This window comes from Dermacentor variabilis, unplaced genomic scaffold, assembly GCF_050947875.1.
Source record: "Dermacentor variabilis isolate Ectoservices unplaced genomic scaffold, ASM5094787v1 scaffold_13, whole genome shotgun sequence".
In the NCBI taxonomy this organism is placed as follows: domain Eukaryota; kingdom Metazoa; phylum Arthropoda; class Arachnida; order Ixodida; family Ixodidae; genus Dermacentor; species Dermacentor variabilis.
Window position 1 is genome coordinate 28,522,021 of NW_027460291.1, and position 51,861 is coordinate 28,573,881.

Here is a 51,861-nt window from a genome sequence, read left to right on the forward strand (position 1 = left end):
ATGACATCTTAGTTGAAATCAAGACAATAAATGGGCATGGGCAGGACATGTAATGCGGAGGGAAGATAACCGATGGTCACTAAGGGTTACAGACTGGATTCCAAGGGAAGGGAAGCGTAGCAGGGGGCGGCAGAAAGTTGGGTCGGCGGATGAGGTTAAGAAGTTTGCAGTGACTACATGGCCACATTTAGTACATGACCGCGGTTGTTGGAGAAGTATTGGAGAGGCCTTTGCCCTGCAGTGGGCGTAACCAGGCTGTTGATGATGACGATGATGGCGCTCATAAAATTACAAGGTCGAAACACGAGTGTTATTACGGTTCCATGATGAATTTGAATAAAGGCATGCAAGAAAACGTTCGATATATGGCTATAAAACAACTAAAAGGCACTTTCCTTAGTGATAAGAAATCCTGCCTAGTATATGATATTCCCCTGTAAAGTTGAGACATGGAAGGGGACACATTGATAAATTTCTAAAGAGCGAGAATCGCTCACACGACACATTCACTGGTACTACAGTTCAGTGCCAACTATTTGCGTTTACTTAATCATTTATACAGGGATAACAATTCCCCAATTCGAATACAGAGCCCCAGTTCTAAGTTGACTCCCAATGTGACGTTTCAAATAAGTTGAAGGGCTCTAAACATAACAGCTCCAAGAGAGAGAGAGAGATAAAACTTTGTTATGTCCTTGATGGGGTTCAGGGGTGGCGGGGGTCGGAAGACTAACCCCCAATCCCCCCTTCCTCAGACGGCGGCCAGTCCTTGCTTTCTGGCGGCGTCTTCGGCCATCCGGACGGCCCAGAGCTGCTCCTCTGGGTCCAAGCTGAGCAGCAATGTCTCCCACTGCTCGGCCGTAGTTATGCGTGTGTTAGTGTGGGAGGTGTTGGTGGGTGAGGCTTTGGGGCATTGCCAGATAATATGATCGAGGTCAGCGCGGGCCTCGCACGCTTTGCAGAGTGGAGAGTATGCATCGGGGTACATGCGGTTGTAAAGCACGGGGTTCGGAAAGGTGCGTGTCTGAAGGAGTCGCCAAGTGGTAGATTGAGACTTATTCAGTGTTTTGTGTGCTGGGGGGTAGCGTAACCGCTCCCTGCGGTAGTGAAGGAGAATTTCTCTCAACGTGACCATTCGGTCCCGCGCGTGACCGCGATGCAGAACAGAGGGCTGGTCGGGATCGGAAGACGCAGGAGAAGGATGATGCGCCCGGTGTGCGAGAGCTCGGGCGGCATCGTGGGCGGCTTCGTTTCCAGCCAGACCCGAGTGACCAGGGGCCCAGATGATCTGCACGCGGCGTTGCCTTGAGGGAGGAGTGCCAGAGAGAATCTTCTGTGCTTGGGGTGCTATCAGTCCTCTTGTGAAGTTACGAATGGCCGTTTTTGAATCGCTTATGATGCAGTGTGCATTGGTAGCCGCGTAAGCCAAAGCGATGGCCGTTTCTTCTCCTACTTCGGGTTGCGTGGTGAATATTGATGCGGCCGCGGCGAGGCGGTACTGCGAACCCGCTACTGCGACGACCGCCATGGCATTTTGGTTGGGGTATTGTGCTGCGTCGACGTAGGTTACGTCAGCGGCTTGGTCGTAGCGCTTTTGTAGTCGTTTAGCTCGTTCTGCACGTCGCTCCGGATTGTGTTCAGGGTGCATATTGCGAGGTACGGGTGGGATAACTAGTTGAGCACGAATGTTTGGAGGGATGGGTACTTTTGGTCCGAATTGGGTGGTGTAGGTTATGCCTAGGGTGCCTAGAATGTGCCTGCCCGTGGTGGAATTGGCGAGTCGTTCGTATTGGCTAATACGCTGCGCTTCAATAAGCTCGTCTATGGTGTTATGGATGCCGAGGGCGTCCAGTTTCTCGTTAGAAGTGGTGATGGGAAGATGTAGGGCTTGTTTATAGGCCCTCTTGATCATGGTGTTGAGTTTGAGCTTGTCAGTGGCATTGAGGCTAAGGTACGGGGCGACATAGGTGATCCTGCTCAGGGCGTAGGCGGTTACCAGGCGTATAAGGTTGCTTTCTTTCATCCCGTGATGTCGATTTCCGATGCGTGCAATGAGGCGAGTGGTTTGGTGTACATGATTATCTAATTGCTTGAGTATCTCCGTGTTTCTTCCGTTATGTTGGATGCGTAAGCCAAGGATACGAATGCTAGGTACAGTAGGTATGCGTTGCTGGTGCACGTGGAGTTCTATCTCGGGCGGGTGAGGGTCTGGGCGTCGACCTCCCCAAGTAGGCTTGTACAGAAGGAGCTCCGATTTCTGTGGGGAGCACGCCAGGCCGCGCGGTTCTACGTATGCAACGACCTCGTTGATGGCTTGCTGCAGCGTGTTTTGGATGTCCCCGTCGCTGCCCCCGGTGACCCACAGGGTGATATCGTCTGCGTAGAGGCTATGCTTGAGGTTGGGGATGCTAGCTAATGCAGGCGGTAGTCCGAGCAAGGCCACGTTGAACAGAAAAGGGGATAGAACCGATCCTTGCGGCGTGCCTTTGCTGCCGAAGTGAATAATTGGCGACTGCAACCCTCCGATGGTAATGGTGGCCGTGCGACCTGTAAGAAAATTCTTCACGTAGTTATATGCTCGATGACCAACCTGAAGTTGGGCTAGTTGGTTCAGTATGGCCTCATGCGTGACGTTATCGAATGCCTTAGTTAGGTCTAGTCCCAAGATGGCTTTGGTGTCCAGCCTGGAGCTTTTGTCGCCATCGATAATTTGGTGCTTGAGCTGAATCATGATATCTTGAGGAGAAAGTTGCGAGCGGAAGCCAATCATGGTATTGGGGAAGAGGTCGTTGTCGTTCATAAGTCTGTGTAAGCGTGTGAGGATGACGTGTTCGAGGGGAGGTTTCCAGTTTCCCAGTATGCGTTGAAATAAGCTGTGAGGGCTAGTATAGAATCCTCATCTAGGTTGCGAAGCATTTTATTAGTAATGCCATCAGGTCCCGGGGCCGAGTTAGGGCGGAGTGCGAGGATGGCTTCCCGCACTTCTGCTCCAAGAGGAGCAGCTCATAATCGGCTACAGCAATCTTTTCTTCTGAAGTGATTGGCCATGGCGGCAGCATGGTGACTTTTCTTTTTGCTACTTTTTAAGCACGTGCAGCTAATTACATTTTTGGCTACTTTTCACTTTTTGATCCTGGCAACCCTGCCAGTAAACGTCAGTGGCTTGGCTTTTCTTGAGGTGCTGCGATTTCTCAAGTGGTCGTGCGGTAAAATTGTGTTTGTATGTTTTTCATGCCGAGCCTGTCGGCGAAACTGTAGGCATCGTCTCAGTTATGGTGGCTGAGTGAGTCCAATCAAGAGGGTGTGCGTTGAACTGGCAGGCTGTGACAATGCCTTGGAATTGCTGCGTGTCGCGGTGCCGCCAGAACTCTGGCGCTGGAGAATCTGTGCGCGTGTTCACATTCCTCTCGGACTCGGCAAGAAAAACTGAGTGGAGAAAAACTATCCGCCGTGCGGACTTGAAGCCAATCAATCTATCAATCTTTATTTCGGACATAAATACAATCTAGTAGGTACGTCCACGAGGCGTGGCAAAAGGAAACACCTGTGTTTGCTGACGGGGCCTTCGCCTCGGGTGTACACATCAGACAGCATTTGCACTAAATGAAATACAGTGCAATCATATAATACCAAATAAGTAAAACAAAACATATTATAATACAGAGGAACACAAGCAAATGTAGACTTGAAATAAGTTATAATGAGGTGAATAACACACAACTCCTAACAAGTCATACAAAGTAGTGCAATACGATTGTCACTATACCAATATGAATATAAAGGGATGAATGCATTACATATATGCACTACATACAACGATGAATTTCATTACCTATTGCACACAGGTCAAGCACCAAATAAAATCAGATAGGATATTTTCCTTTTGTAATGCCAAATAGCTTTACTGTTGATCGTGATTATGGAAGGATGTCTGTTACAAAGGGATGTTATTTGATTATGTATTGTTTGGGTACGGTAGTTGGTCCGGGGTCAATGTCGCACTAAAATACTCATACGTAAATTATATACTACCTCCCGCTTTAAATATTTCTCGAAGAATTCTTTATTCTTTATTTAGTTATTCGTAGTTAGTAGTTAGTAGCAGTTATTCTTTATTTGACAATAAACAAAAATTCCTAGGAAGAAACTTTAAAGCTCGACGTAAGGTAATGTTTTTAGAATCTGGAATATACAGCTGTCTGGTACAGATATCGAAAAACATACTAAACATAAAGCTCTTTTTCGGAGTGCGAAGAGCCAGTCCGTGTCAGTCTTGTTGTCTAATCACCAAACTAAATGAGAGTACCCAAGGTGTAACTGAATTAGGGAAAAATACAATTGTTTCTTCAAACGTATCGGCATAAGATGTTTCAGCCGGTACATCAAGCCTATGGAGCTAGATACCTTCAAATGTACATGGTTGACATGGTCAGACCAGCTTAAATCTGATTTGAAGCAAACCCCAAGGAATCGACAGCCATTTGTTAACATGATTTCCGTATTGTTGACACTTAATTTGAGATAATGGTGTATAGGTTTATTTTCCGGAGCGAAAATCACATATTTTGTTTTGTTTACATTAAGTGATATTTCATTATTATTCAGCCAAACATATAACATGCTAAGCCAGGCATTGGCTTGCGATTCCGGCAAGGCAAGATCAGGTCCGGAAAAGAAAACATTTATAGCGTCTCCATAAATACCGATATCTGGGGTTAAAGGTATATTTACAATATAATTTATGTAGATAATAAAGAGCAAAGGACACACAATTGATCCCTGAGGAACACCATATATTATATTGCAGGTCTCAGACTGAGTTTCGTGAAGTTGTGTGTACTGTTTTCTTCCACCCAAGTAATTTATACAAGTTTGCCAGACAGTCCCCGAATACCGAATATTTCTAGTTTTTTAGTAGTATGCCATGTTTAATGGAGTCAAACGCTTTTCGAAAATCAATAAAAATACCAAGAGTATGCAGCTTCTTTTCAAACTTTGAAAGTATGTTATCCCTAATATCTAATAGAGCTGTTTCAGTTGATTTTCCCGTTTGATATCCGTACTGTTGTTTACAAATTACGTTGTCATCCTTTAAAAAGCAGTCGATTCTTTTTGTAAGTTACTCTCTCAGCGATTTTTAAAAAAGTGGCAATACAGAAATTGGTCTATAATTGTTAAAATCGTTTTTTTACCACCTTTAAAAATCGCTGTAACACGTGCAAGTGACAATCTGTCAGGGAATATGCCAGTAAGCAGCATTCTGTTACATATATAGGTACGTGAACTGACAATAAAATCAATAGCGGCTTTAATCGGAATGGGACTAATGCCGTCATCTCCAGGCGAACAATCGTTCTTAACGCTTTTATTAGATGTGTAATTTCTTCTTCAGATGTAGGCGTTAGAAACAACGAATCACTGTAAGTTGGAAAAATGTACGAGTGGACAGACTTCTACGACTGTACACATTCAGAGTTATTGATAGCGCCGGCATCCAAGAAGTGCTTGTTAAACTGGTTGGCAAGCAACTGGCCACAGCAAACAGTTCGATTTATGATAAACTCAGAAGGCAAAAATGCTTTTCTTCCGGCTACAAGTTTATTAAATTCTTGCCAAACCAATTTGGGTTTGTGCATTACTAATGAAAACTTGTTTTTCGTAATAATCAGACCTTGCTTTCTTGAGGTCGATGTTGAGCCTGTTGAGATTTTTTTTTAATTCTGCGAGATGATCAAAATTTCTTGTTTTTAGGAACCGAGAGAATAATCAATTCTTTTTTATTAATACGATTATACAAATCGTTGGTATTCCATGCCTTTTTCGCTTTTCTGTGCTTTTTGACAAAAACGTGTGGAAATGCCTGGTCATGATTATGGAGGATTTTTTCTAAGAACACATCATACGCCTCAGACGGATTCGTTTCTCTGTACACCTCAGCCCAGTTAGTCTTAGCTATTAACGAACAAAATCTAGCCACGTTGAACTCATTCACGATTCGTCGCTTATATTTGCTTTCACTCAAATGTTTCTTTAGTGGAAATTGTGTAAAAGTGCAAAATAATCACTCATTTTAGACATAAATACCCCCGACAAGATGTTGCCTGAGGAAAAACTTGTAAAACACAACTCGATTAAGGTTTCAGAATGCTCTGTAACTCGCGTGGGACAATCAAAAACATTTTCACATCCGTATGAGAGTGCTAATTCAAGCAACTTCACCTGGTTAGGGTTATTTTTCATGAGATCAATATTTAGATCACCAAAGATTATTCTTTCCGACTTAATAATACTTGCGCGTTCAAGAAAAGACTGTATGAATTCAAAAACTACGTCTGTTATGCTACTAGGGGGACGGTAGATTAGACGTATCGCGACATTGTGGTGTAATATGGCGACAGCCTCAAGATCTTCCTGCAAGACAGTGTAATCAAACAAAAGATTATAGGACAAGCTTTTTTTTACATATAAAGTAACTCCTCCTCACCGTTTATCTTCTGTAAACACAGAAATGTTCTCATAGCCCGGAAACCACGTAACATCGGCATCAGAGGAGTACCAAGTTTCGGAAAAACCAATTATTTCAAATGTGCAACCTATTTGCTGAAGATCGGCTTCAATTTCAAGTACTATGTTTCGTAGACTTTGTGCATTGAGATGATATAGAAGAAGTGCTTGTTCAGAAGAATATTTGTAGCTGCTTATCAAGTTATTAAATGAATTCGGTGTAAAATAGGATCCCTGATAGTGACAGGCTGCCAACAAGTGTGCAAGCGGTGCGTCTACACTGACCCAACCATTTTTTCAAGATCACTTTCACAAGCAATCCGTATGGCTCGCGTGCCTTGCTCGTTCTTTGCGAAAACCTTTCCCTGAGAACACCACACAAAAGTGTAGTTCAATCCGCGTGCCCTAGCGTTAGAAGCCACAGAAGGCTCTTATTCATAGCAGTAAGGTTATCGAAAAAACGTAAAGCGCTTGCGTAATCCTTCAGTTTATCCCGTTTTGCCAGCCACGCCGCTTTCTGCGTTCGCCTGCAAAATCGGATTAGCGTGATCGGTTGCTTGTTCTGGCGCGGCGGGAGGCGATGCACAATGACAACGTCACTATTTGACAAGAGCGGAAGATCGAGCTTCTGCACAAGGTTGTTAATTTTGTTCAACAGGTTTGCTTTTTCTGTAAATGGTAAGCTATGAATTTCAATGTTCTCACGCCTAGTGTACTGTTGAAGATCGTTCAGTTCTTAAGCTAGTTTTTCAACAGTTTCTTGGTCTTGGCTGTTTTCAAGAGTCTCGACACTCTTGCGAAGCTTTTCGATTTCGCTCTCATGTTTGGATGACGTCTGCAGTAGTCCGTCAAGCTTGTCCGACATGTACTGAACGGACTCCTTTATGGCAGTTACTGTGTCTTAAGGTTCGCAATTCTGAGACTTTCTTGGCAAGGATAGCCAAAGTCTTACTTAGTTGTGTTAGTGGCTTATTTATTTCAATGGGTAAAGTAGAGGGCATTTGGTGTGACCCTTGAGCATTACGAGAAAGCCGACATGTAGGGCATCTTAGGTTTTGAAAACGCGTTCGCTCATGCCAGCGTATTTACCCAGGTGGTAGCATTGAGCGCACTGAGCACATGTCAGAACTTCTTCACCTTTGACGAAATCTTCGTAACACGAGAGGCAGGTATCGGTTACCTCAGAGGCCATTTCTAACAACATTCAGTGAGAGAACAAACAACCTAACAACAAACAGATATACATATATATATATATATATATATATATATATATATATATATGTACAGGGCAGCAGTGCCCGCAGGAAGAGAGCAAATTAACAACATAAACGCAATATGAAATGACCTGCGGGCACGTAAAACAGTATCAGTACGGCCGGCGGAACACGCTGCTGCCACTGGTGCCCGCCATGTGCGAGGCATTCCACGAGGCGTCCGCTTATATGCCAGTCAAGATTAGTGGAGCAGTGGTCGCAGGTCGCTCGCCGCAGGCTATCAGCAGCGACGGGGATGTCGGTGCCAATGCAGACAATTTACAGAATCGGGCTTCATATGATGATGCCGCGTGCACGTAAAACGGCATCAGCGCGGCCGGAGGGAAACGCTTCTGCCACTGCTGCCCTCGATGTCCAGAAAAAACGACCGGTAGTAAGCCAGACCTTCCTCTTAGCATTAACAAGCTTGCCTGCGCAGTGGAGCTCATCGCCAGTATGCCGCCTTCATTATAATGCCCCGGTTGCTAATGGCTTCATTTGTTGGCCCGTTAACCAACGTTCCTTATGCACACATGTGCTTTGTTTACATGCTGTGTTTTTTATAGCATGTTGAGCGAGAGCCGTCGAATCTGCGAATGGTTCGTACAGGTGCGGCCATGTGTAAAGCCAGCGACGGTAAAGCTTGCGAACCAGCACGATGCGCTTGGAAAAAATAGCACATATAGGACTCCCGAAATAATAAAGGGTTGGTTGTTTTTATGCTTGCGTCTTACCACTCTCTGCACAGCATGGATATCACATGTTCCATCGTTAAACAAGCATAGCGTTTCGATTATTTCACGGGAGCACGCGAGTCAGATATTGGAAGACACCATAGCCGAAAATTTGCCTCCCCGATCAGTCAAGATCATATTGCTTTTATATGTTATATTATTCTTTAGTCTCACCCCCATATTTACTTGTATCAGCCTCGCACCCGAATGTAGAATAAAACCGCATGTTGCATCAGCTGGTGTGGCGCCCCGAGTGTTAATAGCCAATACAACGCTTTTCAATTAGTGAAAAGAGTACGTTCATGCAACATTAACACTTTAAAAGCAAATACAAAGCATGGCAATAAATAATTCTCGTAAAACACGTGCTACATTGAAATAATTTTCAAAGCAAAAACAACTACAGTGAAGCAACATGAACATATATTGGCCCATTTCATACAAAAGAAGAAAAAGAAAATAAGCACTCGCTAGCTCCACTAGCAATGAAACAAAACAAAAGAACAGAAACATGAAGTTTTCTTAACGTTAAACCACCCGCCGTGGTTGCTTAGTACCTAAGGAGTAGGGTTGCTATGCAAGAGGTGCCGCGTTCGAATCCCGGCCACGGCGGACACATTTCGATGGGGGCAAAATGAGAAAACACCCGTGTACTTAGATTTAGGGGAACGTTAAAGATCCCCATGTAATCCAAATTTCCGGAGTCCCCCACTATAATCAAATCACGGTTTTGGCATGTGAAACACCACAATCTAATAATCCAATCAAAGTTTAAACGCGGAAGTGCTCACTAAAGCCTCAGCGACATCAAGCAAAAAATAAAAGGCGGTAACAGGTGACACGCGGGTGAGAGAAGGGAAATGCCATGCTAAAACGCTGCTGCCGCGCACGGAAGTGACGTTACTCTTATGACAACGTGATTGTGACGCTGTTGGGGTATGGCTAGTATGGCGTGTTCCGGTTTATGGTTTTGCGCGCGCTCATAGAGCCTCTTCAGCTTCGTTAAGACATAATTTTATGGTTTCTTACAGTATTGGTGGGCTAGAATGTTGTTCTAGTTAGTTGCGCTGGAAGAACCGCATGGTGTTCGAACTTGCGATCACGAGCGACACTTGGGCGCAACGCTGGAGCAGCTCGTTTCCTTGTGCCTTGCAGCGCGATTATGGTTGGTAGTGTGATCTTGTGCAGCTGCTGTTACGTTTATCAGTGCTCGCGCTCTTGTTTGATGAAGTTACTGTTGTGAATGGGGCACATGTGTGATCTCAGCATGGCAGCACCTTTTTCTCTTATGCTGAAAAGGTTTAAACTCGTTCTAAACGCTTCTTGCTGCAGTTGCCGCTTAGTGTTCTGCACTGATTGCGAAAAACATTTTTGTTTCCTCCTTTGTGGGACTTGCATTGCAGATAATGACCGAGTAAGTAGCTGTTGCAAATTTTTTATGGCACTCCATGTACCATTTACCTCTACTGTTTCTTGTCTTTCATATTCATGCTGTTTCCCTGTTTATCTCAGACTTAGGCGGCTAGCCAATCGCTACTTACTTGAGCACCTGCTCGCCGCAGTTCAAAAGGCGCATGTTGAGCAACGCGAATGTAAATTATGAAGACAAATATTGAGGAACGTGGCCAAGCCACTCCTGGTTCTACTCTGGCAGAATTTTGTTGTAAAGCTTGGCTGTCTTGAAGACCAAGAAATTTTCTTAAATTTCTTCCAGCTTCCAGTTGGCCAAAGCGGCCATTTAGTATTGCTTCTTTTCATGGTGCTATGCGAGGTTCTGTGTTTGCACAGATCTTCCTCGCAACTTGTTTGTAAACAAGATGTGGGTTCATAGCAGCAACCTGCATTATTTTATAGATGTAAGATGCTAGCGAATATGACCGGTGTAGGTTTGCAGGTACATGCATGCCACTCTCAAGCGAATACCAAGTTTCCGTTGTATGAATCTTCCCTGATCTTGATGCACTTCACAGGGCTTGTATGGTTAATGCCTTGATCTATGCAATGGAATGCTGAAAGATCGTGAGCTTGCGCTGATCCTTTTGTTCAACAAAAAAAAGCTTTTTTACCATTCAAATATGGAACATAACTGGGTGATAATGGGACAATCTTTGCGTCAATAACCTTTCTTCTCTCCCATCTTTATAAGTGAAGTTGTCAACTACATGTCACTTTCTTTGAAAAGAGGGCCGTGTTGTGACAGAATTTCCCCTCCCAATAAAAAATATGTGAAGGAGATTTTTGAGACTCACTAACACTTTCTCTAAAGCAAGGTGGTGAAGTCTGCTCAACAATGTATTTGTGTGCAAAAAGATGTTTACAGAGGAAGCACACATGAAAGTGTCAACTACAAACTGATTTATTGATGCAAAGGATGGAAACTATAGGGTGCAAATTTTGTGCACACGCAAAACTCAGATGTTGTGACAGTGCTACTTTGCCTACTAATGCTACGAATCGGCCTTAAACAAGTGCACTTCTGGGGAATAAAAGTACTAACATATGCATGAATTGTTTCTAACATGTGCGCGATCTTTCAGATAAACTATACCTTCATGTGCTGTTTTGTTGCTACTCCTACTCAGGATCATAGTGTGCGAAAGAATAGCTCACGTAGTAATGCTACCGTAATACGCTGTAAAAAATGCACCAAGACGTGCGCGGCAACGTGCTAAGTCTTTATTTAACTCGAAAGGAAAACGAAGCGCTCAATAAGGATAGCTATGGAGGTCAAGCACGATGATAGAAACGGATACGAATAAAGGAATGTATTAAAGGTTGAGAAAATGAGCTGGAAGTGATTTTTCTCGACGATTATTCACTACACCAGACAGACCCCGCCCGCCAGTGGGGAAGTGGACGCGTCATGCTACGAACTTCACTTCGTGTCTCGTGATGTCCCCAGTGGCCACGATGACAGCGCTCATTCTGGAAGCCAATATAGTGCAGAGTGATTTGGTCAGCGATGTGTTCATTCGCAGCACGTCTCGCTCACTGACAATGGTGGCCCGAAGCCTATCCTCGGGCGACTCATACAGAGGATCTTGCGCCAGCGATACTTTCTATAGGCCCCCAGACATTTTAAATGATGTTGATGCCCAGGTATTTGGGCGGCCTCTCCAGCAGAGCGATGGCGTGCTCTTCGAGCAGTTCTTGCACAACACGAGCATTCTGGATCGGCGACCCATCGTGTTGGAAGATATAGTCGGCTTCCGGGAACGGGCCGTCAAGAACGTATGGAATCAGTACATCGTCTATGATTGTCCTGTACCTTTCAGTGATGAAGTTACCTTCGAGGTGTATCAGTGGGTGTCGCACAACGCTTAGTAAAGAATACCTGCTCATTTCACGCTGTAACGACGACATCGGCGCACGACCCCTGACAGTAGCACGCTTCCCGACCATGCGGTCAGAGTGCGCCGCCGTAGCAGACGACGCCATTCAAGACCCGCCCCTCGAGCACCTGCGCGTTCGCGAGCTGCTGCCGCCGCCTGACTCAAGCACCCGCAGCATCGCGATGCAATGCGCTCCGAGTTTTCGCCTAAGTGTGAAAGAGTAATAATAATAATATTTGGGGTTCTACGCGCCAAAACCACTTTCTGATTATGAGGCACGCCGTAGTGGAGGACTCCGGAAATTTTGACCACCTGGGGTACTTTAACGTGCACCTAAATTGTGCATTGTTTGGAAGAAGCACTTGTACAGCTTGATACTGACGATGACGTGAATTCTTTGTGGAACAAGTTTAAGTCCTTGTGCCACTTTTGTATCAGAAAATTCATTCCAGATAAAACAAAAAAGATCGGCAGACAGAACCCTTGGATAAACAGACACATCATTCATCTCAAACGTAAAATAAAACGATACCGAAAATCTAAAGATTACGACAGGACAATTGTTGGCACGATGGCAAATGACCTGGCTCTAAAACTGAGAGAGGCAAAGGAACATTATTTTACGGAAACACTTGGTCAATTTGCCTCTCAGAACTCCCCAAAATTTTGGCAATACCTGTCTAACAAAGATTCCCAACTTTCGTGGGAAATATGCGATGGTGATGTAACAATTACAGATGCAAAGAAAATAGCTGAAGCATTTAATGCGTTTTTCCAAAGTGTTTATTCCACTGCGAGCACTTGTGTTGCCGAGATGAAGATAATTGACAGCCAAGACGTGATCAGTGTAACTATTGAGGGTTTGACTGAGCTCCTTCTACGGTTAGACGCAAAGAAAGCTACAGGGCCAGATAACATTCCTCCTGCTTTTCTTAAAAGATATTCCGAAGTATTAGCTCGATTTTTGGTCATTATTTTTTCTAAATCTTTAGCCTGTGGTACTGTTCCCGACGATTGGCGTTTGGCACGAGTAATACCAGTTTTTAAGGAAGGTCTCCGATCTTCTGTAAGTAATTACAGACCAATATCACTCACCTGTTGCTGCTGCAAAACTTTAGAACACATCATAGTCACTTACCTGAATAATTTTTTGGAGAGAAATAATATACTCACGGCTAATCAGCATGGTTTTAGACAAGGTTACTCCACAACCACACAGTTAGTAGTCACTGTCCATGAACTCGCTTCCGTGCTTGATGGGGGCGGTCAAGTTGACGCTATTTTCCTAGATTATTCCAAGGCTTTCGACAGAGTCCCTCATTCGAAACTAATATATAAAATGAAACTTCTCGCAATACCCCTACAGATCATAAACTGGGTAAATTCATACCTGACTGGTCGTAAGCAGTATGTGGAAATAAATGGATCATGCTCCCGGTTTTTGGGGGTAACTTCAGGCGTACCTCAGAGATCGGTGCTGGGTCCAGTACTGTTTAATATTTATATTAATGACCTAGTTAAAATTGTGGAATCACCTGTTCGCGTCAAATTGTTTGCAGATGATTTTATTATATTTAGCAACATTCGAACTGTTTCTGATCAGCTTTTTCTGGAAAAAACATTGGATAGGTTGGCAGAATGGTGCAATGAATGGGATATGGTTATTAATTATGACAAAACAGTGCATATGTGTATTACAAATAAGTTAAGAAAGCTAGAATACTTGTACAAAATAAAGGATAATAAAATTAGGAAAGTAGAAAACTGCAAATACTTGGGGATAACTTTAACTTCACGTCTATCCTGGGTGCCTCACATAGACAATATAACCTGTGCAGCCCGAAAAAGATTAGGATTTCTAAAGTTTAAGTTAGGTGACTCCACATCCTCATTAAGATTAAAAGCTTATAAAACGTACGTTAAGCCTCTCTTAGAATATTCGAGTATCGTTTGGGCTAACGGCCGAAGACGCAACGACACTCCACCCAACCACAACGAGCGCGCCCACCTCGTCGCGAGGCAGCTTACCCGCCGCGACGCGGTCACCCAGAGGGCAGCCGCTGCCGTTGTTGTGCGGGACCCCAGCGGAGGAGTGACGGCGACGGCGGCTGCCACCCCGTCTGGCGCGGCCGCTATTGTTACCAATACAACACAAATCGCGGCGGACGGAGCTGGGGATCACGAGGACGCCGACTGCGCTGTCAAGGAGTTTCCGGCAACGTACCGGGAGGTGCTTGGCCACTACAGGAAAGAACGTAGAAAATATCCACAACCCCACGGGCGCCTAGACAGGTCCCAGGCGGTCGACCTGAGACGGTTGCAGACGGGCACTTTCACCAACCCCTACCACCTGCACCGCCTGTGGCCCGCGCTGCACCCGTCGCCCGGCTGCCCGTGGTGCGAGCACGAACGGGCCGATATGGCCCATGTGCTTTGGGAATGCCGACGCCACGTGGAACAAGGACAAAGAGGAAGGGGGAATACAACAGCAGAACCCTCTGAAGCGGGGCGCCTCGCTGAGAGATGGCAAGCCGCCCTCCTCAGCGAGGCACCCGAAGACCAGGAGTGGGCCGTCCAGCGGGCCAGGGCCGTTGCCGAGGATCTCGAAAGATTTTCCTCGGGCGATGGAACTCTGGCAGCCTAGCCCCGGGCACCAACATCAACAACCGTTGGACAAATAAAGTTTATTCCTATCCTATCCTTGAAAAATTAGAAAGAATTCAAAGGTTAGCCGCGCGCTTCATTTATAAGCGCTTCAAACGACGTGATTCTCCAACGAGTATGCTGGAAGCCGCAAACTTGGAACCACTGACTGATCGAAGAAAAACTGCCATATTAAACTTCCTTCGCCAGCTTTATTACGGCAAACTAGGAATACAACCGCGTGACTATATTATTAAGGACACATCTCGAATTTCCCGCCACAAACACAGCCAGTATTTCAAACCGATCTTTGCACGAACAAACCTTTTCAAAAACTCATTTTTTCCGAAAACAATCAATGATTGGAATGCCCTACCTGGAAATTCCCACTGGTTACAGCCACCCACTTGATGAATCTTATTGACTGTAACCCTTGTATATATTGTATGTTTGCTTATTTTTGTATCTGCTCACGTAGCCCCCTCCTGCTTGGACAGATGTCCGCAGTATTGTGAAAATAAAATAAATAAATAAATCTAAGCACACGGGTGTTTTCGCATTTCGCCCCCATCGAAATGCAGCCGCCGTGGCCGGGATTCGATCCCGCGACCTCGTGCGCAGCAGCCCCACATCATAGCCACTGAGCAACCACGGCGGGTCAAAAAGTGTGAAAGAGAGTGCACAGTGCGTATGCTTCACCGCGTAACAAAACTATTGCAACGAAGATGATTTGAAAAAATTGAATTGTGCAACGCTTCTGGCATCCTTACCCGGCTGCATTCTGTTGGGGCGCTATGAAAAGGCACGCTGCTCTATATTCGCGGCAAACATAATCTGCGTCATAGAAAAACAAATGTTTGTGATATTTATTCACAAAATATTGATGTAACATAAGCCAAAATATCACCTGCCGGTTTACATGTGGCACTGCTGGCAGTAAATCTGAATAACTGAGCGGGTCTGTAAGGTCTAACTCTGAAAATTCCTCATTCACTATATTTGCATTCCGTTGAGATGAGTTTTTGCCCTCAATAGGATGCCAATGAAAAGATCTTCTTTTGACGTACCAGTTAACACGACCTTTAATACGCCCCAAAGACGGGGTGGTCACACTGAAGGCACAGATCACTCTTAAAATGAGTCGGCACAAAAGATGAAGGTGAAAAAGCCCATGTGATGATGATCATGTGCAGATGATGAAGTTTCTAAGAAATGCCCACACTATAATTATTGGTGTCAATAAAACACTTGTGAGCAACCTCTAAAAATCTGACATCTTGTGATAAAAATCTTAAAGTTGACAGCTATGTATTGTGACATTAAAGAAGAAATCATTATTTTGTAATTAAAAAGTCATGCATGCATTCACTTTTTCACCCTCCCTCTTGTGCTTGGGCCTTCATTGGTCTACATTGTGGAACAGGTAAAATGATGATTGGAAAATAATAAAAATCCTAGCCTACTAACACACACGTACTCAGTACACCACTGACAGGTCCCGATTTACTAAGCATGCTCATTGGTCAAGTCAAGCACAGAGGCAGGTAAGTAAAATTTCCATTTTTGAGCTGAAACATGCATAACCATGCTTACATAGGAAACAACTTTCAGGAGGCCGATTGTTGACACGCATTGCAGATAGCATTATGGATCAAGCATGGAACTCATCACCATGCTCTCGAACTCTTCCCAACATACATCTACCATCGAACATCCTAGTCCAACCTTCTCGCTATGCTTTTAAGCTGCTGTCAGGCTTTGAACCAAGCCCAATCGCTTTCTGGCTTTGTTCTCGTCCTCGTGTGGCCATTTCCCGCTAATTTATACTTGTTACATGGACATAGATATTTGGTTATTTTTCATTTGCGTGTAGTTGGGGGAAAATAAATTTCATACAAAACAAAAGTGACTTAGCGATTTTTATGGTCTAATTTATTGCACTCATTGATTATGCGGACTTACCTGCATTTGCTGCTACATCAAGTGATAGGAACAATGTATACGGCAACAGAGTTCTCGACAGATGACACGTGAATTTTTAATTATTAAACTTCATATACATTTCTGCATGTGCAACACAGACCCATTGTGCCTGCGACAATACTGAGCTGCATGGCCCTCCGCAGCATCATTACAGAACAAAATCTGCCAGTCTTTACTTAATAAACAGTCAGCATAATGAATAACCGAAATACATTTAGTGTCTTTTTTATAAATTTAAGTATTTTCTGGCTTGCACTGTCGTGTTCTTATTTATAAGGATGGCAGGCCTAAAAATAACAGTTCACCATCTAACCATATTGAGTGGTTTTTTAGCCAAGCACATATTCACTGCGCTTGCCAGCTGTCCGCATGGCCACCCATAATCAGTAGATGTTATGCAGGTTCTTCATATTGGAATGGGTGATTTAACCAAAACCTCATAGGACCCAAAGGAAAATAAAGTCATTTGCATGCATGCAACAAAAAGTTTATTGAACATATAGAAGGTGAAGTAAATCAAAGATTTAAGTTAGAAGCATGGACTGAGATGGCATTTTAACCTGACGTGAACTAACAGCAGACTAAAACAAATAAAGTAGTGGAACAAAACAAAGGGATTGAAAATATTGTTCAGCCCAAGAAAACAGTTCACCACTGCAGCAAGGTGAGACAATGAGGGAAGCAGCAATGCACTCACCCCTACAACTCGAGGCTTGACCGAAAGGTCCAAGACATCGCGAAAGTAATGTCCACACTTGTCCAAAGAAGCGGGGACCTTATCGGGAACCTTGAACAGGAACACCTGGAGAACATGTCCTGAACTGATCTGCAAGTTCGGACCCAGTTTGTAGGCTAGTGTTTGCAGCAACGGGTGCTCGCAGGCCTTATGTTAAAATTCTGTGGCCTGGTGAAGTTTCAATATGTACTCTTATAGCAATGTGTTGGCCAGGCCTTCACTGGTTTCCCTGGCCCAGTGAAGTGTTGACGGCATGTCTTCATTACAATCCACTGCGCAACCTTCCTACGTGATTTTCCTCCATGTTCCAGCTATCCCCTTCATTGTTCTCGTCTGGGGCTTCGTGGTCCCCAGTGATTGGTCCTTTACTTAATAGGTACATAATAGCTCCTTTTATTTCCTATTTTTTCGCCTTAAATGCCCTTGTACCTATTGCAATCAGAAGAGGAAGATAGCATCAATCTCCTATCATCATCGTTCTCCTTGGAGTTCCATTAAAGGAGAAAGATCGGGGTAGCCATGGCATCTGTTTCGGTTCTTTACGTTTTTTGCCATAATACCCAGGGCTCGTACTGTTGCTGCAGGTATCATCTGCAGGTTCGTGAGACGGGAACACCATCCGCTTGCTTAAGCTCCTGTCTGACCCTTGCTCTTCAGCACGACGGCCTAAATTTCACCCAGGATGCCCCCGGAGGTGAACGACAACCTGTCGGCCCAGCCCTCAGTGCTGCCGATGTCCTGCCTATCGATACGAAGGAAAACTGCAATGACAACTGCAAAGCTTGCAAGGCTGGGACGATAAATTCCTTCAATCACATGCATCCTGTAGCCCTAGCCCTCAAAGTAAACAGCACAGAATGCAGACTTACCTTGCCACCACAACGATGACTGCTCCATAGCCCACAAGGCTGGGATAGCAAGCCTCATCCGGAAGTTGATCGTGCAGGGCTGGCCCTTGAAACCACCAGCTGTGTACCTGCCAATATTCTGCGCCTTCTTCTTGATGAGCTCTCCAATGTTTGTGAGAATGAAACGCTGAGGTCTTCCCACCTGAAATTTGGATGGCGATGATTACTGATGTTTACAAACAATTATATAACATCCTTGGGCTGTGGACTTACAAGTACCCTAGGAACAGCAAAGACTGAAATAGGGACATTGCGCGGCAGAGAGTTATGGGAATGTTGTTGCACATTGACATCAAAGAAGTCGCGAGGAAAAGTCATAGAATACCTTAATGTATGTCACTAATAGTTGGGAAGTTCAACGTAGTTTGCTTGCATCTACAATTGATGCGACAGGAGTTGAAGAAACTAGACCACCAGATTCATCACACTATCATTCTGGATCAACAAGAGTGATGTAGAGGCCTGTGAATACCTTTAATTGGACATCTGCTGTGGTGTAGCGAACCTCGACGTCCGATTGAACAAATTAGAGAAGAAACCATTGTACACATCCGCTATGCCAACAGGGATTTTAATAAGTAGTTTATTGAGCTGGGTTTATTCACCTGACGAGAGGATGTCTGCTCATTGACAATGATGAAGCTAAGTAACTCAGTCTGAAGAATCTGCAAGAAATTAACATTACTTAAGTAGCGATATTCTCACAGCAAATACATGCACTGCAGAAGCGACAGTTACAGCTCCAAGAGCATAGAAATCCACAGCAGCGAATCTCATAATGGTGCCACAAAAGCCATTGTTCTCTGTCAGTAGGTCGTGCAGTCGTGACTGAATGTCTCGAATTATGTTCTACTGATTGAAACAATTTAGACTCCCGACAAACATGTGCCAACAGAAGAGAATCATTTGTGTTTGAGGTTGCAGTTTTATACTCGCAGAAATGCATCTAGTAAGGAAACGTAGCAAAATTTCCAGAGAAGGAATAAACTACGAGTGTACTTTGATATCTTTGTTACGGTTCCAGTGCATTACCTGAATAAGTGAGCTCAAGGCTCACGCACGTCTACCGAACAAAGAAGGTGCTGTGTTTTAAAGTAAACGCATTCTTTTAGTATTGGCGTGTCTCACGGCTGTATTTCAGCGCCAGTCGAGCATCCCGGCTAATTATACAAAACACAGCTCAGCGATGTGCCATGAACACAAACGATAAAATTTGAACTAGAAATGAGTCGGCGAACATGTCTACTCTGCACTAATTAAGAACGTACTTGTTGCGAGTCCGTACATCTGCGAGAGGTACTGGTATCGATACCCAGCACCTCCACCAGATGTCACGTGGTAGTGACGGTGAAGAAAGCAGCAATACGGTGAAATACAAAACTAGCTTTTATTGGGCGAGCCTGTGCCCACAAAAACAGGCTACACTTATTGCACAACGATAGCGGCGAACACAGTCGGCGATCGTCGGAAATCTGATCAGCGAGTCAAGCGCGTCAGCTTTTATAGAGCAGTCGTCGAATGTTCCCGACTAATCGTTAGGACCCACATGCCTTCCACAAAGTTCTACACCATTCGCGTCAGGTGATGAAATCAGATAACATAAGGTTCGGCGAGAACAGACAGCGGACGGAAGCATCGATAACTTTCCAGAAACTTCGGATACATGCAGGCGCGTTCCACGCTGTGCGATTACATTTGTTAGGCGGCGAAACGTGGTTGCCCGATAAAGATAAATACACGTTTCAATAACCCCCTCTTAAAAAGCATCGTCCCCATGCTACAAATATAAGAGAGCGAAACACAAAAGGACACTTATTAAACATAAGTAACAAAACAACGAAAAGAAACAAAGTCCAAAGGTCAGTTACGCGAAGCACCAAAGTTCATTAACGCTGGTAGTACGGCTTGAGTCGTACAACGTGGACTATTTCAGGTCGTGAGCGGCGCCGCTGTGATAGCGAAATGCCATCTGGCACGACCTCATAGTCCAGTGCGCCAATACGTCGGATGATTTTGTACGGTCCGAAATAGCGACGCAAAAGCTTCTCGCTCAGTCCTCGTCGGCGTATAGGGGTCCAAACCCAAACACGGTCACCGGGCTGGTACTCGACGAAGCGTCGTCGGAGGTTGTAGTGTCGGCTGTCGGTCCTCTACTGGTTCTTGATTCGCAGGCGGGCGAGCTGTCGGGCTTCTTCGGCGCGCTGGAGATAGGTAGCGACGTCAAGATTTTCCTTGTCAGTGACGTGCGGCAGCATGGCGTCGAGCGTCGTCGTCGGGTTCCTGCCGTAAACCAGCTTAAATAGCGTGATCTGTGTTGTTTCTTGCACCGCCGTGTTTTAAGCGAATGTTACGTACGGCAGGACCGCATCCCACGTCTTGTGCTCGACGTCGACGTACATTGCTAGCATGTCGGCGAGGGTCTTGTTCAGGCGCTCCGTGAGACCATTCATCTGCGGATGGTAGGCAGTTGTCCTCCTGTGTACTTATCTTTATCGGGCAACCACGTTTCGCCGCCTAACAAATGTAATCGCACAGCGTGGAATGCGCTTGCATGTATCCGAAGTTTCTGGAAAGTTATCGATGCTTCTATCCGCTGTCTGTTGTCGCCGAACCTTATGTTATCTGATTTCATCACCTGACGCTAATGGTGTATAACTTTGTGGAAGGCACGCGGGTCCGAACGATTAGTCTGGAACATTCGACGACTGTTCTATAAAATCCGACGCGCTTGACTCGCTGATCAGATTTCCGACGATCGCCGACCGTGTTCGCCGCTATCGTTGTGCTATAAGTGTAGCCTGTTTTTGTCGGCACAGGTTCGCCCAATAAAAGGTAGTTTTGTATTCCACCGTATTGCTGCTTTCTTCACCGTCACTGCCACGTGACAATATAATGTGTTCTTTTATATGTGAACAGATTACACAAAAGCACCAACAGTAATGTGCGTATCTTCAGAGTACACACACATTTCACCGACGTAACAATCACTACAAGCCAACATCGTAACGCAGCACATTGGTCCTAGGGCCTTTTTCACATTGGCCTTAAATACAATCACATGAGCGTTCGACCATCTTGTTAACACAGCACTCCTTGCTTGCGTCAATGGAAGAAACTTTGAGATGTGCAGAACTATTTAGGAGCCTTTAAGCCATCGCCATGACACTACTATTATGGTTAGTTCGTTGTCTGTAAAAATGATAAATTAGGTGAACTGCTTGTTCTGTCCTTCCAGTGAAGGACATTGCTGAAAATGTGAGAACGAAAACATTATAGGAGCTATTTCGAACCTATGAATGTTAACAAAGAAGATAATATGCCATGTTACCATTTGAATGAGAATGTTAAGGAACCTGTGAAAGATGTGGCTAATAGATTGCCGTGAAGAAATAGCAGGCAGTCAAATAAAAGATGACGAAGAAAAAGTGCCATGTAGATTACATGGATGCAAGCATTTTGCTTCAGTTTATTGTTGCATAACAGAGCACGTACCGAACTGCTTCATCGACTTAAAAATTTTTAGCAGTATGTTCGCCACTGAGTTCACTTTTGAGCATGCAAGAAATTTTCATGCTACAGGTGGTTTGGGCTGTTCAGAACACAGATATCTGGCAAGTAAACGCAAGAGCATGTTGAAATGCCGCAAGTACTCCAGAATAATGCTTACATGGTAAGACAAATCTCAAAAACAAGACTGTGGATTAAAGACCAAACTGCCCCACGCTCTCATTTTAGCAGTGTATGTAAGGTTTTATGAAACATGATTACAGTTCTAAGAAAGACAAAACGCCAACATGATATGCAGAGAATGGGTGCTGGACATCATGTGACCTCACTAAACGATGATTACATATGGAAAAACCTCAGAATCGCATCAGACTTCACAATACATGACACATAACCCATGTAATCCATGGTGCACGCACATCATACATCATATTGTTGAAGTAACCGATTTCTTTATTTAATAGAAGGTGTGTTTACGCCATTATGGGTTTCTTGCATCGAAAACGCCTAGTATATCAATCGGCCATTTTTCTGCCTTATATTTGCAAAGTACATGTGTACAATCAAATTTTGACACACATTGGCATCACAATATTTTGTGAGATATCTAGGTGCTGTTATCACCCACCTTTTTTGGTTGGTGATAAAAAAAGGTTTCGTAGTGCATCCTCCCTCCAGAGGATGCTGCTGTGATAGTAGTCCTTGCATAGCATGCGCCTTCAGGTCCTTGCTGTCCTTCAGGGAGAATGTGCTACGAAACCTTTCGGCTAATAACATGCAAGACCACATCTTTCAAGTAACCTAGGACAGATTTGGTGGTAAAAAGGGGTTCTTTACCAATAAACATAGCAGGATGAAGAGGGAGACAGTAGCGGTATGCTAGAGGAATATGTTTCCTTCTTTCTATTTCGGCTTCCCGACACTCCACGAGGACGTGGAGGATGGTGAGCCTCTCACCACATCTACCACAGGTTGGAGGCTCATTGCCAGTCAGTAAAAATTGTTGCTAACCTATGTGTGTCCTATTCTGAGTCGACAGAATAGGACGTCAGTTCTTCATGATTTTGTAACGGAGGGCCAGAAACCTAATTTTGGCCTAATCAGATGGAGCTTATTATTTGTTTCATTATCCCACAAGTGCTGCCTGTGGCTTCGCAGTTTCGTTCGCAAAAAAGGCTTCAGGTAGGAATAGCAGTGGTAGGAGTGATAGCTTGCGATGTAATTGATGTGGCCATTTGGTCTGCCAGAACCTTACCCACGAGGCATCTATGGTCAGGAACCTAGCATATTATTACATGTCTACGAGATGCATATATATTGCACAAGTACAAGTAAAGCTGAATAAAAACAGGATTTCTGTGGTTTCTTAAGGAGATTAGTGCTTTTACAACACTTCACGAGTCCGTGAATATTATCGCTTTCTCTAGTGTTAATTTCTTTGTGTTTTACCACAGACAGTACTGCATAGGCTTCTGCGATAAAGATGCTTGTATGCGGGTTCACTGCACCTCTTTCATAGAAAGATGAGACAACAGCCACGTAAGACACGTCAACACGCGATTTTGATGCATCGGTGTAGAAATCAGAGCAAGAGACCATTGGTGCTATTTGGCCTACTTTGCATTATTCTTTGTAGCATGCTCGTTTTTATGCAAAAACAAGTGTGGCCTGTTGTAATGCATGCAAAGACTGCCCGATATGTCATGATGCTGTTTTCAGTCACTAAATTTCAGTCTTGTCTGCACTTGTGGATTTCCAAGTATACTGAAGCTTGCAAAATGCGTGAATTTTCTGCCAAACATATTTGCTCGTTTACATCAAGTTTATTCAATCATTTCACTTTCATTATACCAAAGCTTGATTGTGATATCACGCTGGTGCATTTCATTGTGGAACTGCAATAAATTTCCGGACATTTTCTTGCTGTGTCATGTTTCTTGCACCTCCGTAAAGGACCCATTCTACAATATACAAAAAAGAATCTCTCCTCAATATCGTTAAATTCCGAAAAGGAGCATAATAAACTCCCATACCTCTCTGTGAAAGTGCTTATAAAGAGCTTAGAAAGCACTCCCAAAAATTTGTTCAAAACTCCCCTAATAAAGCGAAGCTTCCTAAAGGTGTAAAGAGTTAGTCCCAGACATTATATTAACACGTGTACTTGTCTTTATCGGGCGAAATGTTTCACCGCCTAACAAATGTTATCGCTCAACGCAGGACGCGCCTGCATGTATCGGAAGTTTCTGGAATGTTATCGATACTTCCATCCGCTGTCTGTGACCGCACCTTGTGTAATCTGATCGCATGTGTGCGCGACACGAATAATGTAGAACTTTGTGGAAGGCACGCAGGTCCCAGCGATTACTGTGGAACATTCGTCGACTGATGTATAAAAGCCGACATGCTTGACCCGCTGATCAGATTTTCGCCGATCGCCGACTGTGTTCGCCACTGTCGCCGTTCTTTGAGTGGAGCCTGTTTTTGAGGGCACAAGTTCGCCGAATAAAACGCTAGTTTCGTCTTTCTGAGTTTGGCTGCTTTTTTCACCGTCACTACCACGTGACAATATATATTCCCATAACAAGCAAAAATAAGCTCCCAAAACTATCCACCAGCTCCCACAGCTCCCTTAAGCAAATCTCCCAAAATATGGGATGTTTCTCCCAGTTTAGACCTAAGCACTCCCGCAAGGAGGAAAATTATTTCCCCGAGGTATCCTTCAAAATTTCTTCTTGAAGGCAAACCTTTCCGAAAATATGTACGTAAAAACTCCGTCGCTTTTCATATAAATTGCCAAAATAAGCAAAATAACATAGCCAAGTTAACTTGTAAAAGCTCCCCTGGTAGCTCACAAAAAACCGCGGACTCATGGAAATAAATGACTCTCAAAGCTTTTCGTAAAAACTTCCAGTGCTGGCATTCAAAAAAGCCATAAGCAAACTCTCAGCGTTCCTCGAAAGACTTCTACAGCAATATCGTTCAAAGGAGCTATAAAAAACTCCCAAGGTAGCGCGAAAATTCCCTCAAGGGACGGTGTTCATAGGGGAATAAAAAAAACACCCGTGGTTCCCCAAAACAGTAGGGTAAAAAAAACTCCGCACTGAGGGAGTATATTTTGCTCCAATTACGGTGCGAGTTATGCAACGAGCCTAAAACTCCCTAAAAGAGTGAAACCTGCTAACAGAGTACAAAAAGCGTATAAGTAGTTTAACAGCACAACAGGCAGCAAATTCTAGAGTGCGCACTGCAGTCAGCAGGGACTTTTGTAGCTGGGCTGACGCCGGAAGCTGTTACTTCTTGTGGTGGCCAAGGTGGCCGGACGTGACGATTCGCTGGACTACTCCTGGCTATCGCAATCTGTGAAGGCCGCGATTGATCAGTTTTGCGAAGAATCAGATGCACGTGCGCGCCTGTACTGCATATCTATCCTAGGAGGCCTACAAAAAAGCGCAGACGTGGTTTAGCAACATGAATAGGCACAAACCCCAGTTGTGTGCAATCAGCTGGACCTTTTCTAGCTGGGATGATGCCTGAAGCTGTTGCTCCCGGTCGTGGCCAACGTCGCCGAAAGTGAAGACGCGCTGGACTGCTGATGCGACAGCCGCACTTGATCGGTCTTGCAAAAACTCAGGATATGAACGGTATTCAGTGTCAATACCTCAAGAATGAAAACTGCATTTGCAAGGCGCCCCTATGTGGGACGTGTTCATTTCTTCTTGGGTGTCCTATCACTTCAACCTTAATTTCTCGATTTTATTATGGCACTTTTGTAAAGGCCTTGAAAGGATTCTAGAGTTGATTTGCCTATTATGTGTATTGTCGGTGTGTACATTTACGAATCTAAATATTATGCAGATGCATAGCACATATTAGAGTCCATGTGAAGCGAAGGGTTTTTGAAGTGAATAATGAAATACGATAAGTTCGCCCATTTAATTCGTCATCATCATCATCATGACTTTTATTTTCGCCACTCGATACTGAAGGTGAAAAAGGGAGAGCGTGAAGGAAAGCAGCATGAGCACATGTGCGTTCGCGCACCCATGCTACTCAATGTGACACACGCTGCAATCGTATCGAAAAGCTAGTGGGCGTAGAGACGATGAAAGAAATACACGTGCTATTCTGGCTCATTGGTTAGAGCATTGGGCTTCTGTGTTGGGAGTACGAGGGTCGATACAGCATAGGGCACGTAATTCAATGTTATTATTACAGTGAAGCTGTATATGGCTAGCCGATTCGTCCGCCCGTTCGTATGTCGCCTGCACGCTGAAAACTCCTCCGGCGCAACGCCATGCACATGCGCGAAAAAAAAGAAGTGCGCGATTGGCTGCGCCAGTAGTGACGTCATTATTCTCCGTCGCAGCCCTCGCACGGGAGCGCGAGTATAGCAGTTTCTTTCCGGTTCCGAAATGGGTAGGCCACGCGTCATACGTACTCCTGAGGAGCAGGTAGCTTTCGATCAGCAACCTCGTGAGCAGAACCGGGAACGAGCTTGTCTACACCGGGCCGATGCTGCAGCCCGGGCACAAGAACAGGCTCGTGTAGAAGAGCGCAAGCAGCAACTGCGTACCGAGGATCTGGCAGCCTAGCGAGCCGTCGTTTAATCAACCATCGGGATTAACGCAGTGAAAAACACCGCGGCCACCCGTTTCAGCTTCGCTGGTTATAATCATCTGTATGGAGTGCTTGGACTGCGATTTTTTTTTCAAGTGTGAGATATTCAAAAAGACAGTAGCAGACATGAGCCATGGTCATGATAGTTGGGCATGGTTCGCAAAGAAAGATCCGCTTTATAAGTATACTCCGTTTTCTGTGCTGAGACGGACTCACAACAAGTACGTTCTTAATCAGTGCAGAGCAGACATGTTCGCCGACTCCTTTCTAGTTCAAATCTTATCGTTTGTGTTCATGACACATCGCTGAGCTGTGTTTTGTATAATTAGCCGGGATGCTCGATTGGCGCTGAGTTACAGGCGTTATATACGCCAATGCTAAAAGAATGCGTTTACTTTAAAACACAGCACCTTCTTTGTTCGTTAGACCTGCGTGAGCATTGAGCTCCCTCATTCAGGTAATGCACTGGAACCGTAACAAAGATATCAAAGTACACTAGTAGTTCATTCCGTCTCTGGGAATTTCGCTACGTTTCCTTACCAGAGGCATTTCTTCGAGTATAAAAGGGCAACTTCAAACACAAATGTTCCTCTTCTGTAGGCACATGTTTGTCGGGAGGCTAAATTCTTTCAATCAATAGAACATAATTTGAGACAGTCAGTCACGACTGCTATATTAAAGTAAACGAAATTGCCATGTAGAATATTCCACCACTTATACGTTGTCGCAGTCTATGAATAAGCATATTTCACAAGCAGTCTAGCTGGAGGTTCGAGCAGGCTGTAATATTTGCCCACCACTGGAGAGCTATAGAGTGGAGAGTATGCTGTCACCCTCACTGGTTCTTCGTAGAGTGCGCTGCGAACCGCGCACAAGTCACTGTGGGGAGAAGTCACGACATATTCGCGTTTCCCGGCAAAGTAGCTCCTGTGCTGGCTGGGTTTGTCTAGAAGTAAGGGAAGGCACCTAGCCAATTATCCCGGCTTGCTAAGCGCGGCCACGACAACTGCATTCTTTTGCAGGCGCAGTGTCTTTCGTAAAGCGAATTCCACGGGTACAAGGTCCTACTGGAATGCATCGTGAAACAATCATCGGCGCTCGCAAAACAACCAGGTGACTTGGATACAAATATAAAGTGGAAGTTCTCCGCCACGTAACGCACGCATTCCGTCCGTGATTTGCAGTAGGTAGATCCGTAGGCAGTGATTAGGCTCAGCCGAATGGGCGACGCTACTAAGGCTGCAGGCGGCTAGCGTACTTGATTCCGGATGCGTTGCATTTGGCACTTGTCCAGGCGGCGTCCTTCCGCTTCGTCACTTCTTGAAAGCTGTTCTGTTCCTACTGTGTAAGATCGACGGCAGCGTCTCCACCGCAAGTCCACGAAGAGAGTTGGAATGAGTAGGTAGCAGGCTGCTTGGCGCAACAACACCCATAGCTGATCAGCGGCGCGCTTCTCGGGGACGTCGTAGACGCTAAAGAATGAGCTGTGGAACATCACTGCGTTACTTTCCTTCGTTCCACCGTGTTTCTCCGTAAACACGCAATCACACCGCTGTTGGCTTCCAGCATTGTAGCATGCGCTTACCACCGGATCGTAGCCAACGACAGTTGGCGCCTTCATCACGCGTAACGCTCCGTAAAACGTTGTGAGACATGCGCTATCTGTGCGGTTGGTGTTGTTGAGTTTCTCAGACCAGAAAATGCTCTAAAGTCGTAAAGCAAGGTGAGGTAGAGTATTACCGCGCTCAAAATTACATAGAGCGAGCAAAGTATTATTAAATTGCAGCGCCGCCCGGTGTCGTCCCGCGGTGGCATAGGTAAGGGAATAGAAGGAATGGTTCCATTTGGAATCGGGTGGTGTTCGTAATCCGGCCGCCCAGGTGGGTTTCCTTCCGCGCGGTCATCGAGAGGCGCAATGTTTCTTCCCGCGCGGCCATGACTGCGGCAAGCAATAATCACAAGCAGTTTGAGAAAAAAATAATAGGCACTCTCTTTGCTGGAAAAAAACTGAAGGCCTGGGGTATCAGGACAATTTAATCAATGACAATTCTGGCGGTACTGAACTGCATCGCTATAGATGTGCCACTACAAAAAAAACAGTGGCCAATTTTTTTTATTCATTCAGGTGGGCTTTACGAAGCATACTGTGGCACGCGTACTTATCGATTTAATTTGCGTTACCCAATCTGAAAAGTATCCGCTGCAATAATCAGAGGAGGAACCCCCGACGTTTTGATACCTTTATAGGAAAGCGTCGCATTCGTGCACATTGCTAAGTGATTCAAACTCGATACTGGGACACCATAGCCACCGGTGCTTCTCGTGCCACCGGTGAGTGCTGGGGCCCAATTGCCGTCATAATGCATCAAAAACGCTTTCACTTTCATGTGGGAAAAGGATGCACCAGCTCGGTGTCTCCAGCACCCACCGATAGCGCAAAACTTGTGGGAAGCTACTCGCTCCGGTTATCATGCTTCAATATCTGAGCACGTATAACAACGCTTTGTTCATTTTTATTTAATTATATCGCGCGAGCGTCGACAAGACGCTGCATCAGCGCCTTACAGCGACGATAATCTTTGAGACTGGAATAAGTACACGCAGGAGCACCCCCCTCCCCCCCCCCCCCCAAAGCACTATCCAGTTCTACACTCTTAAAGAAATGTACACCCTTTGGGGCTTATCTTGCCACACAACGATAATCGTCATGTCTCTTGTCCGCGTTTTCTTTCTTTAACGATGCGAGCCCGGTACTTCCCAGTAACGAACGGCATGCGCGTTATCAGCATGACATAGCGTTCCCGACGGGAATGTAGCGGGCGTGGCGTTTTCAAGAAAGGAAACGCAAGCAAGGCAGATTACGATTATCGTTGTGTGGCAGATGTACACCCCAGAGGGTGCACCTTTGTATAAGGGCGCAGTAATTATCATCTCTATTGCTTGCGTTTCCTTTCTTGAAAACGCAGCGCTCGCTACTTCCCTGTCAAGAATGATCTGTCATGCTGTTAACGCGCATGCCGTTCGTGACTTCGGAGTACCGGGCTCGCAGCATTAAAGAACGGAAATGCGGACAAGACAGATCACGGTTATTGTTGTGTGGCAAGATAGCATCGAAGGGGTGTAATTTCGCCTTTCTTTTTTTGAAAACGCCGCGCCTGCTACTTTCATGTCGGCAATGCTATGTCACGCTGATAACGCGCATGCCGTTCGTTGCTGGAAAGTACCGGGCTCGCCGCGTTAAAGAGAGGAAACGCATCAAGGCAGATGACGATTATCATTGTGTGGCAGATTTACACAACAAAGGGTGCAAACTTTTTTTAGAATGTGGGAAGTACCGGGTTTGCAGTGTTAAAGGAAGAAAATGCGGACAAGACAGATGACGTTTATTGTTGTGTGGCAAGATACGACTCAAAGGGTGTAAACTTTTCTTACACTCTTAAAACGGTTGCACCCTTTGGGGTGTGTATTTGTCCCATAACAATAATCGTCATCTGCCTTGCTGGCGTTTCCTTTCTTGAAAACTCGGCTCTGGCTACTTTCCTGTCGAGAATGCTGCGTCACACTGATAACGCGCATGCCGTTCGTGACTGGGAAGTACCGGGCTCGCAGCGTTAATGAAAGGAAACGCGGGCAAGACAGATGACGATTATCGTTGTGGGACAAGATAAGCCCCGAAGGGTGTAAATTTTTCTAAGAGTGTAGAGTGTAAGAGCGTGGCATCGTCACAGATATTAATGTCATGCAACCTTAGCTTTGGTGAAGAATGTGTCGTCCTCAAGAAACCAGCGTAGCAGGTGACTCTTGTGCTGGAGAGTTCTGTCTGCGCCTGCGCGTACTAATGCCGGTCTCTCGCATTATCGCCGTTTCAAGGCGCTGACTGAGTGTGGGGCAAGGTCGATCCAGATGGGCCGCAAAGCTTCGGGGCGCAAAGAGGTTCAGAACAAAATGTCAGACATCAGGCAGGGTTGTTATCGGAGCAGCGATTGAAGTGCAACTATGCAAGGAGGGAACAAACACTGAAAAAGAAAAAAAGTTTTTTTAATTAAAACAAGACACCGTTTGATTCATTCAACGAAAATACAATTCCTAATCAATTTTATATACGCGTGGCGAGGAAAGAAATGACAACTCTATTTTGCGTTATAGTTATCAATAAGTACCTTTTTCCCACGCTACGACCACTTGCAATGCAATGAAGCGCTTGAAGGCGCGCTCATAAAGTTTACCTGTTACAATACGACCCCCTCACACGTTGTGTTTTGCTTGTCAACGTTTGGCTGAATGTGGCGGCACGGGTAGTTTCATCGTTCTGTAAAGGAGTTACGACCGCCAGTTAATTGTTTACTTCTTGGCTGCCTTCTTGCGGCTGCGCTGGCCGACTGGCTTGGCGTCCGACAACGGGACCAGCACTCTACACGCAAAGGTTTCGTCGGCCTCCAAAGGAAGTATGTTCTATGCAGGGGTGCGATTTCTACAGCCGCACGACTGACATTTTGCAGCACCGCTTTACGTGATGAAAGCTTGAAACTCCCATCAAGTAAAATTGGTGGGGCGTTTGAAAATGCAGCTGTGGTGACATCGCCAGCAAAACTAATTTCAGGCCTCGGAGAACAAAAGGACGTCAGTTTTGTTTTTAGTTAATATGGCGCGACATTTTTTCTTCCCTTGGAAGTGTTTCCTCGTGACACAGATGGTTCTAAGCCTCATGAACCGCCATGATTTGGACGCATGGGCTTCTATGGAAGCTTCGCAACCAAGTATATTTACCTTGTGCGTGGTCGATGCTCGCGTGATATAGTTCAAAATGCGGGAGGCTCTACGTTTGCAGCTAAACGACCACCGCTTGTCGTTCGCTTAAAATAGAGTTGAAGTCGTACAGTGCTGACATAAAATACTGACGAAATGCTGCACAGCATACAAACTTGAGCATATGAGAAGCGTCGTATCACGCCTAGACAAGCTGATATGAGCGGGCGGGCTTCTTTACAATCGGCTGTTACTGACCCTTTTTGCGGCGATTCCGTAGGCGCTGTCATGCTTGATCACGTGTAGGCGCGTTCATTGCTTACCTCAACTGCCTCCATGTTTACAATGGACGTGTCTGACGCCAGTGCAGCTTAGCAAACCTGTTTCGGTAGAAATCGTAGACGGTGACTGGGTGATGGACACGAAGCTTTGGCCACAGCTTCAGAGGACATGCAAAAGCGCTTTGGAAGCTGATTAAGCTGTGTCCAAACAGCGCGAGCAGCGTATATGGTGCCTCTTTTAAAAGCGAGGCTAAATATGGGTATTCCAAGCTATCCAAGCTTTCCGCTCATGAACTCAATCAGGATTAGTGTGCTTTGCTCTTCGTTCTTTATTTGGCAAATAGTCTGAAGCAGCGGCTTGTCACATTTCTGATTCAGTAAGTTTTCTTGGTGCGGTCACTATGATTATTTCTGCCTAATCCGTCGCGGGTGTGCTCATTTCCGATAGATTTGCTCTTTCGGTGCGCAAATCTCTAAACGTAGCCGTTTTGTACTAATACCTTGTAGCAAAGATGTATTATCGCTTGTAACTCGCTTACTCCTGTGGACCGTCACGAAACGATATGTGCGTATGTGGTGCGCATATATTGACACGTTGGCGATAGAGTTGGCGCAAGATTTCGTGCCAGTTGGGGTAGATGTGCGTATATACAGTGAACTCTCGCTTGAGTGAACTTCAAGGGACCGAAGGAAATAGTTCTCTTAACTGAAAGTTCACTAAACTGAATAGTCACTAGACCAACATAAGGCATGGCATACAGAGTCAAAAGTTTGAAGTGCAATTCATGGAGGAAAAGACATGGCATCCATAGTGTTAGAAATGTGTGAAATGGAATTTGTACATATCAACAAGTACAAGGTTCATAACAGTTATAATGCTACCTTGATCACTTAGAAAAAATCTGTAACCTTTTCTGCACTTGTACTTTTAAAGCACAGAAAGTAGCAAAACTGTCCAAAGAGTGAATGTTTTTGTACACTTCTTCTGGCACAGCTTGCTGTTGAGACACGGTCTCTCAACTTTCCAATGTACCCTACAACCTCAGCTAGAGTTATAGGGCTTGAAACTGGCTCGGCAGCTTCCTCTTCTTCGTCTTCTTCGTCCCTTCTTCAAAAGGAGGAGACGACAACCCTACACATAGAAACACACACCGCGTGGTTTATGGTGTGACAGATCGCCGCTTTGCTCTGGCGGCATTGTAAGCGCCAGCGATGTTACTTTGTTCATGGCCTCCGAGATTACATGTTTGCTCGTCTTGTGCGGATGATCTCGGCGGCCATGCCTTGTTGCCGTCGGTTTTCCACGCCGCGGCTTCGCCCCAGGGGCGCTGTAGCGCCAGCGACGTTACATTGCCGCTGGAGTGGCGGTTTGATGAGGGCGGACATCGGTTCTGATCGTAAAAATAAGCCTTGGTCCTCTGAGCGAGTTCGGTAAACTGAAATATTGACTGTTCCGAAATTCGTTTAAGTGACACATTTCTGCATAGAATCTATAAGAACACTACCGGGGATTTTTCAAAAGTTCGTTATTCTGAAATATTCGATAAACCGACATTCGTACAACTGAGAGTTTACTGTAGTGTGAGCGAAACGTACAACCACAGGAAGCGGCGCTACTCCCTTTGTCAATAGTTAACGAGCGGTACTCACTCTTGACGACGTTCCGGGGCTCATGCACTTCCTTTGAACATTAGCGATACAACGCTGGCGGATGAGCAAGTTTCTGTATCCTCGAAGAAAGCTGTACATCTCGAAGTGCTGGTAACACTTACGGACAGTTGCAGCAACAGTCCGCGACCTTGGCAACACAGATTCATTCCATTCTTTAATATGCCAGTCACTATTTTTGCAGCCAACTACTGCACACGTCTTCAATCCACATGATTCAATCCGGCATGATTGGAGCACAGTACGTTAGCGAAAACTTAGCTGCATTTGCGAGAGCTTTTCGCACAAAAGCAAGGTGCAAGCAATAATGATTTGGTATACGTGCGCTGTCGCTGAGGAGACGTGCGTCGCGCAGCCGAAAGTGCCACCTCGTTTCTCTAGAACAAACTGCCCCGCGATAATGGTAAATAGTGCTAGAACCCGAATAGCGGGTTCTCGTTTTTCGTGCCGCTTCCCGCTTGTGCGTGCAGCGAACAAAGAAAAGAGCAGTTCGTTTCATATCGCTATGGCCAGAACTGAACGATACTGACCTCGGCAGACGAAAATCAGCGTCGCGTCGGCCTATGGCGTCCGCGTCTTTAACACAGACCCGCAGATAGGGGTGCGCGAACTCATCAGCTGTTCTAGGCTTAACTTCCGCTGGACAAGATTGACACCGGCTCAAAGTCAATGTGGACAGCTGCAAGTGCTTACAATTGCGAAATACAAGTTCGGTAAGCCCGTTTGGACTCCCCTTGAGCCCGAATAAACATATAAACATGCAGTATACAAGCGTAGTTGCTTTAGAGATCGCGTTGTTGGTAAGGCTCAGTGGCCGAACGACGGTCGTCTTACTGGTTTTAACATCGTCGACGCCCCGAAAGCCTGTCACACTAAACTACAACGATTTGCTGTGGTCATTGCCAGCTTAGTGTGACAGACTGGCATTGAGCAACACAGTCGGCCGTCTAATCTCTCATAGGCGTCTCGTTGGCCCATTGTGACCGGGCCTTAGGAGCCACTTTTTACTGATATAAAGATATGACGTCTCGAGTAGCTTACTTGTTCTGCACTGTGGCACGATGGCGAAGACGGTTTGCTTGCGCTGGTAGACTCCTGCCTGAAGATGACGCGGCAAGTTCAGTAGCGACAATGAATGTCAGAAAATTATTGTTCGACAGAAGTGGAACGGAAATTATTAGCGTTTACGACAGCCTAATACCCGTTTCACACGGGCGTTTGGAAGGCCTTCCAACCGATAGTCATTTGACTCAAAGGTCAAGTTCGAGCTGCTACACGGGCGGTTTCGAAGGCCGCCGAGTCAATAGTCTATCGAGTCAACGGAGCACCTTACAACTCTATCGAAATCTCGATGGCCTTTGAGCAACGGAAGCGGAAATAGCGCGAACATGCCCTCTCGTTCAGAGTGTGCTCGTACTCACGGTTAGAAAGAACAAATCAAACCAAAATGCTCTAAAATACTATATATAAGTGTTATTAATTATTCAATAAAGTATTTTTTGCAACTTGATACGTGCGAACTGCCCATACTCTCGACAACAACGACGTGTGTTCCTTCCTCCATGTCGTCTAGTACACTCTCCCTCTACTCCAGCTGCCATCATATCGCCGCCATTTTGCTCTCTGCATTTGTTTTTGCCTGCGTACTTTCTTGCTTTTTGCTTTTTCAGTTCCGCGTGTTTAGTTTATCTTGCAGTTTTTTTATCATTAACGTAATAAGTAGTGTGTAACTTTTTTTTTTCCTCACCTCACAGTGAATAAGAGTTTTCTCGGGCGAGGGAATTTTGTGTGTGTGTGTGTGTGAGTTTGAAATGGAGCGCGCCCAGCCGCAGAAGAAAAAAGAAATGTAGCGCCATCGCACGCGCGGCAGCTGTGGGGAGAGCGCGAAACGGAGTTCCTCATAGATTTGTGGGAGGACCGCCTTATGAACCTACGCCGTCAGAAGAGAAATAGCGGCGTTTACGACGATATCGCCGCTGCCCTGCGAGAGGCAGGCTTTGAAAGAACTCGGCTGAAAGTTCACCCAAGATTGAAAATCTTGCGCAGACTTATCGGTAAGTGGCTTTCACAAATTTGCCCGATGACCTTACGATTAACCGTTTGCAGGGGCTTGGCCGTGAGAGAGAAAGGTGTTTATTGAGAAAAAAAATGAACAAGTGGATCTTTGCAGAATTTCATTTGTGGAATTTTCGTTCCGCCACCCCATGACACTTTTAATGAGCCGTAAACTCGGCCTCGAACGAGCATAACTTTTCAAGAATATTGCTTGTGCATGATGCAGTTGGTTAGTGCCTGAACTCAAGGTAATTGACTAATGTGACTTCAGGGGTCCCATGCGGAAAATTACACTGCAGCATACTGTGCGAAAATTATAGTCACGTGATGAGGATTTCAAAAAACAGTTTGGTTACGTTCGAATGAAATGTAATAAGACTCTATGGTGTTCCTGTTCCACTTATCCCTCGGTTAGGCGAATTTGATCAGTACATTTTTTTATCTGTGCCCGCAGATGCATCTTTATAGTTAACCAAACCTTCTCGTTTATAACATTTCTGGTTTTGGCTGAAAAATCAAGACTGGTGCTGGCACCATACTTTGGACGTATTTCTGGCGAATACATAGTTTTTTGGGGACACTCCCGGCCAACAACCCATCAAGGGTTCAAGAGAGCCAAGTTACTGTTGAAGAGGTATAGCATTTCTTAAAAGCCTCCAGTAAGTGCAGAATAATCTGTGAAGCCATTCACTTGCTCCATGACGTAACTGAATGTGCACAACTCGTTCTATTATATGCTACTTTGTAGGATGAAAGTGCAGCATTGTCGTAAATTGTGGCTCATACTGCTGGTTGCAGGTACTACTTTGCCATGCGTCTACAGTCCTCAGGATAGTATAAGCGCATAAAAACAGCTGTTTGCTGGCACCCAGTCATTGCAATCACCTAAAAGAGAGACGAGGTGCATTCCCATTTTGTTGGCGTTCTCTGTTCAACTACAGCACTTACAGTAGAGTATGCATTGGTGTGCGTATTATTGCATCAGAGTGTTGAGACCCATGATGGAATGTCTTCTTTCAAAACATTCTGAAGTTATGAAAGATGCAAGTAACATTAAATCATTGTGCAGGTCATCATGGAGATGATAAACGGCAGCGAAAATGCTGTCGTTGACAATGAGAACAGGCTGCAATGGGAGGATAGTGCGCCTAACAGACCTCTGGACAGCCCAGGACTGAATTCCCCGTCCACGTACAGCCCGACCTCCAGCAGCTGGCGGCGAGCCGTCAGAGAGAGTACGAGCAAAGAGAGAGACACATGCAAATGCAAGAAAAGTTTTTTTTAATTCAATGTCAAAATATTTAGAAAGAAGTTCCAAATAAAGTTGCTGTAATTAGGAAATGGAAAATGCAGCATCCACCCAATCGCAACAGAGTGTTACAAAGGAAACCCGTTTGGTCAAGGCTGTACGGGTTTTCATTGTTGCAATTTGCTGCGATTGTATGGATGCCTCATTTTCCATTTCTTACTTCACCCATCTTGTGGGTTTTGTACAGAATACTTTCTTCAATGTGTGCTAAATCGCTCTTCTGAGTGCAGAAGAATACTTGTGCGCTTAGCAGAAATTAACTTCTGCTAGGCGCACAAGTATTTGATGTTGACAGTGGACTCATTGACCTACCAAAGCATGAACGTCCACAAAGCTTCAGCATAAAATTCTCAGCTCTGCTGGAAGTGCCTGACAAGAGCTGCTCTCACATCACCGCCTGTGCCTTCCTCAGCATCTGTGCTGTTGTCAGGCTGATGGAGGCCGCCATCATTGCTTTGAGCCTCGACCAACCAGTGTCGGAGCACAGTGTCACCAAAAGGCTCGCACACATTGTTCAGAGCACAGCAGGCACGAATGACAAGGCGGACATTGTCGATGTCGCATTCCATCCTTTTCAAGATAAAGCGAAATGTTGCCTTGAGCCTACGAAAGGCATTTTCCACAATCCGTCGAGCTGTGGAAAGGCTGTAATTAAATAACCTTTGTTCTTCACTTAACTGTGCCCTGTGGCTGAATGGCTTGATCAAGTTTACAGTGAGCAGAAATGCTTGGTCGCATAGTATTAAGGGTGGTACAGCTGTACCACTGATTGTTACTAGTGGTCGGCGGAACAGGGGGCCCTTGACTGCGTCTGCTAGTCTTGACCGGTGGTATACATATGCATCGTGGCAGCGGCCAGGAGAACCCACATTTATGTAACGGAACCTATACTTGTGGTCGACCAGTGCGAGGAGGATGATGCTGTACCTGCATAAAAAAAAGACCTCATTAATTCGGATTGGTAGTATTTACCCATTCTCCGTACTCTAAAAATATGACTTAACTTGAAAGCTGTAGGTGATGTAATGGTAGTGCACACCATGTCAGAGGTACGACTTACCATCCTTTATAGTTCCTATAGTCGGTGGCGCTCTCCCTGGGCGGTGAAACGGAGAAATGGCACCCGTCTAGTGGTCCCATGGCTTGCGGGAATTCCAACGTGGCCGTGAACTCGCGAATGTGCTCGGCCACGGTAGAAGCTGTGGGCATTTTGATCCACTCCGCCTCCATAGTGTGGATAACAGCCTCACACAACTCTCTGTAGGCCATTGAGCGGTTGAGCGTCCCACAGCAAACAATTCAGCGACACTACGGTCTTCGGCTGAAGAACACAACCAGTACAAGCCAATCGCGACACGTTTATTGAGCGTGATGGCTTCACGCATGTTCGTGTTCTGACGCTCGAGCAGCGGTCTCACGGCGTCCACGATGTAGCGAAAAGTCGCCGGCGTTACGTGGAATGCACGTTTGAAAAACTTCTCACCAAGCAATGGCACAGTCTCCTCAAACCACCTCGTCCAGCGAGAGAACGAACATCTATCTCTGTTCACGTTTCGTTCGGTCACCGAGTCTATTGTCGTCATCAAATTGTTGACGATCAGCAGCTCTTCCTCGATGGCGTCGGCTTCCGCTTTTGCCGCCTCAATCTCGGCATCAAGCTGCATCATCGCACCCATATAGGTTATCATAGCAGTCTTGTCATCTTGAGCCTCTGTCTTTCTGTCACCCATAGCGGTAGAGCAAGAATGCAGTCGAAGCGCACCTTGAAGTTTGAAAAGTGTAAACACACACCAGAACGGCAGCCGCATCGAGCCACGCGAACGTTGCCGTAGTTTCGTTACTCAACAACTTAAGAACTAAACATATATGTATAGCAATGTATAAACATATTTTTAAATGTATAAACAAACATAGGAGAAATTAAAGTGCTTTTAAGTGCTTTTATTGTTGTTTAACTTTTCGTGACATGAAAACGAAAATAAAGGTCCGCAGCGCCATAGAATTTTGCGAGAAACGCCTGAACCACTCAACGAACTTTCAAAAGTGCCGTGTAGCAGCGCGACAACTCCTTTGAGTCAATAGAGTTGTGGCGTTTCGAAGGCCGTCGACTGGAAGGCCTTCCAAATGTGCCCGTGTGACACAGGTATAAGCGATGCAACCAGGCACCACGGACATAAAATTTGCGGTGCTTGAATTAACTCCCACTTCAGCTAATCCCAGAATTTACGCGTTCACTGACGCGATCAGGTGCTTATTAGTCTTCAGTAGGCGGTGGGCGGAGGCACATGAAGAGCCGCTGAAAGCACGCGTTTGGAAGCCACGACAGAGGCCATTTCTATTACAGTGCGGCCTGACTTACAAGAGTGCAATTTTGCTAAGTCTATCATCATTACATGCCTAAATGCGTTGCACAAGCCGATACTTAAGTTACAGTGCGCTGTAATACGCAAAGAAAAAGAAGTGAACACCCATATCGCGCATAAAGGCTGGCGCAAATACGAAGTGCCTGCTATTATACAGCGTCATCAATGCAGGTGCCCTCTTTTGCCACAAGCCACTGCTAAGTCATTCCAACGGACATGCGTCAAGATGTGGGCGCATGTTAATTCTTGAATTTCATTTAGCGGACGCTGCTGTGATGTCGAAGATAGCACGGCTATTTTTTTTCAGTTACATGGATTAATGCACTACCCAGATGTTGTCAGAGCCATTACAGTGGTTAAAATTAAATTACAGACGCGCGTGGCCTAGTTTTTTACCTTCATATGCCGTTAAAATGAAATGTACTTATTTATTAAGCCAATGCACCACTTTCCATTCCTCTGTCTAGTTACTGCTTCCTTTTTACAGCGAAGCTGCATACCTCTACCGTCCAAGGAAATTTTTGTGTCGATGTGGTAAGCGAAAAACTCCCCATACGTGGGCCGATTCCGAAGATAGTACAATGCCGGGCCGACCCATGGTGGAACTGAAGCAGGCGTTAAAGGGCCCCTCCACAGGTCTGGCTGAAGCCCCTCCACACACGTTTTCGTCCACCAGGTTAAGCACCACCACCTTTCCCTCCTCCTCCGCGCTCCTTCCTCGCTCAACCCCTCAGCTTCTGGCTTAAAGCGGAACTTGCGCAGTCCCAGCTTCTCATTTAGGCGGAAGCGACGTCACTTCTGCATAGAGGTGTGAGCGTGCAACAAGCGAAAATTCAAGAACCGGAAATTGCAGAAGCGGTACGACCGGAAACGGAAACCCCGGAAGCGGAAACTGCAGAAGCGGAACTGGTATGAGCGACGAATCAGGGAACAGCGACGCACATCAAAGGTTGGCGCTACTTGGCAAAAGCGGCGTTGACGCGTGGATGGAGGGGCTTTAGGTCTGGCCATTTTGAGCTGACAAGCGCAGAACATACATTGCGTGATAGCGACCGTGTCTGCAAAGTATAACACAGCTACGCGCCGCAGATAGATGTGAAATTTCAAATCGAACGCCGTTTTTCTTTCTCCTTGCGGCCGCCGCGTTCCAAGCCGGACGGTGGCGTAGTCGTGCTCTGGCGCCTATGTAGTCGTGTCCGCAGTGTGGCGTCGCTCGTGGTGACACGTGACTTCGAGAATTATTCAAGAAATCTGTTATCTGTGCGATCTGTTGCTTAGATTGACGAATTGAAGTTTAGAGAAATAATAAAACACACAAACTGAATGTCTGCGTGTTTTTTTTGTTTTGTTTTACTTCACACCGAAGCAAGAGACATGTACCACGGCCGCTCGATGCAAAGCAAGGTGCGGCCAGCTACGTCGCGCCGCGGACAATAGGCGGGCCCGTCTCGGCCAAGTTTACAGTTGCGACCGCTTTTCATGGTGAGGGCGCCACTGCTTGGGGATGCTTTCGCGACTTCGCTCCGGGGCTAAGCGGGTGTTGGTTCTAGCGTCAGAACGTGTTTGCCTCGTGCTTTATGCACTAATCTCGTGCTTTTTTCGCGTGCGTGTGTGTGAGCAAGTTGGTTCGCGTCAGAAAGTGTTTGCCTTGTGCGATATGCATTAATCTCGTGCTTTTTTGCGTGCTTGTGTGTGAGCAAGTTTGCCTGTACTTGCTGTGCTTTTTTAAGGCTCTTCGATGTGTGTGTGTATGTGCCGTAGCCAGCCTCGTTCATGTGGCGCGATGCCACGCAACTGTTGTGTGCCACTTTGCGACACAAATGCAAAAAGGACTCGACTGTGAAATATCACGAGTTCCCCTGTGACTTGGAGCGTCGAGAAGCGTGGCTAAAAATATATCTCGCCAAGGAGTGTCGGGAAAAGGAGCAAGTGGGAACCGAGCAATAGGTCTCTGGTATGTTCCCTGCACTTTACAGAAAGTGAACATAAAAAGAACACGAAACTTAGGCTCCTGCTTCCGAATGTGGTACCGACCGTGTTTTGCAAATATCCACAGTGCCTGCAAAAAGAGAATGTGCAGCCCAAAAAACGCCATCGAAGAAACTTTACTGATGACACAGTAGTTGAGGCAAGCGATAATTGCGGCAGCTCAGGAGAAAGCCCCGACATCGAAAGTGCCTTGCAGTTTCTCAGTGACGAGGTGGAAGCTCTAGTTCCAGAGACTGCCTTAGAATCATGCTCTGAACGTAGTTTTTCTGTTGACCAGGCCTGCCAAGCTACATTATATATTGTGGGCGTCCTAGAACATTCAAAGAAAGCAGTCAAGACGTTGAAAAAAAAAAGTTGCCCGTCAAGGAGAAGCGTTGAAAAAATTGCAGTCCGAACGGGACGAAATGAAAAACCGCCTCTTAGTATATGAAAAAAACAACGAAATTCAGTCCCTTGTGCAGGTATTACAAAGAGCGGAAAAAGGAGACAAAGCTGCTGTTTTTATCAGCAACCATGTAGCCACTTCAGGGGAAAAAAAACCTGCCTACAATGAAAGAATCCTGCGGGAATGTGTTCTATGGAAAGCGTGCTCAAATAAAGGGTATGAGCATGTTTGAAGCAGAGGTCTTTTGAAGTTTCGTTAAAAGGGGCGCACTCCTTAGATAACCTCTAGCATCACTCAATATGCTTCGTTTTCATGAGAAACAATCCACTGATGATTATTTGCAATGATAAGCGCTTTTATTTCGTCAAAGTTAGTTTGCGTTACTTGGGAGACTCGGTACAAGTTCTCCCTATGTAAAGTTTTTACTTTGCGTACGTGTTCACGAGAAGTGAATAAAAGTACTGATAGATTCCTTCAAGCAGAACCTCTCGATAGAAGTGCATCACCCGGTCGTGCATCATAAGGGCAACCGTCACGGATAGCGTTCAGGCGTATTCTAGAACAGATTTCCACCCCTGTGACAATCTGTTGGCGTTTGTGGCGTAGTCAGCACTTCCAATGACGACTTAAAAGATTTTGTCTGCAATTTCGAAATATAAAACGCATTATTTGCGCGTTGACTGGAGGGGAGATCGCGCGTGCCGACGCAGCTGTGAAGGCGCTCTCTATCAGCAGCCAACCCCGAGCAGTGGCGCCGCAGCGGGCGCACGGAGAACTAGGCCCGAGACGCCGTTCAGGCGCGACGCAGCGGGCCGCACCTTGTGCTTTTGGATAGAGCGGCCGTGCATGTACTTCCGCTTCGTCTGCTTGTTCCCAGGGTCGTGCAGTCACGGGCGCAGGTACCAAAACTATGCCATTTCCACCGTGTTCCAGCGCGTCATCATGCTCTGCGATTCGCTTGTTCTGCCTCAGTATTCGTGTAGCACTGAATTATACCGCTAGTCATGTTTCCTTGTGCACAGCGCAGAAAATCGTGCGCTGCGCGAACGGCACGACAGCTCGCGTGCGACGCCGTCGGCGGAAGTGCGTAGCGCTGAAAAAAAGCGAGGAGAAAAAGAAATGAAAGTGGGGCCTGTGTCGTAGGCGTCACGCGATGCTCAACGTCCAGTATGGGAGAATGCAGGGAAGGAATTTCGCTTGCGTAGGCTAGACGGGGTGAATGGAGAGAGCGTCTTGCTTGGCAGTGGAGCCCGCCTGCTGAAATCATGGTTTCGCGGCATTGAAATATTTCCATCGCGGCTATTATGGAGCCGGTTTGAATTTCTTTTTTTTTTTTGCGGCAGAACCCTCCCTAGAGGACACGCAACAACTTCCAGCGTATAACCAAAATTTGCTATGGGGCCTGGGGAGGGGCACTTTAACACTCCCCATACATTGGCCTATCCTAGGGCAATGTCGGGCCGACCCGCGGCGGAAGTGAAGGAGGCGTTAAGCAGTCCCCAGACATGGGCCGATCCTGAAGATCGTGAAATGCCGGGCGGACCCGTGGCGGAGGTGAAGCAGGCATTAAGTACTCCCTATACTTCGGCCGATCGCGAAGATAGTGCAATGCCATGCCGACCCGAGGCGGAGGTGAAGCAGTGGGCCGATCCCGAAAATCGTGAAATGCCGGGCGGACCCGTGGCGGAGGTGCAGAAGGCATTAAGCAGTCTCCATACTTGGGCCGATCGCGAAGATAGTGCAATGCCGGGCCGACCCGCGGCGGAGGTGCAGTTCGCCATTAAGGGGCCCAGATACACAGCCTCGCTGGTCATACTTCTTCACAGAGTGGAAGGTCACTGAGTTTTTGAGCGTTCTAATAGTAGTCTCCAATCCTCGACGGCAGCGGTAGCCGGCTTCATAGAGCTTCATACAATTACCAGAGGGAACTGCGGCGCTAGTGTCTACGGGAGATGCAGGCATGGCAGTTCAGCCAGCGTGGGAAGGAAGAGTATTACATGGATGTCCCTAAACTTCATCCGTCTGGCTTTAGAATGGCTTCATGACTTCGCAAAGTGATAATTTTGAGAAAAGTATGGCGTTTTAAATGATTAAATGAACAATATTATAATTTTCTGGCGGCAGGATTACAACGGAGGACCTCTAGCACAGAATCGCGATATTAAAGCGATTACGCCAAGGATGAATGGGAAAGCGCAACCACTACAATTGCTTGAAGAGTCTTATTACCCTTTGCATTAAAAAATATTAGGTACTTTGAAATGTAGGCCAATTTCAGGCGCAGATAAAGACTAATAAACGAAGCCATAATAACCTCTGAAACCCCAAGCACCAAGACCAGACAAATCGATGTATTACCCATCATGCCTATGGCGGCTGAACAATCGCAGCGCCAGAGTTCCCTCTAGTGATTGTAGGAAATTCCACGGCCGGCAACCGCTTCGCTTGCCTGCGCTCGCCGACGTCACGGACTTGTGTGGTACTGGCCTGTGCGAAGATGAGAAACCACGGAACTAATGGTACCATTTCCTTAAACTCTCAGCAATTGACCGCAGCCGCAAAGCACACAACATAGTAAAAGAAGTAAAGAAAAACAGAAAGGGGCGAGTTACATTGGTGATGTCACTTCCCATCGCTTATCGGGAAGCAGGTCTCCGAAGTTGACCTCTGGTAGTGAAACGGTTAAACTACGCTGACCATGATGTGAATACTTTGCACAAGGCCGCACTGCACTGCAGCTGCACGATCATTTCTAACATTGGGCTCTGCGTCACGGAAAGCTTGGCGCGTAACACACCTAACCAAGCACGGGCGCCTTGGTTAGGTCTCTTGTCACTTGGATTACTTCATTTCCTTTGCGGCCATGGGGTATCTGCTCCACTAGAGCGCCAAATGAAAGGGTCGCTGCACCTTTTCTATGCATGTGGCCAACGTACAGCGCATTTATACAGGGCGTTTCAGAGAACTCTTTAAAAAAAACTTTAAAGGTTTCCAGTGGCAGGCTGCACAATTGTAGTTCATAAGCTGGTCTACTGGAAGAGGCGGACATGCACAAACAATTGAAATGCATAATCGAATAATTAACAAAAAGTCGATAATGAAGTTTTTACCTGATTACCTTATGGCGCATAGTGCAATTTGCAAGTTCTAGCCATGGACTTTGCAAGGCGGATCCACATGGAAAGAATTATCAGGATGACTCGAGTTTCGAGATAATAATTCCCGATATTTGCGGAGAAATGCATTGGCCGCGCGCCATATGCTGTGGCGGCGAGTGAAAGCGTGCAAGGGTGAGCCGAAAAGGAAGGTGCCTAGATTAGCGCGCGCAAAGGAGGAAAGCGGGGACGGGCAAGGCAGCGAGGGGAGGAGGGCGTTCCAACCAAGTAGGTTAGATATTTATCCTCGAATTTATCCTGGAGCTTCCCCATATATGGTGGTGAGCGTTGAAGTCCCCTGTTATTATCCGAGGACCGGGAGTAGCAGCCATAATATCTGCCAGTCTTTCGCTATCAAACTGATTTGTTGGGGAAAGGTAAGCATCATTCAAAACACACGGAATCATTCTTTAGTTCTGGCGGCATTTTCTCTACTTCTTTTTTAAATAAAAAGATGTTCATCCATAAATATTTTTACAAGCAATGGTTAAATTTGTTAATTTTTGCATTTCCTTCCTGTTCGGTTGTTGCCCCGGCTCTCTCCCTTAGTAGATCGCTTAGTTTCTCAACTCCTTGCGACTCTTACTTCCAGTTGCCAATTTTGCACGAAAAGGGCTGTACAGTCAGGGAGACACTAGACGAGGTAACGGGGGACAGGCATATTTCTTGTGGATTTAACGGTTTTTGCAGGGTTTGATGAAGGACGCTGTTTCGCATGATCTTATTTTCGACGTTATCTAACGCATATCACGGGTATATGGTTCCGAGGATCAGCCAGCGTCGCGGCGGTCCGCGACAAAAGAAATAATGAAGCAAATAGAAAAGTTAAATGCAACTGGCGTTTTCTCCGGCCGCAACTCGTTCCACGAGCGTACAGCCCAGCTGACTACGAACAAATCATTTTCCTGGTCCCTGGATCAGTCTAAGCAAAGCAGTATGAACTAACGAAGCAAGAGCGATGTGCGTGACCGTTGCAATACATGGTGGTAACTGAATGCATCTCGAGCTAAATGCGCGGGCACCGAATCGATGAGAAAACTGGTCTTCACACCCCAGGAGATTCCGATAACTACCGCCATCAAAAAGGAGTGAAAAAGCCAGCAAAATGTTCGCCGCCGAATAGTTGTCAAGTGTCAAGATTAATTTGGAGGCGCTTTAGGAATGTGTCTGAGGAGTGGTGGCAATTGCGGGGGGGGGGGGGGGGGGTATGCCGCTTAATTTGAGGGGAGGAGGGCATGGGCCCCCCGAGGGCCCCCTTGGGTACGTGCCTGACCGAATCACTCCACTTTTTTCTACACAAGTCCGGTATCCCTCCATCCCTTATATGTCATTTCTTCAACTAGACAGAGTATATTGAATACAGCGGACACCTGTATTACGTTTTAGGGAGAAGAAGACGAAGTGCCTTTCGGGCAGAACGCCGAGTCTTCAAGCTCTACTCATGTTGTAAATTACTTAGACTTTGCCAGTGAACTGCTGTTTCCTCCTTAACTGCGATGGAGATGGAGCCTCGCGCGCGTCCGCCGGACTCGGCATTGCGCACGGCGGCTGCCTCCAGAAGCACAACGTCACCGAGAGCGACACTGGCAGCGACGACACCATGCAGTACTATGTCAGCAGTGAAGATTCTTGTTCTGACACCTTCGAGCTCGGGCGGAGTCGTAAAGCAAAGCGGAGGTTTCTCAGCGCATCATCGAATTTGAGTGAGTCCACCCTGAGATCTCTGCGGAATACCGAGGTGCTCACCATGCCATCTTGCCATCACTCTGCGAACCAGAGCTTCAATGCACAGTTAAATAGGCTACAGGCTGCGGGATACCCAAGTGTGGTGGTGACGTCAGTCTCAGAGGTATTGCTTCAGAAACTGAAAGGGAAGCGGAACAAAAATAATTGTAGTACACAAAAGAGGCCTGAAGTTGTGCCGTATTGCCATAGAGTGGCTCACAATCTAAAGAATGTCGCCACTAGATACCAAATTCCGATAGTGTTTTCTGCTCCTCAGAAACTGTCGTTGTTGTGCAGCCGTATTTCTAAAACAAATAAAAAAACCAGACTGTGAAAAGAACCACGCGAAGTTTGTAGATTAGGTTTATAAGATTCCGTTGTCATGTGGCAAAGTGTATGTAGGGCAGTCAGGCCGCTGTGTCAACGAGCGCCTTAGAGAGCATGAGCGATCCATACCAATAGGCACAGGTTCCCATTTGGCTCAACATTGTAAGATATGCAAATGCAAACCCATGTTTCGTGATACAACGATTTTGAAAAAGAGCCGCGATACGACCGCCCGAGAGTTATCGGAAGCATTCTTCATACAGTCAGTAGGGTCACAGTGCATTAGTGTGCCTTCTTTAAACTTGTACAGTGCTGAATATGATTTTTTAGATGCTGTCGCATGAGTGCGCTCTTGTGATCGGATGTTGGTGGTTCCTGCATACGGTGCTCACTGCGCATGTTCCTCTAGTTTCTGCTGTCTATAAAGGAGTGACGCAATAAAATGATGTCAGTTGAGAGTAGCGCCTTGTCCTGTCGCCTTTTCTTATGTCCGTTGTTTTGCGCTAAACGAAATATTTATGGTGCTCACCATCCTGTTCGCGCCAGTTCTCGCCCCTGGCAACCTGAGACGCCTCAACAGGGAAGACGTGCCTTCACATCTAGAGGCGCTGGTTCCGAATGAAATCAAAGACATCAGAGTGAACACCCGTAAGAACGTCTTTGCGATTGACGTAGAACACTTGGCTGCGTTGCATTCTTTGCGCAAAGTCACGGAACTTGACGGGATGAAAGTCCGCCATCATATACCGCTGGGCAAACAAGTCTGTACTGGCGTAATTTGCGATGTTGACGAGACCATTGTTTACTCCGATCTGTCGATCTTCATCAAGCTGGCTACAGAAACGCCAAAATCACAAACGCATTTCGTCTCGACACGTCACGGTGTGTTAAGATCATATTTAAGGGCGAATCCCTCCAATCGCATGTAAAAGTGGGCCACTTCCGACAGGCACTTCGCCCCGTTAAACCAAAAGCACTGCAGCGCTGGAAGTGCATGACGTTTGGCCATGTGAGTAGTGTGTGCTATAACACTACCGTCTGTTCTCGCTGCACTGGGCCCTACACCACTAACACGTGCGAGGCCAGTGTGCTGAAGTGCACAAACTGCAGCAACCCTCACGATGCATCCTCGAAGGAATGCCCTTTTATTCGAAAGGAAATGGCAATATTGAAGAAAATGGTTAGTGACCACTCGTCTCACCGAGAAGCAGTGACATTTATTAAGCGACGATGATCACGTCGCCGACGTCGATCAAGAATCTCCGAAGCCTCTGCAGAACGCCAGCCACGTACATTACCACCCACTCTTCCGCCCAGGCCAAACGCAGTCAGCTCAAAGGACAAAGGTGCATCGAACAGCACGGCTGCTGGCGCTTGTCCTGCACTCCTGAGGCTACATGCCCCTACTGAGCGAAATCAGAGTTCTACAGCAAGGGACACTTGTCTGTTTCTGATAAATTGTCGCACCAAGATCAACAAATTGTTGTCATGACCAGGTCTCTGATGAGTGCCATTAGTGTTCTTCTGGACTAGCTACAGACACCAATAGCTCCAAGTGCGTTGCGAGTGCTAAATGCCGTTAATCCGGTGCTAGCAAGCCTTGAGAAGTCCAGTGCTTAATAACTTCTACAGCAGATCCATGGCTCATCGACAACAGCAATCGTTCCGGGATGATGTTAAAAGTGCCTCTATATTCCAATGGAATGCGAGAGGCATGATGTCACGTATTTCGGATTTTCTACAGTTCGTGCTTGACAACCACTTTCTTATACTGATCATCTGTGAACCGAACTTAGCCTCCAAAAGACTACCAGGATATGAACCTTTTGTTTCAGCTACGTGTGTCCGTAGCAGTAAGGTTCTGCTTTGCATTCGCAAGCACCTTAAGCATTTTTCCCAACCCGTAGCGCCACACGAATGTAACCAATACGTCTGTGTTACTGTGAAAAAGAAGAGGCTGTGTTTTACTCTTATTGACGTCTGCCGTTCCCAAACAAATCGGTTTGATAGCAAAAGACTGGAAGATATTATGGCTGCTACTCCCGGTCCTTGGATAGCTACAGGGGACTTCAACGCTCACCACCATATACGGGGAAGCTCTAGGATAAATTCGAGGGGCAGGTCACTAATATCCTTTGCATCAGGCCACAACCTGTGTCTTCCAAATGAGGGAAGCCCGACATTTCTGCGAGGAACAACGTAAAGGGGCTGCCTTGATTTAACTTTGGTGTCACGTTGCCTGACTTTGTGCGTGCAGTGGTTCACTGATATTGAAACCCATCGAAAGGCTTTGTGCACTACGTCGCCGAGCTGAAAGTAGGTACAGGCGCACGAAGTCAATTCTTGACCTCAGAGAAGCTCTAGCGCATGCAAAAGATAAAACGCCGAATGAATAAGCTAGCGGATCAAACACGGAAAAGCTTTTGCGAGTCACTGGATCCCTGCAAGCCATTGCCCCGTGTGGGGCGTGCCCTACGGTGTATTTGCTTAAGTCCTCAGGAAAGACGCTCTTTTAATGCCCTTGCTCTCTAACAAAACGGCAGTGAGATAGACGTTGCGGAGGAATTTCGTTCTAAAGTCGCCGGCGGCACAATTTTAGTACCTGACATGACTTTAGGTGACATCCCCGGTCCACGAGATACAAGTATGGACGCTCCATTCTCTACGGAAAAGTTAGAAGCTGTTATGGTGCTCTGTAGGTGTTCGTCTTCACCAGGGCCCGATGGCATAACATACACTGCTTTGCGCGACCTAGGTCGAGTAGCACGAAGATAACTGCTCAGCCTTTTAATAGTTCATGGCGAGATGGTGTCATCCCACAGGAATGGAAACGCAGCCACCTGGTACCGCTACTAAAAGCAGGAAAGTAACCGCTCGAATTGGCATTGTATCGACCTATAGCACTTGCCAGCTGCGTCAGGAAGCTCATAGAACGTAAGATCCTCATGCGTCTCGAATGGTACTTTGAACACCACAAAATTTGCCCCGACCCTACGGCGGGATTTCGACGAAGCCGTTCATCGATTGACAGTGTCATGGATCTAGTATCATCTGTAGAAGAGGAAAAGTATTGGAAGCGATTAACAGTAGCCCTCTTTCTTGATCTGAAAGGCACTTACGACAACGTTTCCCATCAAACCATTCTAGACGCACTTTTGACAGTTGAATTATGAGGGCGAGTATATCGATGGATCAGAAACTATTTGACACAAAGGTCTTTGTTCGTACTTACGGAAGATGGTCCGACAACCGACCACTACACATGCCGAGGCGTTCCCCAAGGTAGTGTTTCTAAGCCTTATTCTTTTCAACCTCGCGCTTCTTGGGCTGGCCGAATCTCTACCGGAAACAGTGAGTGTTTCATTCTACGCCGACGACATCTGCATCTGGGCATCAGCGGTCACTCGCCTGCAGGTTCCCGCAAGGCTACAGAAAACAGCAACACAGGCATCTCACTATCTTGACACACAAGGCCTTACCATGTCAACAGAAAAATGTGCGTTACTCGCTTTTGCGCGAAAAGCGATGTCTCGTTATCCAGTATACATCAATGGCCAGCCTATCTCCTACAAAAAAACATAAATGGTTTTTGTGTGTCATTGTTGACCGGGACCTCTCTTGGAGCCTTCAGGTTGCCCACATGAAGAAGAAGCTCACATCTATTGTTCACGTCTTCAATTTCATCGCCGCCAAAACATGGGGATCGTCAGTTGGCTCCATGCTACAGTTATATAGAGCACATTTTATCAGATTCCTACGCTATAGCTCTCCCGTGCTTGCTAAAACATGCAAGTCAAATCTTCGAGAACTTCAGAGTGTGCAAGCACGGGCGCTACGTGTTTGCCTAGGCCTTCCGTGGAGCGCCTCAACAGCAGGAACCTTTATAATCGCTCAAGACCATCCGATGACGATTTACATTAGCACCGACGCGCTTAGGGCCCATGTTCGCCATGTTTCATGGATGCAATCAAGCTCTCTGTTTCACGGATGCAATCAATGCTGCAAGAAATTAACATTACTTGAGTAGCGATATTGTCACAGCAAATAGACGCACTGCAGAAGCGACAGTCATAGCTTCAAAAGCACAGAAATCCACAGAGGCGAATCTGAATAATTGTGCCACAAAAGCCATTGTTCTCTGTCAGTAGGTCTGATATGCTGTGCCGGTCAGTGGGTGCTGTCTCTGCCCTGAAGATGGCCACAGCTTTCCTTTAACTGGGACTGAAAATTCTGTCACCACTGCTAATGAAATGTTAAACATAGGTCATAAAGACAAAAAATTGGAGGACGCTTAAGCTTCGCCTTCAAGAGTGGAACGCGACAGCGTTCCCGTCGACCCGCCAAGGGCTGTAAGACAATGGGCTACGGCGCAGCGACTACGCGCCCCGCATCGGACGCGGTGAGCGTCGAGCAACGCAGTGTTCGGCGCGACAACGAAATGTGCGTCTGAGCAAGCGACGCACATTTGCCTTAGACGCACAGTGTTGCCTTAGAAAAAGCTTGTTTCTAAGGCAACACCGCGTTCACTAGAGGCGCTTTTGTACCGCTTTGAAGCATCGAACTCGTGGCTCAGTGGTAACGTCTCCGTCTCACACTCCGGAGACCCTGGTTCGATTCCCACCCAGCCCGTCTTGCAAGTTGTTTTTTTATTCATGAAGTGCCTGCTGGGATTTATCGCTCACGGCCAACGCCACCGACACCGACGACACCGGCTTTTCTGCGACACGAGCTCCTTAACGCTGTCGCGTTGAAACGCGAAACGAAGGGGGGGAATGAAGCTGGGAGGAACGGTATCAGACGACGCGCAGCTAACACCGACTTTTGTGCTGATTGCGCTTGCGCCGCAATACTTCGCGCAGCGCCCGCTTGGTAGTCGGGAGAGCGCGGCTACGCGTGCCATGTTACCGCTAGCAGTGGCCGCGCCTGCACGTCGGCATCGGACGCAAGACCTGGGATGCCGTCTTGCCGTACGTTACCTTCGCTTACAACACGGTGGTACTAGAAACAGTGTCGATCACGCCGTTCAAGATGGTTTACGGCAGGGACTCGACGACGACTTTCGACGCCATGCTGCCACACGTCACCGACGAAGAGAATCTTGACGTCGCCACCTATCTCCGGGGCATCGAATAATTCCTACAGCTCGCCCGCCTGCGGATGAATAACCAGAAGAGGACCGACAGCCGACAATACAACCTTCGGCACCGCTACGTCGAGTACCATCCCGGCGACCGTGTTTGGGTTTGGACCCCGATACGCCGATGAGGACTCAGCGAGAAACTATCACGCCGCTATTTCGGACCCTACAAGACCATCCGGCGCGTTGGTGCACTCGACTATGAGGTCGTGCCAGATGACATTGCACTATTACAGCGGCGCCGCTCACGACCTGAAATAGTCAATGTTGTGCGCCTTAAGCCGTTCTACCCGCACTAACGAACTTTCGGACTTTACATAGCTGGAACTTCGGACTTTTTTTGGACTGTGTTACTTTGGACTTTGCTCCTTTGTTCTTGCTCCTTTGTTGTTTCGATGGTTTTGTTTAATAAGTGTCCTTCTTGTTTTTAGCTCTCCTGTTTGGCTTGCAGCATCGGGACGATGCTTTTTGAGAGGGGGGCACTGACGCGTGTACTTTTTT

General features: G+C 46.3%; 1 pseudogene; it reads right to left on the reverse strand.

Moving 5' to 3' along the window:
- Positions 1–17,854: 17,854 nt before the first annotated feature.
- LOC142566629 (uncharacterized) lies at positions 17,855–38,009 on the reverse strand (annotated as a pseudogene).
- Positions 38,010–51,861: the final 13,852 nt, after the last annotated feature.